Raw genomic sequence first — 72,089 nt, 5'->3', positions numbered from 1 at the left:
AATTCTTATACATTTTCAGATTAAAACACTTCTGGGGAAAACATACCTGCACACAACCTTATTGAACTGCAAAGCCTTCACTACAAACATATTTTGGAGATCCGTTGGTAGTAAACATGTCTTTGTAAAGTGTGTTGTATATTGTGTAGTGGTGGTGAGTGTATACTGTAGTCTGGAGTTAAGGTAGTAGACCTTTCCCTCCATTTGTTTTCAAATCATCCAAAGGTCAAGGTCACAGGGCAAGGTCAGATTTTCAGCCTAATGCCAATGCATAGGGAATGTACTGAGGCCATATGAAATAGAAACAACATGAAATACAGAAACTGAAATATGTTTGTATATGACATTGGTCATTGTGACATTGACTGAACAGAATTGGTGATAATAACATTAGGATATAGACCATGTTCTATTAAGTAATAAAAACACATCACAGCATCTTGAGGACACTTCAAATTTGTCTTAAGAGCACTTCGTATTTCTTAGTTTTGTACACAGAGACAGTTTGGGGTCTGTGCAGTGAAATGTTGAAACTCTAATTTGGTCTCCAAGCCATTTCAGATGAAGATGAATATGTCATATGCATTTGTCTTAGTGGTGGTGGTGGTGGTGAGGCCATTGGAAGTCAAATCCATGTCATGTCAAGTTAATTTTAAAGCTCAATATGAGATGAAATATCTTTATAGGTATGCAGCAGCACGTTTGTAACCCCTGACACACTCTTTCCTTGTCTCAGACAAACGAGAGGAAGACAAAGCACTTTAAAGTATGTTCATATCACATGTAACACATAACCTTGCATGTACAGACATGCAAAATATTTCTTTTATAGAGCTCCACATATAATCCATTAGCAGTGGGGGAAAAAATAAAATATTACAGATATGAAGAATCTGGCACCATTACTGTTCTTTTAATAATCTAGATGTAGATTTCAAACTGTGACATGTTGTATGAGAGAGACTTTTATGTACATTATCATTTTCAAGACACAATTTCCTGCCCTCAGCTTGCCTCTTTCATTGATACAAATGTCAAAACAAGTCATTGCTTCTGACAGCACAAATATAATGGCAAGTGGTGTGGAAGACACAAACTATGAATAAAACATTACATGTCATGTTTGACAATTTCATCACTGCTAATAAAACCATAGGCATGCTGGGCTTTTGCCAATCATCATGCTGGCAACATTAATTGGAATGGCAACATAATTAAAAATTCAATTAATCATTGATCCCTAATGGACAGAAAAATGTGAAAATGTGGCTTGACCTTCAAATTGGTATTACATTTGCTTATATATATGTCAGCAGGGTATAAATCTTTATCTTTATATAATTTATTTCTTTGCCTTTAAAATTAATTACAGAAGGACATAACGCCCCAAGACAAACATGCAAACATTAATTTGGGGTTGACTCGTTTATGGCCAGCCAATTTAATTATGAACAATCATTTAGGGATTAGTGCAACTTGTGCTGGCAGTAATTGTATTCACTATGATTCAGGTGGTTACAAAACAGCTAGGGGAAAAACAATCCTAAAAGTGACCATGGAAAACAGGTAAAAAAAAAACATGCCAAAAGTGGCTTTCACATTCAAAAGCTATTATAGCATCAAAACATAACTGGTAGAAAACAACATCTTTCCATTTGACTCAGTAGTGCTAAGAGCTTTTTCTACTGTTTTCAGAAATGGGGTCAGTAAGAAGAAAATGTATTCAATTCCTACAGCCTCTTGTTACTGCCAAAGCATATTATCCAAATGTCTAAACCAGCGAGCAAAACATGGGCAATTTTACAGAATTCTATTTTTTTTAATGTGTGGGTTTATTGGTGCATTTGGCAATCACTTACCAGGTCGGTAAGCCTTTGAATATACCTCCATGGGTCCATGTTGCCATTTTCTGGTTTCCCATATCAGGACTGTGATAATGCTACAATGATTGGAACACCTTGTGAAATCCCTTTAGGGTAAGATGTCACAGGCAAACACTAGAAACATATAAACAAATACATTCATTTGAGTAACTTTTATACTGTACCCCCAGCCTTTCACAATTTCTGGTGGTGATTTTTGCGATCAAAATCAATGATATTGCACAAACAATATGAAAAGAACATTACAGCACTGGGCATTAGACATGAACATTCTAATCATCTAACATTAAGATTAGCTAGACAAACAAACACATTTTACTCGATCTATTTGTAAGGCAATGTTTACAAAAGCCAGCTGGATTTAAACATTCGAGTACAGCATGATAATCATCATGTAAGTCAAAGGTTTCACATATAAATACTAGTAAGACATTGTCCAGTGTTTTTCCCCCTGTAAATATATATAATATTTAAGATAATGTCCAAAAGGTTTTTACATGACAAGATCTAAATTAAGTAAACCATTCAAACAGTGTAAATGCGGTGAAGTAAAATGAACAATATTTAGATCTAAAATTTGATTTTCCTACAAATTTCAAATACTCTCAAGTACCCCAGTATTGTCATTAAGAGTAGTATTCGACAAAATGTACTTTCCTGACCACTACAGGTGTGGGAATGGGGCTAATGCTATTTTCCCCCCGACGGGAACCTGTGGGTCCTGTCAGGATCCTGTTTCTAGGATGAGCTGAACTCTTGGGCCACTGACACACAAACCATTTGAACTCAGCACACAATCCAGCAAAAACTCATCCGGACACATTCAGCTACAATAGAGTCACGCTCGGATTGGCTCTGTGAGCACTGTCATGGCCTGTTGAGCACGAAGAGGGGTTTAGAAGGTAAGAACTGTGAAATAACAAAGGGCGGGGCGGGGGGGTACGCAGTATGTTGACTCATTATTTCATTTATTTTTCTCCTTTCTTTCTATCTCCAGGTTTGGGAAGGTTCATTTTTGATACAGTGACTCATACCTGGTAGTTATTAAGATGTCCATAATACTTTTACAGGGACAATTCTTTATGGTGAGTACATATAGGCAAGAGATGGAGTCAAACCTGCAGGCTAAATCATCATGCAGGTCTGCTGAATGCAAGAATCATCCCTTTTATGTCTGAAAACCTGACCGCCCCCTTATCCAGCAGACACTTCAGAAAAGCAAACAGGAATAGCAGCAGTATTGTTGCATCCCACCATTTCTCATGAGAGCCCGACCTCCTCCCGCCCTCCCCCAAGTTTCAATCCAAACCTGAATAACGCCTAAACAAAGAGGAGCTGTCAGTGGTCTGCTAGATGGGGTGGATTGAGCAGAGAAATGAAGACCTGTCGCAAGCTTCAGCCAAAAAGACTCCCTGTATCTAAGCGGCAGTGGCAAGGAGCCACGTTTCTTTCATGACAGCCTTTTAATGAGCTTTAATTAAATATGTGTGGGCTCAGCAGTTGTCCGATGGTGAGTGGCGGATTGGTGGTCATGTAAGGCCTGAATAACAAGCGATAATAAAGCTAAACCCTCAAAAGGAAACCTGCTGTCTGTCCCAAATCTTTTAATTTGTGTTACGACATATGTGATGGTGTTAATACAAAATCAATATACAAACTGCATATTCTCTTTCCCTACAAGGCAGAAACTCTTAATCCAACAGACTATTGCACTGACCTTAACATTAAGATGAAGACCATAAAACAGCCTAGCTTGGAAACTTCCGATCCATCATTTTGTGTCACATTCCTGTGCACGGTCCATGCAAACACCTTCTAGTGAGTGCGATTCCTTCCGCCTGGCTGTGCTTTATTCATGGCTGCCTTTCTCTGCTCCATTAAGCATCAGAGGTATGTCCGCTCTAAGAGGATGCATAGCATGTGGTACAATTAGAGAGGAGGGGAGATCTGCTATTCTTTGTTGTATGAAAGGATAGCTTTCTAACTAGCGCACCTGGGCCGGATTGTTTATTAAAATGTTCTGGATTGTATATTAAAATGTTCATGCAACACTTGTGTTGTTGTTTGTGATTCATTAACCAAAGTTAAGAGTTAAGTTAAGAGTTGTATGTCAATATTCATTCACACTACAGGACGTTTTCACTGCAGTCTTAACATGTCATTGTATCATATGGGCACGATGACAAAGGATTACACAAATACAACATATGTTCCATTCATTCAGCATCCTGACAATTAGGAGCAGCGGGCACCCGCAATGTGGGAGCACCTAATCTGAGATAAACGTTGTCAGGACTAATTAATCTAGCGTATGTTTTTAATAGTGATGGATACAGGGAGCACCCATGGGAAACCCACAAAGAAACAGGATAAAGAGCAAATTTCACACAGAAGGTACCAGGGCCTTCTTACTGGGAGGCAAGAGTGCTAACAGCTGTGACAATGGACAGAAACGTGGTAAATCCATAGGGGATGTGACCACAGTCGCCTGTTGTGCCGATACCACTGCCACCATGTTGTTCTGCATAGCTACAGTAAAAGGAAAGGTAAAAGGAAAGGAAACTAATTGAAGTGAGGCTTTTTGAACATGCAGCATGTGAAGCTTTCGTGTAAAGCTAGCAGGGTGTTTCCCAGTCCTCTTCCACAAATAAAACAGCACAGCATATTTCCCCACCGCTCTCCTTTACGACTTATAGGTGTGCTTGCTTGATGGCTAATTGTTGCATTACATTACGATCATTTGGCAGACGCTTTTATCCAAAGCGACTTACATTACATTATATTACCACCCTTCGCAGAGGGGGGAGCAATTGAGGGTTCGGTGCCTTGCTCAGGGGCACCTCGGCAGGGACTCGAACCGGCAACCCTCCGGTTCTTAAGCGGAAGCCCTACCCACTCGACTACTGCCTCCCCCCACTACTGTTGCCTCACAGATCTTAATGGCAGGGTGCAGATCAGTGAAGGATGGACAATATGCACTGCTGCTGTACTAGAGAAGCACGTTTAAAAAACACTCCAAGCACATGTGTGCTTTCTGATACAATTGGATTGGTAAATCAAAAATAACAAAATAGTAATTTTACAGAGTAAAGGTCATGGTTGAACTGCCAATCGTTAAGAGACTAACATAGAGCTCCAGTTTGGCACATTCACCTTTGAGAAAGGAAGACACTGTTGGAGAAACAGAAACATCTTTCTCATCTATTCCAATGATGTTCAGATGTTTCTGGAAACTGATCCAGGGACCCTTAAAAATGGCTTTAGCTCTACTAATTTAATCAAATCAACCACTGACATTATTCCTCATTGAGCTATGCCTCAGAGGAATATTGTGTGTGTAAGTGTGAGTGATTTGGTACACATTTGGTGCACATTTAAGTTTCTTTGTTTGTAGAATGTTTGATTCCTTTCACTTAACTGTAGAGGAGTGCGAGAGGGAGGCAGAGGGAGGAAAGAGAGAGCAAGAATGCTGTATGGACAGAAGGAGAAAAAGCAAAGAAACAAGGGAGAGACAGAGAGAGACACAAAGAGAGAAAGACGCCTGCACAACTAGTCTGAACTGAAGATCTGTCTTATGACTTAAACATTGTGTGGGGTTAAAATATGCCCACACAGCAGGGATTCTTTTCGGAGTAAAACTTGCAGCCTCAGCAGTATTATAGGCATGCATCAATGAGAGGATTGTTCATGGAGTTGTGATAATAATGTGCTTTCTCATAGTTTGGCAGATATACAAGAATTGCATTGTGGAATAATATGCAAAAATGGGAAAACAATACCCTTGCATCTCAGAAACAGCATGACAGTAGCATTGTAATGAGATATAACGAACCCCTACACCTCGATGTGACATGTCCTGAAATGTTACAGCACTGAGCTATGTTCCAGTAAACACCCCTGCAGCGTATATATAACACTATACATCTATATCTATCTATCCATGTTCAATTTAAAATACTGCCATATTCCAAGTCCATATACTAGTAAGTTATACTGTTTGTGTGGCATTTAACTCTATGGTATGACTTCATGACAAGGCACAACTTACACTTAAAAGGTCACTCAGTCACTATTCCAAGCGTATGGAGGTACAGCATCTGCCTCTTTCAATTTGAATTAATTAAAAATGTAAACCCGTTATTAACTGCTTAGATTTTAACATCAATTTAAATGAGATAGTTGTAATGATGCATTAGAGAATTAACACCCACACTCTAAAAACAAAAGCATTGGCTCAACAAAAAAAATTAACGCAACAGTTTGCATCAATCTTTTTGAGTTACTACAACTTCTAATGAAATTATGTTTAACCAACAAACTACATTGAGTTAGGGGAATTAGCATTTCCGCTACAATCAAACGTATTTTAATTACCGCTTACTTAATAATTGGTAGCATTAACACAAGTTTTAAAGTTGATTACTCAAAAAATTTAGTTGCATCAACTAGTTTTTCCAAACTGTAAGTTGTATCACAATAGTAACCAAAGTCCAATTTACAATACAAATATCTCACCTAACATAGACATAAAAGCAACATTGGATGAAATGAGCAAATGAATTTAGATTACACAATGTAGTTGACAGTTACACAAATAAGCAATTAATCATGATTTTCCTCCCCACAGCACAAATGAAAAGCCCTCTCTAGCTGAGCAGATTTGTCAAATGAAACTTTATCATTCTTCACTGTTATGCTAAAATAAAGGGTTGGATGGCCAAATTACACTGCTAAATATGACTAGCGTTAGCTACATATAGTAGTACAACATATTCCATCAACTGTATTAGCAGGTGTAGCCTAACGTCTGTGCATGGGTCCACTATTGGTCATATTACAATTGAGAATATGCCCAAATACATTGCTTTAGTAGAATTTATTTGTAAATGAAATTATAGTCACCTTGAAAATTTCCTTTGTTACTTATTTCTTCAGCTACAGGTCCTCTAACACACAGTCTTAACTGTCTGAATCTCCAGGCATGTTACGTGGGGGGGAGGGGACTTGAACTCAAGGTGGAGAAAAATTAAGTTACCAAGCCAATTTCATTAAGTTACTACAACTTGAATTTTGTTTTGAATCAATTAACGCAGAAATTTGAGTCTAAATTACACACAATATTAAGTTGATGTAATTACCAACATTATTATGTAAACACAACTCATCAAAATAATGTTTGCAACTTAAAAAATTGATCTAAATCAATAAATTAGAATTTTTATCTTGCAACCATGCATCTAATTAATTGGTGGTAAAAGGTCCCCTGAATTACTTTTTAGAGTGCAAGAGAAGAGGAGACAACCTGTGTTAGAGTAAAAAAAATAAAGCAAGGCCACTACTTATAACACTAGGGAGCAATATAATTATCTTGTGGCCACAGTGTAATTAAAGCAATCCTGGTTGCACCTGTTCCTTGTGCAGGGCGCAGTGCTTTGGCCTTGCATTTATCCTGTGTAGGCTGATTGTATACCAAGTGACTCCTGAGTCTGCATCTTATCTAGTATGAATCTATGTATATTTTGTTCAGCAGTATAAATAAGGTGTAGAAATATTTGCATATACGACTACATTCTTCATGAATCTAAGGCATGAAGATTTGGCAAAGATTGCATAGTTTTTAAGTAGTATTTAAGTTGCCACTGACAGTTACTTCCTTTTTTTGTCACAGCAGCCTCACCATTTAGGTTGACATCGGTGTCACACCTAATCACATTCTGCAGTTCAGCACGCTCAAAATGGAGACATCTTGTCAGTGCCACATAATAACTTTGGTTTGGCCGGAATAGTTCACAGGGTTCTTGTTTAAAAAATTGGTAACAGCCTTCGAGTTTGTGTCTACATCAATAAGTTCTAGCCTTCAGTCAAGATGCTTTGCTCAGTATTTAAGTTTATTTTTAAATGGTGGGCTGAGTCTGTGCACCGAGCAATTTTGAATTAATTTTCTGAGCAGCAACTGGCAGAAGTTAGTACTTCCGCCGAGTGTGTTGCGCCGGCACCGCCGAGTGTGCCGCGGCCGAGTATGCTGCCGAGTGTGCCGCCGGCACCGCCAAGTGCGCCGGCATCCGTCCATCTTATTGTATGGTCAATGGAAGACCATACAATCAGAACAATCGGCCTTGTTGATGAGGCCCACTGCGGAAGTTAAGAGACTGTAATGGCATGTAATGTCATACCTCTCCCTCCCCACTCTATCGCACACTTGCCGGTGAAAATCATTGACAGCCCCCATAGTATGTTTTGTTTTTCGTCAGCCACCCCAAGACTTTCAGTGGCCCCATCTGGCCCACCCTAGGGGGGTGCGCTTCACATCGCCCTGCCACACATCTTGACCAATCACGTGCGCCTTTAACAGAAAAAAAAGAAGGAGTGAACGGCTCCTGATTGGGAGCCGGATCCCGTCATTCTCTTCGGCTCTTAGAGCCGCCTCGTTCGCAAACGACACATCACTACAAGCCAATACAGCAGCAATAACACAACTTAGGCTTCTGGAACATACTTACTAAATCCACTGCAAATAACCACCAGGAATACAACATTTTTTATTGCCACATCGCTTCAGTTTTAGGGGGCATTTGCTCACATTAAGTAGCACACCCGCAGTTCAGGTAATTTAAAAGAAAGTACTTCTAATAAAGACAACCTCGGAGATTATAGCTCATTCCGACAGCATTCGAACCACTGGTTCTGGTTGAAATTTGATATGCTGATTGATAATAGAAACGTAGTATTCAAATAAATGTAAAAAACAAAATATAAAAAACATGCATTCAGGTCCACCACCAGGAGCAAGGAGAAGGAAGGTCGCAACTGCTCAAGCCCTCTAGGATTTACTGGCGACGCCCAAGTGATCTAAAATAAATAAATAATACAGTGAATTGCGCATCTAAAATAAAAAAAAAAAACCCACTAATGGATGGTAAAAGTAGTAGTCTAGACTATTTTAAAAATAAAATGCCCCAGGCAAAACAGCAGGGGCCAAGTCCTACAATATAAACAGTGATTAAAGTAATGCTCAGAACACAAACACCTTGCTTGCAAACAAGGATAACATTTACCTCCTTCCAGTACATACAATAATTAAGAGTTAGGCTGGCTCCACAGCCCACGGTACACTCAGAGGGAGAAACCAAATGTTAACAAGCCGACAATCAACAATCCTAAATAGAAAAATAAAATACCAAGCAGTGTCCTGTGTTAGACTAAAAACCCTTTGCAGTCTGCAACAGCAAAATACAATATTTAAAAGCATAGTCCAACCACACAGTCCAGTTTATATCCCTCTCAAGCCTCTTCATTTTCAGTGATTTCAGGTGTAGCACTTGTGCGTAGCCAATAGAGCACAAGTGGCCCAACTGTCCAGAAACCTCACCTGTCCACGTTCTCTGTCACAATGGACAATATTTAATAAGTTTTGGATAACTTTTTATTATGAGAGGCATTTATTGCCAAATAAGGCCCATGTTCCTACAAATAGACCTCCATTGTAAAAACACACAGACAACATAAAGGAATTGCTTTGAAAATGTTTTTTTTAACCTCAAACTTCAATTAATATTCTTAGGAAATTTGATAAAGAAAACAACAACATCGAACTAATATCATATTTGGGGAACAACTATTCAATGCCTGCCAACATGAAAGAAAAGAGGATTCAAAGTGTTGGCACATTAGTGTGAATCCTGTGCCTAGTGATTTGCTGCCAACTTCTTTATGTCAGAGACAGAGGGATGCTAATTTGAGCCTTGGCCAACCCCAGGCGATCAGATTTTTGATACTTTGATCGCATGTAAATGACTTGGCTGAAGCTCTGCTCAAAGACACAGGAGGTGGAGAAAGCAAGGTGCAGAGTTTGAGCGTGAAGGGCCCATATCACATTTTAACCAGATGTGCGAAACGTTGCTCGTGTCTCCTCATCATTTTGTAGGGAGATGAGATATTCCTGCTAGAGACCTCCTTTTGAGAAACATTCCCTTGAAAGATTCTAGCATCCAGTCATTGACATCCACATTTCAAGGGTCCCACTGAAGTGGCTTCTCATATTGGCCTTGGTCACCTTCAAGTAGTCAGTGTAACAAAACAGGTGATCCAGATAAAAGCTATTGCTAGAAGATGTCACAGCGGCAGGACAACAAGTTCCCCTTCAGATCAAGGTCTTTACTCCCACCACGATGCTAAACAGTTGAGCGAGACGGTTGCGCCTGGATAGCTTTAATGTGAAGCAGCAGACACTCAAAAGTCTGACTGAAGAGCCGGTGATTCAACACACTGGCTCAGAATTGATCAGTGCCTTGAAGGCAAAACTCAGGGCCTTTTGCATTGAAGGACCGCTGTTTTTAGCTTTAGTTATTGTTGTGGCAGCTCAGGACACTGTGGACTCAGGGAGATGTTGAAGGAGGCGTCTAACCATTTGGTTTGGGCTCTGAGGAAACAGGCCACTCCCACTGCTTCTCTGGGTGCTTTAGCACCTGGAAACAGGAGAGCACCTTTGCTGCCTTCTCATTGTGGAGCACTAGTTGTTACAATGTTGTACAGAGCTAATGAGGCTTAATGAACTGTTCACAAACCAAACATCTCAGTAAACTACATATAATGACTCAAATCGAATACACCTACATTTTTATACTGAGATTATGAAGCAGTGGTATAGTAATACATCAAACAGTGACAATAACAAAATAGTGCTGCAGCTTTATAGATGTTGAAAGGTTATTGTTCTTATTCTGATACTGACTATTTTAAGCTATTTAGGAGATGAAAAGTCATGAAACAAGGTCACAGCCATAATTTGTCTTATACAGACTATGTAATTGCTTTGGATTTGCAGGTGTTTGTTATTAATAATCGACTGTTTATTTTGTCATAATTGTGTATAGGATTTGAATGTATATGACTCATATAACTTGAGCTTTGCAACATATCTAATATATTTTAAATAGAAAAGATTCATGCGATTTATACTTACTTGTACCTGATACTTTTTCCTGTTAATTCTAAGCAGCTTTCCATTAATCCAAGAATATTCACTATCCTCATCAATCGTGAAATCACCGCTGTAACTGTAGTCTTTTATTAATGGCTAGTTGGCTATTCAACCAGGTTTACGAAAACATGAGGGACATAGACAGAGGAGACAACCTAATTGTGAAAACAAGCCACAAGTGAACGCAACCCGCAACTATGAATGTAAATAATCAAAATAAAAACAAGACCAAATTTGCTTAAAATGGAACTTGGCAACACTGATTTTTAGGACAGATGATTTGTTTTCTGCCCCCTGGTGGCCACAAAATCAAGATACAAACAGTCTGAGATGATTGTGTTTGCTGTAACATCACTCGCTTGATTCAGGTGTAGCTTTTAAAAGTACACAGTTTAGATGTGAATCAATAAACAATGCAAACCAACCTTTTCTTGTGTACATGACCAGTCAGGAAGGATCACAGTTAACTTTTTGCTGCAGGTTCAGACTAAGACTGAGAACATAAGGCTAAGGGTCTAGCGCTGCTGTTGCTAACACTCAATGAAAATGGAATGCCCTGAAGGTCAGATTCCATGAGAGAAATGTTATACAACCTGAGGAGGAGGAGGTGGGGGGGGGGGGGGGGGGGGGGGCACAGGGGAGGGCCTTCACTCGCTTGCCTTGCTGACTTCAGAAGCGCCACAAATTCCTCGGGGGTATTTATCTGTAGCCAGGTGATTTACAGGCTCGGCCATCCTCAGATTGAGCCGTGACGATTGGAAAGGAGAGGAGAGGAGAGAGGAAGACGGAAAGGAAAGGAACAGAGATGGAACAAAGGCCAAAGGTGGAAAGAAAATTAGCATATGCCCAATAATGCTGAGTAAAAAATTAGATATATACGTCAATATCCCTTATAGATGCACACACTCCCTCACTTTATATCACACATCAGCTGTCCTTGTGATAGAGGATACAATGCTATCTGTGAAGTCTAATCCACGACAGCACAGGGATACTAGCAAGCTCATGACACAAATTGAACATTTCAACATGGCGATCAAGAGTGCAAGCACCAGACTTTCCCTATCACAAATCTAAATGACATGTGCTTTGTGCCAATTCCACTGAACATTCCAGAAATGGAACATGGGATTGAGGGAAACGTGTATTTCATGGTCTAAACCCTTCAATAAAACTCAGAGTTCTTTTATTTCCTCGTCTTTGTGATAACAAAAGGGGAGCTCTGTTTGTGGAGCAGACGGCACTTTCGGTTTGATACACTGAGACATTAGCATTTAGATAACCCCTCTGAATGTAGGACATGAGGGAATTGAAAATAGGAAGCAAGTAAATACTGTGAATAATCACATCTTACATTTTGACTTAATGTAAAGTTGTCTTTTACCCTTTACAATAAGAAAACAAACAAAACAAAAAATATATGTTTTACTGGCTCACCTATGTGTTCTGTCAAAATGGAAATGAGATACAACAAAGCAGAAATCTTAGGCTAAATTCACATTCCAGGTCGTAATGCCCAATGTTGGCACTTTGGCCTGTTTACATATTTCCTAGCATTTTTTTCTTTGAAGTGGCTCCTGTCCAATACCTGTGTGAACCGGAAACCTCTTGTGCAAATGAGGGCTTCATTTCCAAGAGGGGGGTAAACAAACAAGGGACACAAATGAGACAGAACTAATCATACAAGCCATTGCTCTCTGAAGCAATCTTTAAAATTGATGTGATGGATCTAAACACACTTGTTGCAGCTTGTGCATGTGTGGCGATGATTATTTGGATGAACGCTTTGACGATCATTGCGCATAATCATATGCAGACAGAAAAGAATAGTTTTGCATTCTATAAAGTTGGAATGAGTTGGAATGCCAAGGGGAGTCTGATCTGTACGTGTTTAGTTGATGTTTTGGCAGATATCACATTTGTTTTTTATCATACAGTGAGAAAAGAGAGAATGCCTGATTCCATAGTTTTAGCTGTTTACATGTTCACAAAACATATCCAGTAATCCAATATGTGCTACATGCTTCAGAAAAATAATAAGAATTAGGTCACTGGACATTCAATTTATGCTAGCTAGCTACTATCAACAGGATACCAAACACACTAGCAGCTAGCTAACGTAGGTAGCAACTTGTTTGGTAGCTATCACGCTGCCTCACACCCATCATTGGTGTCCATGCCCGTGATTTTGTAAACACAGGGACAAAGATAGTGCAATTTGGTTCTGCTGTTTGCTAAGGGAGCTTGGTGTGGGAAGGACATTTTGTAAACATAGGCGGGCATTTTTTCTGTGTGCTATGAGTACTGGCATCCTCAGCAGGATGGGCATGACTGCCCTGATACCATCAAGATTAAACTCAACAAATAATTGTGCTTTGGGTATCGATAGATTGACAATCCAAGTTGCATTCTCTGTGTGATGTACAACAAAAGATGTGAACCAAGCATAACTGTATTGAACATTGAGAATTTGATGAATTCATAGCTGCGTAGCAAGCTGGCAAAGAAAATAATAACAAAGAAAACGTTTTAAGTCCACTGCAGAATTATTAAAAACACAAATTGTTTCAGTAGTTGTAATTCTTAAACCCTAGTACACTGACTTCCTGAATGAAGGGAGTCAGATATGTGTCAGCAAGTCAAACAAAAGTCCTTTATTTCCCCTGTGGGTTCTGTACCACAGAGGCAGAGAGACTAGGAAGTGCATACTCGACAAGTAAAAACATGGGGAAATCGTACAAAAAAAAGCTGTTCTGAGTTAAATTTCCTTTGAAAAATTCACCAGGTTTGAAGTTACTGATTAGGAAAAGACCCCGACAATGTATGAAATGCAGGTGTGTTTCTTTGACACAAGTAATCCTGGTTTTTATTGGTTCTCCACTCCCCTTCAAAGGGCCATTGCCACTTGAAATTCTTTGCTGCAAAAACTCTTCTTCTTCTGAAGCCTCTTTAGCTTGGAGGAGGAGGAGCCGAGCCTCCATTTAGTCTGATTTCCTGTCTTTAAAAAGGATGAATGACCAGCTTTAGGCAGTTGAAAGTGCCCTCACCTATCGCACTCTGTTTGATCTCAGCATCATGGCCACAAACAGGTTGAAAGAGGGAGGGTCCTTAATGTCAAGGCCATTCTTAATGAGTCTCAGTGGAGTGGACCAACCACAGGCTCCTAAAAAAATGTAATCCCTGGCTTTATCACAATGACTTCCTGGATGTCCCCATGTCTGCTTTATTCCTCATCAGGCAATGACACAGTTCAGCGGTTGAGGAAATATTGATTGGTTCAAATGAGGTTCTACATAAAACATCTATCTCAGCCTTCATAATGGATTTTTATATGATGCTTGGGATTTGGAAGTTTAATTTGCCATAATCGGATTAATGTTTATTAGACAATCTCAAGAAACAGCTTTTGTTTTGTTGCTATTGTTAAAGATGGTGCGTTTGGCTTGTGCTGCTAATATTCTACTGGTGATGTAATGGGATTTAAAAAGTATTAAAGCGTTATCTGTTTAGACTCAGTATTTGCAGTTTGATTGACAAAGTGCGGAGCAATAAGTACAGAATAATTTGAAATGACTTTGGACTGACTCCATTACACACTGCATGGAAAATCACAGAAAATTGTGCAATTTAACTAATGACATCTCCAACGTTGTCATTTGCATACGATAATAAAGCAAATCCGAGGGGGGAGGTGATTAATTTGAAATCTAGAGACGTCCATAACGGCAATCAAAATGAAAAGCAGTAAACTGGATTTCAGTGTTGTTAACAGGAAGCACTAGCGGCGTTTACACTCAGTTCACAATTCCGCGATGCTCGTGCTTGTCTTTGTGTGTCTATCCTGAAATCTTCCACTCTGCTCCGTAGCTCCCTTTGTGTCACAGTATTCCCTCGGCTCTGTTCCACCCCTTTGTTTGCTTTGGTGCAGTTGCCGTGGCGACTGAGCCCAGGGCCCCCAATCAGAGGCCCATAGCAGTGACAGGCGGGGACAGGGAGGGGGAGGAGTGGTGGTAGGTGATGGGGTGGTGCTGGTAGTGAGGGAGAGTGTTGGTGGATGGGAGCGGGGGGGGCCTGAACATGCATGAACATGCAGCACAAAAACAGGAATTCAAGAAAGTTTCCATTTTGTTTTATAATGATTCATGTTTTTCTTATCCAGGGATAGTAATCTTTAACCACCTTCTGCACAATATTACTAGATTCTCTTCAAGGTATTTGATTTGTTTTCTTTGAAGATTAAATGGCAGACCTACAATCACAAACATCTGTTGTACAGACACAACATGGCTTTGATTACTTCAATATCAGAACAGAATCAGATTCTCACCAAATCATTTTGTCTATGACTCAACCCTGAATGTCAAATTTTCTAAAAACGTGAGAATCTGCAAGTACAGTGACATCATTTCAACCTGTTTCTAAGACAGTTTTCTGACATTTAGTTTCAAGAAATCTGTAGAAATGACTATCACTCCCTGTTTTTCTCCTTACTGCAGTGAAGGGCAAAACATATCATTAAGCCATATACATGTACGGAATCTGTGCATAGTATAGTAGTCTGCCATTCTCTGATAATACATGACGTGTTGTCTGATCGCAGTATGAGGTGATTCTGCCTGTTGTGAAAATTTTCCGCAGAGGCGGCATACTATAATTAAGATGTTTACATGCCTTGATAAATCACTTTACAATAACTTAAATGTGTGGCAATTTCAAAAGCATTAAGGTATACATAATGTAAAAAAAAACACCTTAAATCTGAAGTGCATGTAAACACGTTGGGACACTATTTAGGAATATTGTTCCATACTCTATTGTCATATGATTCATTTTTGTTTGCATGTGCCTAATGCGTTTGACTTCAAACATGGTGAACGCAAGAAATATTTCTCAGCTAATTGGCAGGCTTACATTCTTTATCCTTCAAGGTCAGATAGTGTTTTGTTATGGCTAAATTAAGCCTTATTTCTAGTTGAGTATTTCATGCTGTGCATGCACACATCCACAAATACATTCCACCCTCCCAGATAAGCCTTATAAATGCATGAAAATACCAATGCATATGCACATACACACACCATCCCATTTGCACCCACATGCACCCACACACCTACAGGCCATCAATTATCAATGGTAATAGTGTGCTCTCGGCTCATCTGCCATAAATCCAGCAGTGGTGGATGTGTCAATGACAAAATGCCCTTGTGATAACACGGTGAGCTGTTTTTGCACCCTAACGTACCATGTGACAGCTCAGAAATTATTCTATCTATGAGGTTCTCTTTCTCTCCTCTCCACCACAGCCCTACCTAGCAGTCAGGTGAACCCTTTGTCCCTGGCAGTCATCATGTTTTTTGCTCTCCTGCTCAACTTCAAAAAACCTGATAGCATAGGAATTCTCAAGGCTTACACTTTGAAATGTTAACTACCACCTGTCACCGCTACAAGCCTGCAAAACCTGACAGTGCCAAATAAAAAGTATAATTTAAAAATCATTGCCTAGAAATTAGATAAATACTGGGGAATCCAGGGCAAATGGTGTTGGTAAAATTGAATCCAACTATAACAACACGCTATAATGACACTTCAAAGAAATACAAGTTAATCATGCTTGAAATTTACTCTTTACTGATCTTATTTTGTGTGTTAATGTCTACGAACAGGACTGCAATTTCTGCCAAAACAGCAAACAAATGTATAAATGAATTTCCTTAAATCCAGTGTAATTTTGTTAAAATTTAAAAACATAAATGTGACTCATCCAAATAAAATGTCAGGACATTGCTGATTCCTGTTTTTAACCAGACAGGTTTAAGTTTGGGGCATGATTTGACCTGTAGTTGTTATTGTCAGCGCTCAGGGGGAAACCCCCTTTCATACAATTCCCAAATGCTGCCCTGCAAATATGCCCTTGTGTTTTGAGGGGAGTAGATTTTTACTCTGGACATCAAAGAGATCCTGAAATGTAATCGTGTTCTCTAACACCCTTCCCATTATCCCTCCCCTCCTCACCTGTCACCTCTCCATTACCTGGAGAATCCAGGTAAGGTGCTCATATTGCACCCTGCTGATAGACTTGCAGCCATGTTTTCACATCTGCTCACCCTTTGTCAAACTGGAATAATCTGTTGCTCTGCCTCCACCCCTCCAGCCAAACCAAGAAACTGCTGTAGGTGCAGCTTGTCTGATCGCCGGCCATTAATCTCAGTTAAGCTGTTTTGGGAGCACACTGTGACGATTCAACATAATTGGTTTAGATTTGTCATATTAGATCATTCATTCTGTTTTTCATCTCGAGCTGACAAGTGACAAATGGATTCCATGATTGGCACATTACTGTAAGACATTAACTCCTGAAATGAGCTAAACGAAAATCTTATTTTCAGAACCTGTAACTTTTGTCTTTTGAAGTTGTTGTAATCTTCCCCTCTTCAAAATGTCACAGTGTCACAAATGTAAAGAGCCTCATTGTTACAAAATGTACGGTCAGATACTGTTATGTTAAAGCAGCAAGCCACACTAGAAATGACACTTAATTCTATAATTATTTAACATTCTTGATTTTTATTTGATGCTTGATATAGTCTTTCACGTTTGGTCTATAATATAGTTCCATGAAAATGCCTTTCCATTGCATTTCACTACCTCATTTAATGTTTACAGTCTTGGCTAAATGGCAAGATTTCCACAACAGATGTATATCATCCAGTATGGCTTATATGAAGCCAAATGTTTACGCTCATTTTTAGAAATCTTACGTCACCGTCATCACCTTTGATTACAAAAAGTGCTTGATTCTAAAAGGTGCTTTTGTTCTCTCTCTCTCTCTCTCTCTCTCTCTCGCTCTCTCTCTCTCTCTCTCTCTCATCTCTGTCTGTGTGTGTGTGTGTGTGTGTGTGTGTGTGCGTGCGTGTGCACCATTGATTGTGTTAGTGTGTATGAGCCCATATGCACTGGTGGGCTGTGTTGTATAGGGGTGTCTTTGTCTACAGCCTGCTATGCTCTTTATGTTGTGCAGCAGGTGACTAGAATACTGATGCCTTCAGGGTCTCCCTGAGCATGAATGCTTGTTTTTTATTCTTTATAGACCTCAGATGGACTAATGTGAATTTTTTTTAATAAAGGGAATTACAGAATTTGAGAAAATTCAAATGGCTTTTTTTATTAGTTCTATAGCGACCTGTAAGAAACTAAAACTGTCAAGGACATAAAAAATGCTTTTGTAGTTTTAAAATTGACAAAATCAAATTCCAAACAAATCTTTAAACAGAAAATACATTTGTATTACAGTGGCATTGTGAGTGGAATACAGCTTAAAGAGAAAATGTTGGCCCTGTATTTCACAGCATGCAGACACAAACCAATTTCACTGAGGTTTCAACCACTCTCATCACACTCTGATTGGCGAGTCAAATCAAATAAAAGGAATAGATGTGAAAATAATACATGAGGGCAGGAGAAGAATGAATGCAGCCTGAACTCATAAGCTCTGAGATCACTACACACTATTGGTTTGGATATTAACCCATTTCACAGACTAGACAGTTTTTGAGTCATATGAAGGATGCGACATAACCATTTCGCATGATGACCTTCGCTTCCATCTCAATTTTTTCCAGAGATGATTCATACGAACCATTCAATGTATTCCAGTTCCTCAAATTACTTTGTCAAATGCATTGGCTATGATAACAAATTTCACTATAACATAAGCTGTCACGTACAATATCACCTCTCAATGAAAAGGAATGTTTGGAATAAGTTCAAAAACTTAAGTTCCTGATAAAAGAGAGGCTGTCATTCAGAAATCTCACACCTTTAAATATTGTATTGTAAGTATTTTTCTGCAAGCTTTATTCAAAATATGATTAGTTGAAGAGAAAATTAGACCAGGTTTCACGTTGAGCCTCTCCATGAAGTCTCAATCTATTTTTCATCTAACCATAACCATAATCTTTTCTTAAATTTTAGAGTGTTTTCTTTAGGCACTCAACTGTGGCTTTGCTTTAATTGCCACAAGGTGAAAACTTGGATATCTTGGATGAAAGCTGAAAATTGGCGTGCAAAACCTAATGCCTATAAGAATACATCTGCCAAACCCATAGGCCCCAAATACCCTAAAACTTCTGTTTTCATTGGTCCTTTACTTCTGTAACATGTTCACACCAACATGTCACACATTTGGACTTCCCTGCCTAAACACCTGGTTAAACACCCCCACAAGAGGTGAGGGAGTGTTTGGCCTTCAAACTCTGTTGCGTTCTCAGTCCCAATGCAACTGGCCAGTAAAAGCAGAGCATGCTTTTTAAAAGAGAGGCCATAAGGAGCCTGCTTCACTCAGTGTGCACAGCAGTGCTGCAACAAGGGGGAGACAAAATTAACTATTGTGATTCATAAGAAAAGTAATAGAGAATGCATTTTAGTTATACAAGCTGTAATTTGCAGGAGACAGCGCTGGGCCTGTATGGTCAAGCAAATTACTTAGGTAGTTAGTTTTACAGGGGATTAAACCTTTGACTGTCTGAAATAATGGTAATTTAATAACGTGACGATGATGTCATGATGAATCTTTACTGTGTGCAATAGTATTTTAAAAAGTAATTGGGGGTAATTCATAAAACACAGTGCCAGATTTAATGTGTTGTACATGTTCCATCAGCCATACACGCTGGACTCACTCAGACCTGAAAGAGGCCTAACTACACTACATAAAACACACCATCATGTAATAATGAAGACTTCTGTCAGCCTGATGGTAAAATGAAATGAAATCTGGGTGTTTTGATCTGATCTCTTGCACATTTCTGAGCCTCCTCTCAGTCTCTTCACCTTGATTCTCTACCCTCCACCCCAAACACACACACACCCCACTGAGAGACGGAGAAAGACACAGATGTCGTCACGTTAAAGTCGTTGATTGGACATGTCGATTTTGCTTTGACACCAGAGAAAAAGCAGCAATTATGTCTCTTACATATGCAGCAGCTAATTAACACATTGGTTTTCCTTGGCTTTCTGAGTATCTGTAAAGTTATTCATATTATGATGACTTAATCCAATTATCTGTAGTTGATTGTCACTATGTATACAGTATATATAAACAAGTCATACAGTGCAGTATCAGTATTCAGTATGTGGCCTCAGTCAAGGAGTAACACTGTAGCAGCAAAGTCTTCATCACTCTCTCTGCCTCTATCTCCCTCTATCCGCCCCCTCTCTCACTCTCTTTCCGTGACAGATGCATGATTGATATCCATGGTGCTGGGTGATACGCAGCGTCTAATTTTAGCCTCGCTCACTTGGGGACTCTCACAGCAACAGGTAAATTGGACACCGAAGCCAGAGTCCATCTGTACTGTAAATAGGCACTGATAAATTATTTTCACTGACAGCCTCAGATATGAATGAATGATGCGGCGCACTCCGCTCACTGGCTGGCACACACCATCTGTAATACATTGTGTTTATTTACACTAAATGCACACACTCCTAGACATTATGCAATATGGATGTGTAAGCCAATAAAAAATACTTTCCTGGTAACTTTACTATATCAACACACAGTGAACACATGTTCTTCCTGTATTATTTAGATGCTTTGTGCAGTGAGAAAGGAAACAGAAAGGAAGAAGTCCTTTGGAAATGACTAATGTTGAAGCTGTCCTATGTTCACATTATAAGGATTGATACAGTGGTTTTACATACACTTCAGTCTCACCGGGACTTCAAAATCAATGATTTTGCTGCGGTTTCCCAAAATTTTGTTTTATTATTTAGATTTATTTATATTCTAATACACAATGATTTTGTGAGCTGAGTTCAAACCTCTGTTATGTGTGTTTCACAAATGAATCCTTAATATATACTAGATTATAGTTATCTACAATAATTAATAAACCTGCTGATTGCTAGTACTATGGTTGTGATTTCAGGAATGCATTAATGAAGTGGTCTCTGTCTGTAATGTGGATTCAGGCTCCGCAAGTGCACTGACTTTTACTCATAAAATGCCAGAGTTTAGGCTCCGCCCATTTAGTTTTTACACAACCAGTAAGGTTAATTGTGCCGCTGGAGCAGCCTCTGACGGATGTTTGTGTACCACAACAAAGGCTTTGAATCCTATGTTGTCAACATCTTAAGAATTCAAGGTTGTGTCACTGCATTGCTGCATGACATCAACACAATTGTGAATTATGCTCCAAATACTCCGTCTTCTACTGTGTGGCGTCTCCAAAACAATGAAGCAAGAAAACTAAACAGGGTATTTTGATATTCTGTGTCAAATTCAGTTGAGATTTCAGGAATACTATGAAGTAAAAACAGGAACTTATTTAGTTTGTGAACTCTCAGGGGTTAGGGTTGCATTGCAGCAAATACACTACAAAGACCCTTTTCTGTCATACAAAACATTCAGATTGAACATTGCCTTCAGAGAGAGACAACCTCAAATCACCGAGACACAAAGTGGTACCTGTAGCGTTTCACACATCACGACACTAAAAGTGTGCTTTGCTTTTTTTTTGTATCCCCCCCCACACACATCACACAGGAAACTGGGTCATTTTAATCATTTGAAGCTCATAAAGTAACCAGGCCAGCAATCTAGCAGGTACATGTAGGTCATAGTCCAGCTTAGCTCCCGTGTGGTTTCTGACCGCAGCTTTCCCTCGACTGTCACTCGTGATTAATCTGCTAATGTCCACATGCAAATTCTCCAAATAGGCCTCCTCAGTGTGACTGTACGACTAATGGGTGTCAGCGGAGACTGTTTAGTTGCATCATGCATATGTATGAGCCCGTATATTTAGCGTTCAAGTAGCTTTTGATCGCTGTGTGGAGAATGAGTGGGCTGAGATGTATGGTGGTCCAAAGCCGGGACACATTAATAGCTGACCACCTGCCTTTCATTACAGGCATAAATAACAGATGGGCCAAACAGAATGCATCACACTGAGGCCCTTTTCCTATTAAAGACTATTATGACAATGCAAAGTAATGCAGTTACTCAAATGATTTATTGTGAGAGCTCCTACAGCATTTAATGTATTGAAAAATGAGAGAACGGTTTTATCTAAAGGTTGTGTAATATTTCAAAACTATACTATCACAATATCTGTCTTGTGTTACACTGTAGCCTCGTTGAATTCATCATGATCATCCATCACTGTGATGGATGGAGGTTGCCTATGTAAATGTCAATGTTATTCAATATTTAAGGACAAGGAAGAAATTGGATTAAGACATCAGATGTGGAAGAAAAATAAATAAAATCAACATTACCATTACTGACCTTTGACCTCTATGTGAGGGATGTAAAAACGCAGTGTAGAAGCTTAGGCTCAGCATGCACCAATATAAACTTGTAGCATATCAGTCATTGGACAGGTTCCATCCTTTATTTCTTTGGATGAAACAAAATTAGTTTTATTCTCAATGTGTTATTGTCCTCGATTCCATTCATGCTGAAAAGACCTCAAGTTTTCTCTTAAAATGGTCGGAATTAGACTGAAAAGTGCTTTTTTTTCAAGACTTCTGTCAAAACTGTAACCTCTGTTTCAACAGTTTTGATGACTGTATTTCAGCAGAGCAACAGAATACAGAACGTCATGTCAATGTTTCCTTATGAAAGTGATATAAACAGTATTATTCTCCAAGTTTTGGAATGAGGCAAAAATGGCAGTGACCTACTTTGGATGTAACTTTCCCAAAAACCATTAAAATGTGTAAAATCGCCGGGGTATCACTCTAAGTGATCATGTTGATATATGTGCAGAGTTTGTCACTCGACACATAGAGAACATGCAAGATTTGTGACATCATAGCGTAACTGAAACCAATAACATTTTATATGCAAATACATGTAAACTACATAGCAGCTGTGACCTGAAACCTTCTGCTCACACATACAGGGAAAAGACTTCTCAGTAAAGTTGCATGGTGTATTTATGTGTGGTGGTTGTTTAAGTGGGCAGGGACATATTAGCATATTCATACACTGTGAGCAGATGTGCTTTTATAGAACTACACACGACTGGACAAAACATTGTTCAATGTAACATATTTTTACAATGCTTTCCATATCATATGAAGTACATTTTTGCCTCAAGGCTAGTAAATTAATCAACAAAAAAATGAGATGATCATAATAAATCTTATATGTTATATGGATATTAACAAACCACTGGGTATACATTCTTGCCAGCATTAATTTTGAACAATGCCAACAAACAGAAGCACAGAACATGAACACAAATGCACTTGAGTGTTTCTGTGCTGGGACACATCTGGCACTGCTCTCTTCTCGTATTTAGCAGATTGTAGCAATGAAGAAATCTTTCGATTAGAACTAGGAAATTGCTTCTGTCAAGACCACTCAACATGGTGTGATAGCCCCTGCTTGAATTGGGACTCAATTTGAAAAAGAGGAGTAATCTACTGTGGCATCTTGATAACAATTATCATGGAAAAGAAAGATTTGGTATGCTGTCTGTCCTTGTGCTGATCTTTGAAAAACAGACATGACCAAAATGCAGGAAAAGTGTATAAAGCTGTTGCAGATGCATTTTGTACTTAAGAAACATGCAAAAATGATTTGGTATCAAGTATCGGGTAAAAAATATGGAGTTAAGCAAAAATGACACAGTAAGATTTATTGAGTATGCAATGAAACTGTAGCCATAACAAATCACTATATGACCTTTAAACTAGTAAAGAATTTCATTGAAGTTAATTTATTCATCCAGGGTCATCCAGGGTTTGAAAGTTTCCTGGTCTGATGCCCGGCTCTTCCTGAAAGTGCCCCCCCGCCCCACAATCAGCCATCACTGTATATTTCATTGGCATAGCTCAACGCCAATTACTTTCATCTCAAAAACAACAATAACATGTAACTTAGAGCTGCAGTTTGCTTCTTAAACCAGTCGAACGTGTCCTCTTTACTGTTAGTTTGAATGTGCACTCCTGCAGAACTGATCCTTGCTGGGATCAAAAGGTCACATGAAGCCTGCTTTATGTAAGGCAGGTCTAGCATGCTCACCTCTGCGTGGTTTTATCTCCCAGCACTCTCTACGTCCCTTGGAGACTGAAAACACATCCTACTGTTGTAGGATGTGTTTTCAGTTTTCCTGGAAGACAAACCGAGCACATTATGAGTTTACTTAGCTCTCTTGTCTATAGACCTGCTGAGCTTTGAGTTTCCTCCACCATCAGTTTCCCCCTTTCTGTGGAATGATTTTTGTTAAACAAGTCTTTCAAAGTCAGAAAAGAGAACCTCTAATGGTTGGGTGTATGGCTGGATGCTTGTTTTTCCACTAATCCCTTGACTGAACTCTCCCCCCAATGGAGTTAATGTATAGTGGTACATGCACAGATTTGGCACCGTAAGGTCACATTTGTTTGGCTGGCTGGATCACCACCACAGAGGGCTTATCCTGCAGAATTAGTCCATTCAGAGACCACCTCTTGACCAAGAGGTATTAGCCATTAAAATGGTTACAAAAGGAATCCATGCTTTGTACAAAGCTTTTCCTCTGTAAGGTAAAGGAAGAGTGAATTACAGAAGCACACAGTGGCAGATTTTCATTTTGCACAACAATTGAGCTTATTAAACATTTAGAGAACCTAATTGGAAAATGTGAGCCGGTACATTCATTGTAATGTATGCTTTGCTTCTGAATTTCACCCCGAAAAACATTTCCTTTTATGCTATGAATGAGCATAATCAAGGGAGTTGTGGTGAAATGAAACACAACACCAACCCTTTGTGATTTTCTGCTCCTTGCTTAGTGTGGCCCCATGTGAGGCATCCGTGAACAATGAGGAAGTATACTGCAAATACTATAATTCAGGAAAATCTCAAGATCTTGTTCCAAGATCGAAGAAGGAAAAAAACTCCACTTGTAATAGATTATTAGACTGCACGATGATAAGTCTATATTTGTCTTACTGCAGCCATTCGGCCTATATTTTTTAGCTGGAGCTGACTACAGTCTGAAAAGGAGATTGGATTACATATTATTATCCCATACAGCTATTCTAAATGCAAATAAAAACATTTAGTCTCTTATTGAGTCTATTTTTCTTGAAACAAGTGAAAGTAATTGACCAATCCTGTGAGATTATTTCAGCTTGTTTCCAATACAAAGTTTTCTAGAAAATTGTCATAATGTGAATTTCTTCAAATTGAAATCATTTTACTGCATACTGTGTTATTAAAAATGTAACTGACTTGTTTTTGGAGCACTATCCACTAAGAAGAGGTTGTCCTTTCTCCTCAACTTCCGGAACTCACTGTCAGTTTTGCAGTGTCTCTGAATATATTCATTAGATTTGACATCAGTGCCTCATCCTTCAGCTCCCTGTCTTCCACCTCCCTGATCCCCCCCAAATTCTTCTGCAGCAGGGGGGCTGCTGCATTATAGGCTTTATGACACACCTGCTGAATATCACTGGGATATGCTGAGGGCCATTCCACTGTTCTAGTCCTCTGACCTTACTCCATTGCTTTCTCTTTAAAAAAACATTTACGACTGTGATGACTGAAATGTGTTGAACAAGTCGCACATTGCCAAAGACTCTCTAACATTGATGAGGCTAATTGAATGTGAAATGGCTTGCTGGCTGACAACCCCCCACCGACAGTGAAGTTCCAGGCTGAGGGATTTAGTCTGGGAAGACAGGTGGTTCCCAGGGATAGGCAAGCGATCAGAGTGGTACCTTTGAAGTCCCCTCAACTAGAAAATGTGACTGCTTTAGGTCAAAAAGAATTCTGTGAATAATTACCACGCAATGTCACGTCATTGTGTGTTTGGCGAAATCGGTTTGCTACTTTCTGAGTAAAAGCATTTTCAAGATAATTTTGATCAATGAAGTAATATGCTGCTCGTACTTTGACATGTAATATTTTGTCTATTATCACCCATTAACTCCTTTATGAAATACCAGAGACATTTAACTAACCACACGGATCAGCTGACACTGATATTATCATGCACACACACACATACACCAAATATACATTCACACACTCAATCAAGGGCACACGCATGAGTCATACACCCACACAGACAACACTACAATCAACAAAATGTACACACGCTCACACACAAATCAATCACCAGGGTTAGGAGAGCACTAATGATGCTGTCGACATAAATGAGGATGGGGACACACTCATGAAGGCAGCTAACGATGCTCATCATACACATACCACATTGATGGTTGTGTAACATGCCAGTGAGTGAGTCATCTGCTCAGTTTCAGGTGTGAAGCTTCAAATGTTTGTTGATGTACACTTATGCAGCAAGACAGGCGAACCAAACATAAAAGAGGAAAACTAAGCAAATCACCATACACAACAGCTGAGGCTTTCTCTGAAAAAAAGTTCCAGGAAACCATGTTTGTCACAAGCGACTGAGATGAAAATAGCTCAGATCGTGATATTTTCAGATCCCCTCCAAGCCATTTTATACCACTGCTGTCAGGGAGAAACACTGCAGATCAACCTGACAACAGAGGTATACTGTATATAACCATCAGGGACATGTGGGGGAGTAGAACTACCAAGGACGTCATAATTGCACCCAATGGTGAGTGATCTCTTTCTTAATGACTGGAGAAAGAAGAAGAATGGAAATGTTAATTGGAAACGTGTCAACCTTATTTGCATTGCGGGCTCGGGTTTCCAGTTCACTGGCAGCCTCAGCTCTCATTTGCTGTCCTCAAGCTGATTGCAAATCTGAGATCTGGTTTCCTTTCTATATCTAAATATTAATAGTCTCCATTACACGAAAATTACTTTCATCTCCGACTCACATGGAGGGATTAGATTTTAATCAAGGCATTAAATATGACTTTCTATTCCTGCAGATGGGAGAGGATGGCAGACAGTCAATAAGGATCAGGCTCTGTTTGTGCGATTACAGTGGAGCTGTTGGAGTCTTTGGGATGAGAGCCAGTGAATGCACCACTGAATTGCTTTGATATATGTAAATGAGGCGTCATTTGTCAAGGATCAAACCAAATGCATCAGATTTGATCGTTTTTATCAACAATCTTTAACACAGGCATCTTCTGATCACAAGTCATTATGAATCTAAAATATCAATATCCCCTGAATAATACCAAGTTTGATTTTGGCTGGTATATTTTATTGTTTCTTAAACAAATGAACCTGTTCCAGGAATTTCCTGACAATGTTTTGATAAGATTAGTAATTATTAACATTAATAGTAATATCAACAATAAAATCTTATCAACTTAAAACATGATCTTGCCTCTTTTTCCTGAATTCCAACTGCAGTGTAACAGAATACATGCACTTTTAACTTGCACTAAGGCGGTGTGATGAACATGGCCTTTGAAAAGCCTCTGTACCAAGTGTACTTTCTAATTGGAATAATGTCATGTCAAATCTGAAGAAAAGGAATATTTGGAGCATATTTGAGAATATTTCGAAGGTGACATTTAGTACATTTACTATTCGGTTCGTACCCCTCTCTTGTACTTTCTGGCAAAATTCTGCAGCTCTTAATTCTCAAAATATAGACTCTGAGAATTAATTTGTATCTTTTTATGTCTGCGTTTCAACAAAGAGAAACTGAATTGTATAGTAAACCTGAGTTTTGTTATTAGCCAAAACTCCATTAACGTAAATGAACTTTCTTTTCTGATATTTGAAATACATTAAAACTACTACTTTATACTCAAAGTACAGAAAAGCTTTTTAAATTTTGGATTTGCAGAATCATAAAACAATTGTGATGTTTAACATTCAATTTATATGTATGGTCAGATCCCCTGACATTATGTTCCTGTACATTCAGATCTTGTTCATAATAAAGTTCATTAACACAAATAAAATGAAACCAAAAATATTGAGCCTTTTAGTTCTTTATCGTCTCCATTGTACCATAATGGAGGTTAAGGAAATCTCAATGCTACAGCCAGTGAAACATTAAGACCTGATTGGCCTGATTGGTTGTTAATGACACAGGTGTGTGTGTGTGTGTTGGGTATTTAGGCCTCAACAGAGCAGCTTGTGCAGTGTGTTTTCTCTCTGGTTCAGTATGGCCGAGGTAATGTTTCTGCTCATGGCCTGTTTGGTTTCAGTCGCACACTCCCTCAGTAATCAGCCCGCGTGTTACCAACCTGTGAAGAGGAAACCTGACTTTGGCGTGAAGTAAGTGACCTGATGGGAAGACTTTGCTTTTTTAATTTACTGTCCTCTTTTTTCCTACACAGCCAGTAAATGCAAACCAGTTAACACCATTTAAAATCTGTCTTCAACAGAACTGCTCCTCGTCCTCATGAAATCCTGAACCTTATTGAACTGCCCAAATCCTGGGACTGGAGGAACGTGGACGGTGTGAACTATGTCAGCACAACCCGCAACCAACACATTCCTCAGTACTGCGGCTCATGCTGGGCTCATGGTAGCACCAGTGCAATGGCAGGTAAGCATTCCCTACTAAGTCTTTTCTCATTTTGGAGCAAGGGCTCGCCACTCTGCTGTCCTTCATCGCACCCTTGCCCCTGTAGAGGTACTACAAAATTACATTTAATGGAATTTGGTGCAGAAATGCCTCCAATCAAATGTAGATTCTCAGATTTTGAGCCACTTGACTGATGTTGGGAAGCCTATTTGAGCCATATGCTTCACAACAATTTAAGCTGCTTTACTGTAAAGTAAGTTGGATGACTTTTCTTGTATATGCAAAATAAGACTTGCACATGTTTGAGTGCCCTGGAGTCTGTAGGCTTGTGTGATATCAGCATACCCAAGTATACATAAAGCTACTTATCCAGCATATACAGATGGGATTCCTCCATATGCTCATTATGCCAAACTAAACCCAAGGTGCAGTTAAAATTGAGATCTGCAATGCCAATGTTCCTGTATTTTCTATGATTTCAGCTGTTTAATTAACTTCTTGTCATGCCTTTCCACTGTGCATTCACAGATCGTATCAACATCAAGCGGAAGGGGAAGTGGCCATCTGCTTTTCTGTCAGTCCAACATGTTGTAGACTGTGCTAAGGCTGGCACCTGTCATGGCGGAGACCATGGGGCAGTGTGGGAATACGCCCATATGAATGGCGTGCCCGATGAGACTTGCAACAACTACCAGGCGATTGACCAGAGTGAGATTTCAGCACTGACGCAGCCTATTACAGTATTGCATTATCACAATTTGAGATGAGCTTTCAAAGTGTGGGTTTTCTCTTCAGAATGCAAACCATTCAATGCCTGTGGGACCTGCACAACTTTTGGAAAGTGCGCAATTGTGCAGAACTTCACCATGTGGAAAGTGGGTGATTATGGAGCCATTAGTGGACGAGAAGCGATGAAGGCGGAAATCTACACCAGAGGACCCATTAGGTTTGTCTAAATGTTTCACCTAAGGTGTGCCACAGCAGTCCTGATCTATACAATCAGTATTGCTAATGGGAAGACCCTCCATGGGTGTAAACATTACAGTGAATGATATCTCAGCTGGCACCTGAGCGAATATACTTGACTTCATTGATACGTGATGTATTTGCGCAGCTCCCAGCCCATTAATATTCTCACCCTTCTCCCTCTCTCCAGCTGTGCTATCATGGCTACAGAGACCCTGGTTGAGTACACTGGGGGTCTGTACTCTGAGTTTGTGGCAAATCCCCAACTCAACCACATTGTGTCTGTGGCAGGCTGGGGACAAGAGAATGGCACTGAATACTGGATCGTGCGCAACTCCTGGGGCGAGCCATGGGTGAGTCCATACTAAATACATGCCACTGGCATTGCTCAACTGCTATTGGGTGTGGACATTAGTAGAACTCTCTTTATCCCTTAGGGTGAGAAGGGCTGGCTCAGGATTGTGACCAGTGCCTACAAAGGGGAAAGTGCCAGCCAGTACAACCTTGCTCTGGAAGAGGACTGCATGTATGGTGACATGTTGGTGCCGACAAATTACATGTAGGGATATGGGTCAAATGTCGTGCCGTGGAACATGTATAATAAACTTCAAACTAAACTCTTTTTGCTTTTGTTGGTTGCTGTAAGGCAAAACGGATTTCAAAAGTGTAAATATGTTCACATGGAATTGTCATCCTGCACATTACATTACGTCTACTTTTATCCAAAGCGACTTCCAATAACTGCATTCAACATAGGTAGGCGAAAGAACTTCAGGTCACAAGAAGTTAAATTAAATAGATTAACGATTATATTTGGAAATGCGCACCTATGCTTTAACTTTGAAACCTGAACAAGCTCCTTGACATACCCCTGACTATAAGGGTTTAATAGACTACTTAACCAGTCTTGCTTTCAAACCATATAGCCCATTTAGTCTTTGACAGCCTGCTCAATTGGGCAGTAATGCTCAATGTAAGGCTGCTGTTATACTTTTAATCAGTTCAATACTTTAAAAGCAAAAAGGAGGGGGCCAGCACTATTTGTAAATGATGGATGGTGTAACCCAGGGCACACCACTATCAAGGAGCAACGATGCAGATCAGACATTGAGCTGTTAGCATGCAGCCGTATTATCTGCCGAGGGAATTCTTGCATGTTGCTATAGCTGCATGTGTTTCCCTTGCTGAGGTGGCCTGTGAAGCGATTCACTCCACCGTAAGCAGGCTGCAGACTCAACACCCGAGAATGCCCTTATCTCAGGGGACTTCAACCATGCCTCTCATGCCTCAACTCTGCCCACATGCACCCAGTATGTTACATGCTGCACCAGAGACAACAAAATACTGGACTTGCTGTATGCCAACACCAAGGGGGCATATAACTCATCACCTCTTCCTCCCCTGGGAAGACCTGACCACAACCTGGTTCATCTCCTGTGTACACACATCGTGTACGCAGGCAACCTGTGGTCACACGCAGGGTGATGAAATGGTCTGCAGAGGCTGAAAAGGCACTGAAGGATGTTTCGACAACTGTGTAGGAAGAGCTCAGGGACTCTAATGGGGAAGGCATTGACAGTCTCACTGGCTGCATTACTGACTATATAAACTTCTGTGTGGAGATCATCGTACCAACCAAGACATTATGGTGCTTCTTTACAAGCAAACCTTGGATTACCCCTGACATAAAGGCCCTGTTTAAGGACAAGAGCTTTTTTGGTCAGGTAACAGGGAGGAGTTGAGGACTGTGCAGAGGGTACTGAGGTGGAAGATCAGGCAGGGTAAGAACACTTAAAAGAAGATGGAGGGCCAGCTGCATTAGAAAAACGTGAGCAGAGTCTGAAGGTGCCTTGAAACCATCTCTGGTTTCTAGGAACAAGGGAAGGTACCTGAACTGTGGAAGACATCCGCTCACTACCTGTGCCTAAGAAACGTCACCCCAAGGACTTCAATGGCTACATGCCGGTGGTGCTGACATTGCAGCTGATGAAGACCGTGGAGAGACTGGTTCTTGACCACCTAATTTTATTTTTATCTTAATGCCTTTTATTGCTTTGCACACAGCTTTGTTGCTGTAATGTGAATTTCCCCGTTGTGGGACGAATAAAGTATTGTCTTATCTTATCTTACCTCCCTGGAACAAGTCAAATCTCCACCTTCCATTATATTTTATTTGGGAAGAATAATCCAGAGCACAAAAAATCTGAGATGGGTTCAAGTAACAGTAAATGTAACAATGCAAAATATTGATCTTTAGAGGTGTAAAAGAAGGCAGAGGAAGATTGAACAGCAGAGGAGCCGAGGACAGTGAAGAATTCGTCTAGTTTTGACGCACTGACGGAGACAGTGACAAGAGGTCAAACTACACTTTAAACATGTGAGAACACCAGAACACACATCACAGAGAAAAATTATTGAAAAGCAATTGAACAAATTGAGGCTAAACAGAAAACTGGCAAAGAAATGTCATTGAACTCTACATATTATCTTGAAGCATATAAACAGATACAGATCACAGTATGTGGTAAAACTAATTTTCTTTTGGTAGATTTATAATTGAAACCTTAGTTATAGTTATATACACAGTTCTGTTGTGACAATGAGATCAGAAGTGATTCAGCTTCGCAACATCAAAAAATCAACCTCGAACATAAATTCAGCTAACTAAAACCTTAATCTCGCTTTAAAGTACAGGCCTCTGGACTAGATGGATCGTGCAATGTGAATGTGTCTTGAGTTTAACTGCACAATAGCACTTTGGTATTTTGGAAAGCTAACTGGACAATCATTGCCAAAATCCTGGCCCGTACGGGGATTGAACCCGTGACCTTGGCGTTATTAGCACCACGCTCTAACCATCTGAGCTAACCGGCCACATGAATGCGTAATTCACAATTTCTAAAAGTTGGATTTAGGGATGTGGGTCCTGTTCTTTTGGGCCTGTACCTGCCCACACTTCAACCTATGCTGCTCCAGACCAGGCTCGCTGTGGAGCTTCAGTGAGAATGGTGACAGAGTGAGATAGCCACAGTTTAGTTGACTGACTTACTCTGGTTCATAGTTAAAGCCTCTGGACTAGGTTGATTGTGTAATCTGAATTGGTACATAAGTATGTTAACAGGACAACTTAGTACCAACATGCAGTATGTGTGTCCCCGTACGGGGATTGAACCTGTCACCTTGGCGTTATAAGCACCACTGCTCAGATCCAGACTAGCTGTGGAGCTTATCCAAAAGTCAAACTTGAACCTCAATTTCGCTGATTAGCTTACTCTCGTTCTCAGTAAAGCCCTCTGGACTAGATGGGTTGTGCAATGTGAGTATATCTTCAGTTTAACTGCACAATAGCACCTTGGTAGTTTGGAAAGCTAACTGGACATACATTGCCAAAATCCTGGCCCGTATGGGTATTGAACCCGTGACCTTGGCGTTATTAGCACCACGCTCTAACCATCTGAGCTAACCGGCCACGTGTAGATATAATATTTCAAAATTTTGAAAAATTTGATTTAGGGATTTGGGTCCTGTTCTGTTGGGCCTGTACCTGACCCCACTTCAATCTATGCTGCTCCAGACCAGGCTCGCTGTGGAGCTTAAGTTAGAATGGTGACCGAGTGAGATACGAAGTGAGTCAGCCTCAGTTTAGTTTACTAAGTTACTCTGGTTCATAGTAAAAGCCTCAGGACTAGGTTGATTGTGTAATCTAAATGTGTCTTGAGTTTAACTGCACAATAGCACCTTGGTATTTTGGAAAGCTAACTGGACATTCATTGCCAAAATCCTGGCCCGTACGGGGATTGAACCCGTGACCTTGGCGTTATTAGCACCACGCTCTAACCATCTGAGCTAACCGGCCACATGTGCCTATAATATTTCACAATTTGTGAAAAGCCTCTGGACTAGGTGGATTGTGTAATCTGAATGTGTCTAGATTTATACTGCACAATAGCACCTTGGTATTTTGGAAAGCTAACTGGACATACATTGCCAAAATCCTGGCCCGTACAGGGATTGAACCCGTGACCTTGGCGTTATTAGCACCACGCTCTAACCATCTGAGCTAACCGGCCACATGTGCATATAGTATTTCACAATTTGTGAAAAGCCTCTGGACTAGGTGGATTGTGTAATCTGAATGTGTCTAGATTTATACTGCACAATACCACATTGGTACATAAGTATGTTAACAGGACAACTAAGTACCAACATACATATGTGTCCCCGTACGGGGATTGAACCTGTCACCTTGGCGTTATAAGCACCACTGCTCAGATCCAGACTAGCTGTGGAGCTTATCCAAAAGTCAAACTTGAACCTCAATTTCGCTGATTAGCTTACTCTCGTTCTCAGTAAAGCCCTCTGGACTAGATTGGTCGTGCAATGTGAGTATATCTTCAGTTTAACTGCACAATAGCACCTTGGTATTTTTGAAAGCTAACTGGACATACATTGCCAAAATCCTGGCCCGTACAGGGATTGAACCCGTGACCTTGGCGTTATTAGCACCACGCTCTAACCATCTGAGCTAACCGGCCACATGTACATATAATATTTCACAATTTTTTTAAATTTGATTTAGGGAATCTGGGCATGTACCTGACCCCACTTGAACCTATGCTGCTCCAGACCAGGCTTGCTGTGGAGCTTAAGTTAGAATAGTGACAGAGTGAGATAAGAGGTGAGTCAGCCTCAGTTTAGTAGACTGACTTACTCTGGTTCATAGTAAAAGCACCTGGACTAGGTGGATTGTGTAATCTGAACATGTCTTGAGTGTAACTGCACAATAGCGCCTTGGTATTTTGGAAAGCTAACTGAACAATCATAGCCAAAATCCTGGCCCGTACGGGGATTGAACCCGTGACCTTGGCGTTATTAGCACCACGCTCTAACCATCTGAGTTAACCGGCCACCTGTCCTTATAACATTTCACAATTTTTTTTAATTTGATTTAGGGATTTGAGTCCTGTTCTGTTGGGCCTGTACCCAACCCCACTTCAACCTATGCTGCTCTAGACCAGGCTCGCTGTGCAGCTTAAGTTAGAATAGTGACAGAGTGAGATAAGAGGGGAGTCAGCCTCATTTTAGTAGACTAACTTACTCTGGTTCATAGTAAAAGCCTCTGGACTAGGTGGATCGAGTAATCTGAATGTGTCTAGATTTATACTGCACAATAGCACATTGGTACATAAGTATGTTAACAGGACAACTAAGTACCAACATACATATGTGTCCCCGTACGGGGATTGAACCTGTCACCTTGGCGTTATAAGCACCACTGCTCAGATCCAGACTAGCTGTGGAGCTCATCGAAAAGTCAAACTTGAACCTCAATTTCGCTGATCAGCTTACCCTCGTTCTCACTAAAGCCCTCTGGACTAGATGGGTCGTGCAATGTGAATGTGACTTGAGTTTAACTGCACAATAGCACCTTGGTATTTTGGAAAGCTAACTGGACATACATTGCCAAAATCCTGGCCCGTACGGGGATTGAACCCGTGACCTTGGTGTTATTAGCACCACGCTCTAACCATCTGAGCTAACCGGCCACATGTACATATAATATTTCACAATTTTTTTTAATTTCTATTCAGGGATTTGGGTCCTGTTCTGTTGGACCTGTACCTGACCCCACTTCAACCTGTGCTGCTCCAGACCAGGCTCGCTGTGGTGCTTCAGTTAGAATGGTGACAGAGTGAGATAAGAAGTGGTCAGCCTCAGTTTAGTAGACTTACTTACTCTGGTTCATAGTAAAAGCCTCTGGACTAGGTGGATCGTGTAATCTGAATATGTCTAGATTTATACTACACAATAGCACATTGGTACATAAGTATGTTAACAGGACAACTAAGTACCAACATACAATATGTGTGTGCCCGTACGGGGATCGAACCTGTCACCTTGGCGTTATAAGCACCACTGCTCAGATCCAAACTAGCTGTAGAGTTTATCCAAAAGTCAAACTTGAACCTCAATTTTGCTGATTAGCTTACTCGCCTTCTCAGTAAAGCCCTCTGGACAAGATGGGTCGTGCAATGTGAATGTGTTTTGAGTTTAACTGCACAATAGCACCTTGGTATTTTGGAAAGCTAACTGGACATACATTGCCACAATCCTGGCCCGTACGGGGATTGAACCCGTGACCTTGGCGTTATTAGCACCACGCTCTAACCATCTGAGCTAACCGGCCACATGCACATGTAACATTTCATAGTTTTCAAAAATTTGATTTAGGGATTTGGGTCCTGTTCTGTTAGGCCATAACCTATGCTGCTCCAGACCAGGCTCGCTGTGGAGCTTCAGTTAGAATGGTGACAGAGTGAGATAAGAAGTGAGTCCGCCTCAGTTTAGTTGAATTACTTACTCTGGTTCATAGTAAAAGCCTCTGGACTAGGTGGATTGTGTAAACTGAATGTGTCTAAATTTATACTGCACAATACCACATAAGTATGTTAACAGGACAACTAAGTACCAAAATACAGTCGGCTACTTAGATCCAGGCTAGTTGTTGAGCTCAAGTTAGAATGGGGACAGAGTGAGATCAGAAGTGAGTCAGCTTCGTGAAATCCAAAAGTCAAACTTGAGCCTCAATTTCGCTGACTAACTTACTCTCATTCTTAGTAAAGCCCTCTGGACTTGATAGATTGTGTAATGTGAATGTGTCCAGAGTTTAACTGCACATTAGCACCTTGGTATTTCAGAAGTTAACAGGACATACAGTGCCAAAATCCTAGCCGGTACGGGGATTGGACCCGTGACCACGGTCTTACCTTCTGAGCTCACTGGCCACATGTAGCTATGATATTTCATTTCGGAGTGAGTCAGCTTCCTGAAATCGAAAAAATCAAATAGAGCCTCAAACTTAATCTTTTTTATAGTAAGTCCTCTGGAGTAGGTGGAATGTGGAATGTGAATCTGTCTAGATTTATGTTGAACAAGAGATCAAGAGAAGAAGAACAAAAACATTGTCATTTTATAGAGCCTAGGGTGTTTGAGAAACTGAAGATTTTCAACAAATATTTCAACCATATACCTGTAGCTTTCACACCTCGCAACATGCTGAGAGAGAAACTTAAGTGTATTGTTCAAGTGCAAACATTAAGTGTATGTTCATCAGTTGTGCTAATAAACTGAATTTTTTCCTTCATGACGGGCAACTTTTTTCCCCCAAGGTAGAGTGGTGTCCTTGAATCTGTGGGTCAACCAAGAGCAGATATAGTATTTGCCTATTCAACATCTCTGAGTTTGATAAGCGGGCCGACCTCCTTTATTGACTGACATGCTTTATTAGTTTAGGTTCTGCCGTGCCTCTGGAGTAATGTTCGCTTTAATCATCGGTTATCTACTGTGGCACACACAACGGCACAATGGCATCTTCTGAGTTTATGTGCAATTATAAAGAGCCCATTTCCTTGCTGTTCATCTGGGAAACAAAAGAAAACCAAGCACTTAGACGTTTGGTTCAAGGGGACGCAACAATAATAAAAATGCATAAACACAAGCTGCTGTGTTTCGCCGCTGATATGGAAATGCTTTCCATTAACTGTAGTTTCTATTCAGGGTCTCTGGGGATGATAATCAAACCCCGTGCTGCACTGTTAACTTCAAGCCTCCCAACCAATGCAAACCTTAAGCTTATAAAAGCTGCAGCGTGTCTGAGTGGGGACCCACAGCGAAAAACAAATATTGAACATCATTTGCTTGTCCACTATTACATGATCAAACCCCCACCCTCCAGCAATCTTTCACACGAAATCAAATTTGCGTTCTGATTAAATTTCCTGCATGTTTTCTAATTTGCATAATCACAAACACCGCTCTAATGGATGTGATTGAAAACACATAATTTATGGGTCTGAGGCTCCAAACAAAGAATGTGGTTTTTTTCTTCTGCCCCCCCGCCCAAAAAAAAAAGAAATGGCATGAAATTTGCAATCTGTGAGAGCACACAAGCCATTTTCCTTCTGGAGTGATTCAGCATTCATCTTCATTATAGCAGTCGATGAAGTGAAATGGATTTTTCAGCAATTCCTGCAAACCCATTATGTATTGTTGCAGTGATCAATATGTAGCTCTGTAAACATGAAGATGGGAAGGGGGGGGGGGGGACATGGATGGAGTATTACCGTGGCTTTGTGGGTAGAAAAAGCGTGGATAATCAACTAAACTGGTAGAGTGGCAACTATACATTTAATTGACAGCTTGCAAAACTAAAACAATGAACTAACATTTTAAATTTTAAATCTTAGCAGAGCTGCAGAGGTCGACGAGTGTTTAAATCATGACTATCTGCACTAGAAGTTACGATGGGGAAAAAAAGTTTGATCATTTATGTATCGAATCAAGCAACAAATCCTTTTTCTGTTTTGACCCCCAGCCAAAAAGAAAACAAGTTCTGGATCATACCACAGATCGGGTTGATGATCATAAATCATGAAGCATGCAGCCTGAGTACCAGTGGAAGATTAGCACCCCAAGATGGTATAAATCATACATTATCATACTCCTAACTTCAGCAAAAGGCACACGAGAATAGATTTGCATTATAATATATGAAGAGCGCAAACAGCAAAAATTTTAGATGTAATTCCCATATTTCTAATGATCTCCATGTGCTCGCAGATGTGATCATTAAAAAAAGTGTTTCCACTGTCAGCAAAGATCTTTTCCTAATGATCTGTGTTTTCCGTTGTCAAGCAAAAACACTTAGACAACAATCACTTAGTCATTGTGATTCCCTAATCGATTTACAGCCACAGCCATCCTGCTGATGTTATGCATCATTCCGCTGCTAATCTCACTTCCTTGTCCAATACACTCCCGCTACCTCGGGGCGGCCACAGAATTAGCTTTAGTTAATGGATGAGTATTAATCCCTCTTAGTCACAACAAAATTAAGCAATAATGTGTCCATGAATATTTCAGTTACACTGCACCAACACAGGAATCTGTTCACACAATCTGCCCAAGCTTGCAAAAAAGAATAGGCGATTACATCCATTATTAATGCTTCATCATAAAATTCATATTTTGCACCAAGCGAAAGAGAACACTCGACGGAAAATCAGCAGTCAATACTATTTCAAACTAACTTGCTGAGGACACAGAACAGAGAGAAATTGCTTCTAAAACACTGCAGTTCATCGAACCGCGCTTTTGTTCCGCTTTTTATCACTCTGTCTCCTAAGGTGGTGCGTTCTTATTAGATCCCTTAAAAATAGATGTGAACCTTCCAAGTCAGTGAGCTCCTGCAGCCTCCCCCTGGAAGTTTTAATTAGAACACCAGTCACTTGTGTTATCGTTGTTTCAAGAGGCCGCTTCCACATTCCTGAGCAACCCACTTCATCACAGGATCAGAGGCCAGTGAACACTCTGCTCACAGAGGTCGCCTCATGCTCCCCTGTGGGTCTTACAGCAAGAAAAAGAATCTGGATCACAGGTTATATTGACAGTGTTAGTGCCCAGGCGCATTTTACTTTCATACACATACAGACAGGTTCTTGCATAATTAAAACAAATTGTGCCCAACGCTGGAGGCAAAAGATTCAACGTATTGCTCATCATAGAAGAAATCCATTTATGTGCATGATAACAAATGGAAAATGTGATCACTTGTTAACCAAACTCTCCCAGACAGAAACCTGAGAACACCAAGACATGTCTTAGCATCAGGTATGGGGTGTGTAGAGAAGCTTGCCATCTGTATCTGTAACTGTTAAAGTCATAATCCTTTAATGCTTTGACCAGATGAATTTGAGCTACTGTAAATTTACATCACAATCCAATACTTTGTCATAATAATGAAAATAGGCATTTAATCGCTGCTAGTCTGTTAAGTAAAACAAGGCAAATGAAAAGTGGATGAAAAAAGCCGACAGTACCTGCTGACTGATCTAAATTGAATGGACAATCTCAAAATGACTTTTTATGTAAGTCGTCTCTATCCGATTGCTCAGGTTAAGTCGGGCTCAGGTCTAAGATACACGTCAGGCTCCGAGTCCAGGTTCACAGTTACACATTTGTGCATCCCCACACAGCAGCAGTGACAGTGTGGTTATACTGTCACTAAATCAGTGTTGAGCAGCATCTTCATGTCTTCATTCTTTAAATAAGATGTTCCAACATTTCAGTGTTGATCAGTGACCTGACCTGACATCATTAAAGCCTGTACTCCATTCACAGTAAGAGAAATACAGACTAAAACTTACTGGATGTTGACAGTAGATAATGATGAATGATGTCGTTTAAGTGGATGTGAAATATTCTTTTAGCACAAAGGAATAGAGGATTTGTATTGATGTGAGGCGAATATTGATCGTGTGTGTCAGTTAGAATGAAGATAATTGTAAAAAATTTAAGCTTTCTCTGAAACTCTGAGGGCTTTTTAGGAGGAAACGTTGTGCTTTTTGTCAGATTGGGCCAGACATTAATACAAATTCCTCTTTTTGGAATGAAAACAACATATGAAACGAATCAGATCAAACCCAGACGGCAATCGCAGCCCACAGGTTCGGTTGCAGGTCACAATGGCACCACTGAATAAATACAATAAAAAATAATATATTCAAATTAGAGTATTGCTTTGTGTGTGTTATTTTTTCATCATTGGTTTTGTGTGTCAAACAATGCTGCATTAGCATAACTCTCTTATTGCATTATTAAATAATGTGCAGGGCACTGCACAATGGTTCAGCCTCATCCAAAAGGTTGCTTCACAAACATTACAGTCCTGATATCACTGACTAAATCTCTCTTGCTGAGACAGAGGGAGTCAAAACATGCACAGGACATCTGGCTACTGGATCTGCATGGATGGCTTTCATCTTCCAGCTATTGGCCATAATTAGGTTTTGCTTTTGGGGGTTCTTATTTATTCAGATGATGAGGATTTCAAAATGCATTTTTTAAGGCTTGACCTGTAATTGCACTGTGCTGCCCCCTGTTGAAAGACACTGTCTCCACTGCATGTTGTATTTCCATCCTGATTTGGAGGTGTGGCGTTTCCACTGTATTGTCAGATACACGATTTGAATGCCAGTAGTACTGACTGTATCTGACAACAAAACAGGGTTGTTTTTGCCTTTTGTTCATTGTACAATTTCAGGCTCTATATGCATTTTCAAAGTTGACCTTTTCTGCTCAATGGTCTGGTTGTAATTTTGAATGGATTGCATTATGTCCACATACACATTAATGTATATATTCCTGAGACCAAGTGCATAGATAATTTAATTTCACTACATTAAACTGTTTTCATGCAGCAGTTAATGCCAGATACGACCACAGATACTGTCTTACAGCACACATTCAAATACTGTAAAGAGGGGTGTGTTTCTGCATTCATTTACAACCAACATTTTCACTGAATTGAATCCAGTTAATGGAGCCATGTAGCCTGATCCAGCCACGAGTAAACAATGGAAACATCAGGACATGGTGGGGTTTGCCTTATATTGATTTATTTTAACATAATAGGATGCATCAGCACAGATCAGATCCCACAGGACAGTGAGAGGCTGGCTGCTGTGAGGAGGCTGTTACGAAACAAAGGGCCTCAGCGTTCGGCACACAAAGGGTTAAGGTGCGTGAACGCGCCTGAGCTGGCGCTGATGGTCTTCCAGCCGCGACGATTAACAATATTGATTCGCAAAACATGCAGAATTGTAACGTTTTAATACTGAAGGAGACGGAAGAAGCGCGCTGTCTTTGGGTAATTGATTCTTGCTCGAGATTAAATAATGTAATTAAACACTGGAGGGTTATTTTTTTTAATGCAAAGTTGCTTAAATCGATTACATATGATCAACCTCTTAAATAAAAATGCCCGAATCTGTAATCGCCGAGAGGTTGATTGATGTTGAGGCGGTGCAGTGTGTCTAAACGCAGCTTTGAAGAAAGAGAGCTTTCTCTCAACCTGATGAGAAACTTGGTTGTGAAGGCAGCGCGCCCCGCCCTCCTGCTCCTTATAACCAGAGAGCCTGTTGGCACAGCGCTTAAGCATAACAGGAACATTGTAGACCACACCGCCGTACATGAACCATTCCTGGAAACCAACTCTGGCTGCAAACACGTTACGGATTTACGCTGGTTGTTTTACCTTTCCGAGACGACAAAACGACCAGAAGTGGCCATGGATTTTCTCAACCATAACTATTTGAACGCGCGCAACCCGTACGACTACACTTTTAATTTCTGGAACGACTATCTCGGGCTGACCACGCTGGTGACGAAGAATAATAAACTCAGCATGCCCCAGAATCCAAACTCCATCACCGAGTCGCTGAAGGCGACCCTGGGTTTGGACGATTCCCCCGCGTGCTCGTGCGTAATCGCGGCCGGCGGAGAGAGCGGACACCTGGACTGCTGCTGCTGCCCCTCCGGGAGCCCCCCGCCGACCTCCATCCTGGACTTGAAAGAGCGTTTCTCGATACTGAGCCCTTTCCAAAGCCACCTTGGCGTCCAGCTGCCGGAGAGGGAAGCCGCTTTCGGTGGAAGTTTCGCCGGGTTCGATCTGTTCGGCATGGAGAGGAAGATGCGCAAACCCGCGTCCAGGAACAAGCAGGAGCCCAAAATCTGCGTCTTCTGCCGAAATAACGGAGCGCCCGAGGAGGTGTACGGTTCCCACGTCCTGAAGACCCCAGATGGAAGGGTTGTGTGCCCGATTCTGAGGGCTTACACTTGTCCCCTTTGCAGTGCCAACGGGGACAATGCCCACACGATAAAATACTGTCCACTGTCTAAAGACCAACCAACCCAGCGACCATTAAAGGGAGGGAGGGCTGTGGGTGGTAAGAGGATGAAAATATTCTAAACAGACCAGACTGTAAAGTCGATTGAATTGCACTGAACAATTTTCAGATGACTGTTTTGATTTCGGCTCTAGCCTTTATCCCAATTTCATAAACAGATATTGATTTTATCTTTTATTTGTTTTCCTCCAAGATCTCTTATATTTTTATAGTTCCTTTATCCACATAGAATAATTTTATGCTTTATACATTGGATTTATTTCTTTCCATCTAGTCTGTAGTCATTTGAGCGTGTGCATATAAATACACCTATGTATCAATAATCACAAAGTGTGCATACGTTATAAAAGTATTTTGGTCACGTAGGGAAACACACTGACATTGGTAAAGGGTATGAATGTCATATTTCTACCGAGTATTTTTGTATGGTGAGCTAAGCTCGCTGTTTTTCTTTCTCGTCTTAGAAAACCAAAGTTATGTTTGCCATTAAAGAAGCTCAAGAATGTGTCATTATTGAGAACTGGTGTGCGTCTGACTGGAGGAGGAACTCTTTGGTCCCGTCTGCTTGAACTAAAAACTCCACAACATATTTTCCTACTTGCTCTAAAAGTTGACATTCAATCTATGTGGACGGAAGAAAGAAAACAATGTAGCCTCTGTGTAGGGCTCAGATTCTCTGGGGGAGATTATAATCAATTGTTGCCAAGCCAAACCTCTTTCCAATCTTTATGTGATGAGAACCTTATCATCTGACTTTCCAAGAAGACTAATGAGAGATAGTAGCATGCATTTTTTTTGTTTACATTCCCAAATAAGGGCGACACACTGGATTTCTTTTCTCTGTCAGGTCTTTTCTTTCTCTCTTTGGTTTGCCCTGACAGTGTAACAGCCAGAGGTTCTCCAGGGCAGGTCTGTGCTCTGCAATATGAAGTGGAGTGAGTCTCTTCACCTTCCCTCTGAGGGGGAAAACAAGCAAATGAATGTTAGTACACAACAGCTTATTATCCCACCATTTCTTTTTCCGAAGAATCCAAAATAAGATGCAAACATGTTGTGAATGTATGATTGAAAATGTCACTTGCAGGACTGCACATTTCTGACAGTTTTGTTTACCAAAGGAATACAATTGCATTGAAGAAAGAAGAGAGATTTGCTGTATTATATATAAAAGTGATGTTTATTCAGTATTTTAACATTACAAGTGACTTCAGAGGGCGCTACCTCAACAGGATTTTGTACTTAACATGTAAAATGTCAACAGCAGTTTATTGATATAGTGCTGCCATTTATAATAAGGGTTTTGATAGTATTTTTGATCTTTGTATAACATAATTGTATTTTCCTTTTGTTGCATTTAACATGATGGAAGTGAATTTCCAAGAAGCTATAAGCATTGTTCACCAAAAGGTGATTGTCTGTAAATAATGATTAAACTCGTACTTTTTAAAGGTTAGTTGTTCATTGTTACATTCTTGAGAGTGTGCAAGAGAGCGGATATTGAGAAAGGTTGACAATTTGCCACTTTTAACAGAGGTTTTTGATTAAATGAATAAGAGAAAAAGAAACACTGTTGAACTTTGTTATTTATATTTTACCACAATTTCCTGTATGCTGCTGTGCAGAATAACAACATATGATTTCACTAGAGAAATAAAATCTTATCAAATATTTGGAGCTATGTGGTTTTGTTCTTCAGTTGACTGACTGACTGACTTGAATATATACAGTAAACACTATGAACAGACTTGTTTACTCACCGCTTTAGAGATTTCCCCCTGAAACACTGACTTTAAGCAATATTAAAGTAGGAAAATTGACCAAAAACAACACTGAACTGACTGATAAACTCATTGATCAGCTTGCAGGCACGTGTCAGAACTTATACCTCCACCAGGTCACGCAACCCTAGACACAATTTATTTTATATCCTTAAAACACTGGCCAATCATAAGGAAATAACTCAAATACACAGAACATTATCATATATGATTACCTTATAATATACCTGCAACTTCTCTACTGCACACTGATGGCTGTTATATGTTTACATCCTTATCTGTTACTAAAGCTCCTGTCCAAGCACATGTACATGTATTAGTCTTGATTCAGATTGAAAGTATTGATAAGCTATCATGGGAGAAGTATGTATGATTCTCTACACTGAGGCTGATGTGTTACTTTTAGAGAAATTCACAAAACCACTGAAAAATGCCCAATCAAACAGGATCTACCCTAGTGTTCCACAAAGTGATTTTAAAATCAGTTTGTTACTTTAAAAGTAACTCTACCAACAAACAAACAGATACATGCTCCTAATGCGTACAATGTCACATTCATCAGAGGAAAAGAATCTTTAGCTGTTGTACAAACTGGACTTGACACACTGCTGTTCTCCCATCCTTAAGATTTGCTTCTGAAGGACAAACACAGTGCCATGGTTGTTCTTGCCTCTTGTTTAGGGAGGTCTGCCCACACAAGAATGTCTTGGCTTATGCCTCGCCATCCAAACAGATCATGTTTGCACTGAAGTGGATTGAATAGCTGGCCCTCCCAGCGCTCTCCGCCTGCCATCTGTGGAATGGCTGCTGCAGATATATTAAGGGGCTCCAAAACGGGCAGGAAGCCTCGCTGCTCCTTGTTTTTGGGAAGACTCGGGGCTGCAAGCAGCTGTGAGTGCTTATGACTTACAGGGACAGCTTGGACTGATTGTGGAGTCCCAATGAGGGAAAAAGAATTAAAATACTAAAATCATGACGAGTGAATTCATGAATGGTTTTATTGTGTGCTGTATCAGTCACACCAGCAAAATAAAACCAAACACTTAGATGTGTTGATTAGGAGGTAGACGCTACTGAAATGGAACATAACAGAACTATTCAAATATAGTGCACCTTTTTTGCACTTTACTTGAGTATTTCCATTTTTTGCTTTCTGTTCATCTACTCCACTATATTCCCTTTAAATCTTTGGTTAATTTACTCAAGCTGTAGAGCAGAATGTAAACTCAATCTGACCTGACCTGAAAGCATGAAAATGTAAATAATTGTAGAGAAAATGTGAGTTTGGAGTTTAATCCCACCACACTTCCCCAGCTGAGGCAACAAGTATGTGTTGATCAGCAGCAATCCCTCAAATGCTGTAATTATCTTTCAGTTTTGCACATATGGCTGCATTGTTGTTTGCCACATAGCACTTAGCCTGACCCAAACCCTGTATTCCTGCCCTGGTTTAGATGAACAGTCAGTGCGGCTAGTCTAATGCAGTGCTCCACATGTAACTCCACCCCCATGTTTAACCCTTCCCCAGGACCCAAGATGCAGCAAATGGTAGCAAGAACAAGGCAGACAGTTCAGTCTGTTGCAAATATGGAAGAAGTAGGAAGCGCCCTCCTGGTAGAGAACATAATTTAGGACTACCTGAAGTGTTTACATCTCCATGGTTTGGTTAGAGAAGCACATTTTACTTCACCCCTGTGAGTAGTTTTCAAGATCCAATGGCCCTGATCGCAACATGTCTGTCCAAAATCTTCAGAATTGGAGATGGAATCCTCATTGTTCGATTAAAACCAAGGGAAAGTGATAAGATATTGCATTGGCCGGGAATCGAACCCGGGTCAACTGCTTGGAAGGCAGCTATGCTCACCACTATACCACCAATGCTGACACAAAGAGACAAAACAGACAGAACAACAGTGACTAGTGTCACCCACACCTAATCTCTCTCTCTCTCTCGTTCTCTCTCTCTCTCTCTCTCTCTCTCTCTCTCTCTCTCTCTCTCTCTCTCTCTCTCTCTCTCTCTCTCTCTCTCTCTCCTCCCCTCTGTCCTCATGCATTTCTCCAGCTGAGACTCCAACATTAAAAATGGATGACTACTAAGTGCAACAGGGATTTATCTCTGTGGGAACAGTGATGAAGAAGCCTGGCGGGCTAGCATTTCAGGCAAACACAGTCAGCTAACAGGTCTTATTCCCTCTACACCGCTGCCTCCATTAGCCGCTCTGCAGACAGGGCTCATATAATCTAGTTAGTTTCACCCTTTATGAGATATGTATCTTTCATGATCATATAATATGGCTTAGCTGGCGGGTTTGTACGCAATATACTTTACAATCTGTACACTGCTAACTTCTCTGCAGAGCTTTGTGGGCAGAGAAATACAGGACAGGTTGGTTTTAACATATAATAAGGCAAAGTTCTGCCATTAACATACATCAGCAGTGACGTTTATATAAAGTGCAGAGATGATTGAGGGAAGTATTTTAGCTTTAGGGCAGTGTTATTCATTTAGAGTGTCTCTGACTAGTTATCACCAAGACTGAGCAGCAACTGAATCCCCCCCGGCAAAGTGATTAGGACTTAGCTAATGCACTGCAGCAGTAGTTAGTCTTTGCTGTTGATGCGACTTAGAGGTGCCATCCATTCATGCTGCTCTAATCGTGGTGCTTTCCCACAGAATGTTGCCCTTCTAAACTGCTGTGGTTATTGTCAGAGATCCTTTGTCATATACCCTTATATTTGTAAACGTTCCTTCTAACATTCATTCAAAGTTGTTTAAAACAAAGACAATAGGCTCAGGAGCAAACAGAGCTCTTTGACAAGGGAACCAAGAACTACAGAGAGAGGAATGACAACAATACAAGCTATAATGGCCCCAATGAGTGCAATTTTGTAATTTTTACACAAATACATGCAAGTGATAGCTATAGTTATTAGTTAAAGTGCTCTTCAAGAATATTAATCGATAAACCATTAAGTAAAAGGGTTTTTAGCTCATGATGTATACTACACGATGCATCATAGATGTTATCTGAAGAATCTGAAAGAGAGTAAGAAGGTTGAGAACCTGTGATGGAGCATGCTATTGTTTAACTGACTTGAAAGCATGAAAAGAATTATCCGTTAACCTTGTCAGTACAGTACTTACTTTGGAGTCTTTAATACGTTTTACTGCTGATACTCATTAATTGTTCATTAAGTTGAACGAGTGTAGGATTTTAACTTGTAATTAGGTATTTTCTGTGATATCTGGGGTTATTTAGCAGTTTATGACTTGTTGTTAACACTTAATGAACATTAATGGCACATGTATAGTATCATTGTTGTTGTTTGGTTGGTTCAGTGTTTTTGAAATGTTCTTGAATTTCCTGATGAGATGAAATATCCTTGAATATAAATACTGTATTAAAGCTATCAAATACTGTAAAATACTCATCCCAGCATGTTTTGTGTGGGGGAGCTGAAACAGTCAGTCACAATGTCGAAGCAGACACATGGTGACTCCAGGCAGCACAGGGCAAACAGTGAAATGAGTCGACTAAATGACATAATGGGCCATTTGCATACTATTCCACTTTTTCATTGACCCATATAAAAACAATGTTGGGGGGAGATAATAAGTCACACATCTGGAGAATTCATTTATTGGTCTCATCATCTCCCAGAATACACTCGTAATAAGGATGTTCCTGTCGCCTAGCAACTCCTAGAGATAAAATTGGGCAGCAGTCAAGCATGAAAGTCATAGCATGGAGTGATGTAAAGAGGATACCTCCTTTAGCTCTCATATTACACTGCCTGGTTAGGGATTTTCTGCAAGCATTACTATAGAAATAGGAGATTAGGGAGTTGAATATTTGCATGAATTTTCTTATAATCCAAAACTCCGCCATATCTGGAAATACAAGGCATTAAAACAGCATCAATGCTGATTTTGTGACACTTCATGTATTTTGTGTTATTCAGATCTGCTGGTGTGGAAGGAATTCTATTGATGAATGCTGCTATATTGAACCCTCTGTCAGCACTGCTGTACTGACCATGCGCTCGCCCCTCAGAAAGCAGATTACGGGTTTTTGAGGCTGTAATTGAAATTTCACAAAGGATTTTTTAAAACCAAAACTGGTTGCTGTTTAAGTGAGGCGGTCAGGTTATTAAATTTCTTTCACAGCGTGATCAGCTTGTTTCTCAGTGGCTGTTTCACTGCTGCAGATGTACTGTCAGCTAAAATAATCCTCCGAGCCACTGGTGCGTATCCATAAGTGGATCTGCACACAAAAAGCAGCATTAAATAGTTTGAATATTTATTCAGCCAACCAGCCAATTCAGTCTTTTATAACAAGTAATTAAATTCTCTCTGTGGGTTCATTCCACTAGCTCAAGATATTTCCATTAATCTCTAAAATATTTAGTTTTGGTGTATTCGTAGACAGCTGAGAAAAATAAGGTAAAGCAGCAGGGAGCTTTCATACACACTGTGCTACCTGTTTATGAAATATACCTGTGAAATCGAATATAATCCAACGCTACAGCTCTGCAATAAATCCTAATGCTGTTAAGCGTCTCTTTGTGTTGATTCAAGTCCATGGTCATTTGAGGCCATATAGTAGTGGTGTATTGTATAATGATGTGTTTATTGGCCAGATTTTGTACCAACATTATTTTGCAATCAAAGGGTTGTGCAAAGTGTTTGTACAATGGTATCAAATCTATATGTTGCGGTGCATCACATTACATGTTACCTGATTGTTGTAGTTGCATTTGAGCTTGTCGAGGGGCTGCAACACCATATGAATATATCTTTTCATCTATAAGATCTGCATCAGTATCTGGATCTGGGCCAAACTGCACCTGTTGATAGTCCATCACAGGATACATTCATCCATCCATTCTCTAAACACACTCATCCTATTCAGGGTCACTGGATGAGAGGTAGGATACATCCTGCATAACTCACAGGGCTAACGCACAGAGACAGACTCACTCATACTCCCATTCACATCTGCAAGCAATTTAGAGTTTCACGGTTCACCTAAGCTGCTCGTCTGTGGACGTGGGAGGAAACCAGAGTACCTGCAGGAAACCCACGCAGACACGGAGAGAACATGCAGGCTCCACACATTGCCTACAAAATACCTTCCTTGCATTGTTAAGAAGTTAATATAAACACCTTTGATCCCAATCCAGATCTGTCACAAAATAATTGAGTAAACTCTTCCTTAACTAAGTCCCACCTATCCACAATAAATAATTAGTTCATGAGATAAAAGAGTGGAAATACTGGCTTTAACTCAGTAAAGTTATCCTTAGATCTCAGTAAACCTGCTATATGGAACATGATATATTCTTTCAAATCCTTTCCAAAGTAAGGAAATTGTATAATTTATATTATTCATATATGTTCTCTTATAATATTCTTTCAAAACCGTGCCGTCTCATGTGGACAACAGGTTTGTCAGCTTGTAAAAATGAGCTTGGAGTTGGGAGCACCAGTGAGATAACAACATTGCCTGCAGTCTGTAACTTCCAATAGACACACACATGTACATCCATGGCTTATAACAATACACAGACTTATCATAATAGGGCTCAGCTGGTGTTTTGTTGTGCAGTATACAGTATTTGCTTTCAACAGATCTGTGTGCATAGTGTAAATGTGTAAAAGCCAGAGTACAGGACAGTTCTGTCATACGTCACCCGTAAGAGGAATATTTATAATTAAAGGGCAGTGTTATCAGTCACTGTATCTGTGCTGATTCTAATTCTTGGTCATCACTAAGAATGAGAGGCAACTAGATCCCCGTTGGCAAGTTATTAAGATTTCACTAATGCACTGTAGCATCAGTGGTTTGTCTTTCCTGCTAAAGAAACTTGGAGGATTCATTTGTTATCGTGGCCCTATAGTAGTGCAGATGATTATAAGGTGCACTTCCAGACAGATCCTATTAGCTGCGTTTACCTCTGCTGGACCAATCTGACATATTAAACAGAAATGGTATGTTCCTCATGCTATGTTGGAATAGTAACCAAGACAAAATAGAAAAATTGCAAAACACTGAATAACAAAGCTGGAGGCAGATAATAAGTCACACATCTGGAGAATTCATTTATTGCTCTTATCATTTCCCAGAATAAACTCGTAATAAGGATGTTCCTGTCGCCTAGCAACTCCTGGAGATAAAATTGGGCAGCAGCCAAGCATGAAAGTCATTCCATGGGGGTGGGGGGGTAAAGAGGATACCTTCTTCAGCTCTCATATTAGACGGCTTATTGGTAATTTTGTGCCATTCATCATCAAAAGAAATAAATCCACTGAACGTTTCACCTAGATTGGGAGAAAAATGGAATTCTGTCTTCTAAAGTCAGATTTCTAGAACTTCTTTTTAAGGGATAACATGATTTAATGACTGACATTTCTTCACATGATGGAAAATACAGTAGTTGAAGTTCTCTGAGATAAATGACTGTAGAAAACATTTCACTGAGCACAAGGTGTCATGTTTTATTCCTTCCCTCACTTATAATCCTTCATATTCTTCACAAGACCCAATCTTCTTCTCAGCACCAAATATGCAATTATCCAATTCAGAAACAGGTGTTAATTTGAATTATGCGCGTGGAATAAGAAGCTTTACCTACCTTTACTAAAATGTCACTTGTCACCGGGAGTTGCCAAATTTGAATCTAGACCAATAATTATAAGCCATTTACAAACCCTTTTAATCCACAAAGAAGTAGAAGTCTTTGTTTTTGTTGTGTAGTGTATTGCATCTATTAAATATCAAGCTGTTCACATTTTATACAGAAAAGTGAACTTGCCCTTTAATTCTTCACTGCCTTTATTTTGCTACTATTAATTGAGCAATGTTCTCAACCAACTGAAAAAAACACTGCTTTTGTTATACTTGTTGACCGAATTCTCCGACTCAAACAAGCTCTTCCTGGCTCTGTAATTTGTCTTCATTCATATCTTTTTAATTCTAGTAGACGCAATGTTCATTAAAAATGGCCCAGGGTTGTTTTTTGTGATGGTGTTGCTACATTGATCACCACCCAAGTGGTAAATTGATCTGTTTTCTATCTTTTCTTATTTAATAATGCAGTGGATTAAAGCAGCCAGAGGGGCGTCTTTCTCTTCCCACTCGATATTGTTTCTCAGTGAAACGGATAAATATGTTGTTAACTTACACGATTTATTTCTCTGTAGGTGGAAACTTCAGAGCAAACAGCAGCAGGCTAGCTTGGGCTTTGCTTGAATAGTAAGCTGAACTAGACAGTGCCTTAATTGGCTGCTTCATTTTGCTTGAAATTGTTGCATTTCAAAGCTTGGAATAAATATAATGTAATTTTACGAAACAATCAGTGAAGTTTTCAGTCCATGTTTGGCTTAGAAATAATTTCATTTCAAGCTTTTTGCTTTGCCAATCTGATTTTGTTTACTCTTTTTAAAGAATTGCCCATAACATAACCCCATGTTGTAACAAAATAATTCAGAAGAGTCTGGTTTCTGTATTGGAGGACACAGAGGTCAATGTTTAAAGTTTCAAATGGAACTTGACAGTGAACAAAAATAGGCCTGCTCATTTCACTACTGCAATAATCACTGAACGAGGATACTGAGCATTTGTACAATTTGACTGTTTGTTTATGTGCGACTGCCTCAGACTTCTAACATTAATCAACAAGTAGTTTATAGGATTACTTAGACTAGAGTCAGGGGAGGGTTTGGTGGTTTGGAGCAAAATCAGAGCCGTCACAAGCCCCACATGAATGAGAGCAAACTAAGAACAAGCCAGGAAAACAGCATGTCATCAACCATCATTACCAACCACAAGTCAACCATCCCATCCATTTTTAAGCCAGAATAAGATAAATCATCACCAATTATTTACAGTATAAGATGATGTTCTTTGAATGTGAAATTTTAAGATGGAATAAAGGTCAAACTTCTTGACTTCCTGTGTTTGTTGTATGCTCAATGAACATTCAAATGTCATGCAGTAAAAGTAAAAAGGGCATTTTGGGGTTTGACTCATACTGTACTTCAAATGTTCCTGAAAGCACAGGACAGGTGCTGCTGAGAAGAGACTCATTCATTGACGGGGCTCACACAGCAACACCTCGGGCCGACTGATTCGCCGAGTTTCAAGTTTTGCGCAGTTAATTTGTTTTTGTCGGTGGGAAAATTCCAGCACTGCACCGGGGCTCCCATGTGGTTGTGGTTTTGAACGAGAGGCACAGTAATGTGTTTGTGACGCAAGAGGGAGGAAATTGCAGAAGCTTCCTGCATAACTGTGCTTTTGTACCACTTCCAGGTGGATACCAGGCCTGGCAACACGAGGGTTTTCATCAAGGCAAATAAGAGATCTTCAACTGTACGGCAGCCAAGGAATATAGTACAACAGCACCACCTGCAGGCTACAACAGGCACTTCATCTGAGTAGAACTTCCCTGAAAGCTAAAGGATGAATTCAGTAGTTTTTTTTTACGTTGTTTGTACTTTATCTTAACAGCTCAAAGCACAACACAACTTCTGAAGCCCCCAGTCAAAATGAATGGGACTCAATAGGTCAAAACTACAAGTAAGGCTCTAAAACTCCTACAGAACTGCTGCTATCATGGAAAACTGACACACAGCCACTGTGCACAAATAAGGAATGGAGGGAGAATAATTCAACTTCACTGTTAATGCTCAAATGCATCAATTCAAACCAGGATACACTGAAACAATAATGATGGGTGGATAAAAACAATGTTGTGTTATGAAAACAGAAGTGTGTGTGTGTGTGTGTGTGTGTGTGTGTGTGTGTGTGTGTGTGTGTGTGTGTGTGTGTGTGTGTGCGTGCGTGCGTGCGTGCGCGCGCGGGTGTGTTTGGGGAGGCATTTTTAGGGGTATGGTGGCTATGTTCTATATCTCTGGCACCATCTAGTGGTTAATAGAAGAAGATGTAGTTTCAGGCAAGTTAAGTGAGGTATAACACAAAAGGTAACAGATGGTGCGGACGGAGAGCTCAGCCAGGAGGCACCACAGAGGTTTGATTTGTAGAATCATCCGCATTTATAAATGTGACAAATCCAGCAACATGTCTAGTTTTAAAAAATAAGAACGCTGGCTTCTGAACACAGCAGCATCTAATGAATACAATGATTTCAGACAATAATATCTAAATATGTAACATTGTTAAATGTGTCTGCTGGAATCTCCATGAGAGTTAATTTTAAGACAGATATTATAAAATAAAGTGTCAGCCCCAATCACCATGCATAAGCATGAAATAAAAACACCATGACATGAAAACCTGAGCTTTGTAAAAACCCTGCTGCATCCGTCTGTCTGTCACTCTTAGCTGAATAAAGCTTCTTGTTGAGGAACAGGAGGAAGTGAGGCAACATGTTTTGACTCTTTAGTACTGATGTGATATAAATGGTTATCTGTAGGCTAAAGTGAAATTGTCCGAGGATTGTATTGAACAAGCTGAACTGAACAACACCAGCCTGGGCTTTATGGCTGTTAAGTAAAAGCAGCAGTTGTTATTTGTTTGAAATGTAACAGATGTTTGCAGCATCACATTGACAGGATGAAGAAATCGAGCTGTCTTTTGTTTTCACTGCCAAATCTAACATCTGAAGGCAGCTTGCAAACAGATTCAGCGCATTAGTGATGTGTTTACTTGTGCGTCTGTGTGTCTGGTTTCACTCATTGGAGTAAGTGAAAAGGGAGTGTGTTCCCTGTCTTCCTGCAGTCAGAAATTGAATCAATTTATCTATAAATAGATGTTTACTCCCTGCTGTATTTGTTATTTTTGTTTTGTTTCTAGTGTCTTTGAGTTCTAAATGACACAAAACTGTGTAACTGCTTAACAAAAACACACTGTGTAATTCAAAGACAATGGCTATATTTTCCACTGATTTTAAAGTATTGTGATTTATTCCGAGGCTACTAGTAAATACATTTTCTGGGAGCAATAGCAACCCCTGGTGGTGAGGTGGAAACGTTTTGTTTAAGAAAAATGTTTTTTCGCTTTAGGTAAATGAATTACAAATATCTCTAGAAACTACACGCATACATTTTGCATTGCTAATAATTGATAATTAATTTATGATTCACTAATAATGCTGATGTTACACAACCTAACCATATTGTTAGCTGACACATTTCACACAATTCAGAGCAGAGCAGCAAAGATTTTAGCCTCATAAAGAGTTGTTGTTGCTTTTGTTGTTGTTTTTATATCAGCTTATGTAGTTCACCACTGATGTCATCGACCACACACACAGCAGTAAAACCAGCTGGAGTACAGCGGATCAAGGAGTGCTCCTTTAGTTGGCGACATTAGCTTAAACGTGCTAGTGGTTGCTTGTTTTCACACAGATATTGAAAACAGAAAGAGTCCAGTTACATTCACAGGAAGAAAAACTCTCTTAGACTTGAAACTAAATAAATGAAGGCTTCTTTCAACATCGCAAGTCTTAATGAAAACATGTGTAAACACAAACATCCAACCCAAGGCCATGTTTGGCTTTGCAGGTATTAAATTGTAAATTAACTGCATATTTGTATGATTTCATCTTAGTTTAGACTCTAAACTAAGATGAAATCATACAAATATGCATGCCTCTAAACTTTAGAGGCAGGAAAATCCATCTCAGATCCAAAGGTTTCAATACTTATACCTTAGTAAACCTTTACTTTTACTTTTTTATAATGTTACACGCCAAAACTTTCAACATAATTTCCCAGACCTAAACAAAGTAATTTGAATCAATGTTTTGTTGTTCCTCGTGGGACTTACTTTGTACATGTGTACGACCTCTGACCCTCAATTAATGCTGAGAAGATGAAAAGCTGTGAAGTTCAATGTTAGAATTGCAGATCACAGTGAAACAGTAGTAGATAATATAACACGTTTTTATTACACACACTCACACACACATATTAGCCTCAACAACTATGTTCATATGTATCTTTTAACAATATAGTAAACACTATTTACATCAAATTTGTTTTTTGATGGATGTTCCCACTTGTCATGCCTGCATGTCCCATATGCAGAGAGGACAAGTGACATACTGTTAATAACATTAACATACATAAAATGACCATGCACATAACTCCACACTGTGACTTCAGCTCTTTTCACAATATGTGGGTGTTGTGCGTCCATTAGTGTACTTACCGGTCTTTATTATAGTTGGATGTTTTGATTTTGTATCTGATCTTGTATTTGCTACTGTCTTGTCTTTGTGCAAAGATATGCACTGTGTCACATACTGTATAGAATAATTTGACTCCAAACTGAACCAAATGCATTTGTATAGCCCAATATCAGCTACAACGTCTCAAAGGGCTTTACAGGCCCAGAACAACAGCTCACTAAGAAAACAAGGACACACTCCCTGAAAGAACCCTCAATGTATGAGAAAAAAGGGAGGAAACCTTCTGAGAGGCATTTCAGAGAGACATTCCCTCTCCATGAATGGCCAGGTGGAGAATGGGTGCTGCACTGTCAGGGATGAGTTCAGGCAGGATGAGTTCTGAGCACATGGTGTCAAATATACACTATAAATGCTTACCTTTACCTCCAAAAATGTATTTATCATGTATAAATTTGTCTCAATTTAACTGATATTTCGTTCTTTCCATGGTGGTGATAATGGAATTCGGACTGAAGTCTCGCTCCTTGTAAATGTTTTTGCAACCGCTCTACCTTAGGGCAAATGGGAAAATGTACTATATTATGACTGAAAAACAGACTCAATCATTAATCACCTGAACTCATTTGAATGTGTATTATTATAATGATTGCATATGCATCTATTGAAACTTTTTAATCTGTATGAGTTAATATAGCCTGCATTGTTTGTTTTACACAAATAATCCAAACCGTAATGCTCATATCATTTTCTGCCACAAGATGTCAGTGTTCAACAATCTTCAGGTCAGAACGTTCCAAACGGAACCTCTGTATGTCAAAACAAGGCTCAGGAAAGTGTTGATGAGAGTAGATAAGATGACATAATTACTGTGTTTGGTTAACTTCCACAGATTCGCCACAGTGACCTGCTGGTGTAATATTTGGGTTTTCTGGACATAGAAAATTCGGAAATTGTATATGCAAATACACGCATATACACACAATTATAAGGCTGATTAGCAGCGTTACTGTACATGTTGCACATTGATGAGACGTTGACGCCTCTGTGCTCACCTATACTGAATCCCATCACTAACACCTAACATCTCTTCAAACTGCACAAAGCTGAGGTTTATTCACTTTCAATCTATCCATTTTACTTTCCTTTCTCCTTACCCTCTTATCTTCTTTGTTTCTTTGAAAGATTGGATGTGGACGTTTAGGGGAGAAAGTATCCAATTTCAAGGAACACAATTAACTTAATTTACTGTAAATAAATGCTTAAGGTGAGGGGTTAGTTGGAGGAAATAAAGGTATATCTTGAAAAAAGATTACATTTTGCACTTGTACTACCTCTTCATGATATTTGCTGATTTTGTTTCCTACACACTTTCCCTGCTAATCAGACGTAAAAAGCTCTGAGGCATTAATAGAAGACAATAGTAATGCTAATTGGCATTCACAACCTTTACTTAGGCAAACCGTTAACAGAAATCACCTATAGTTTTCTTTTAAACTCATTTATGGCCAAGCTGTATCTTCCCTACTTGTTTTCCTTCACTGATTGATATTTGCTTTGGATTAATACCTGAACTCTGTTATTTCCAACACACAACATTCAAAATTTAAAAACTTTATTTGGAATGGTACATTTATACAGTGTGGTTCGTTATTTTTAGCCCTGTTATACACTGTATGTATTTGCTCATATTGTTTGCTTGGGCCTGTTAGAGCTGTTTCACATGAATATCGCCCTAAATATGATAAACATCCAAAAACATAAATAAAGCATGAACTAATGAGATGCTTAATTTGCCTTGCATTGAACACGCCACATTATAGATAAAATGACCAAAGCACTTTTGCGTAGATTCATTTGCTAACATCCAAAATCTGAAACGCAACATTAATATCAGCGGTGAAATGTAAAAAGCTTATGCATGGTGATTGTGGCTGACACTTTATTTTATAATATCTGTCTTAAAATTAACTCTCATGAAAATTCCAGCAGACACAGTTAACACTGTTACATATTTAGATATTATTGTCTGAAATCATTATATTCATTAGATGCTGCTGTGTTCAGAAGCCAGCGTTCTTATTTATCAAAACTAGACATGTTGCTGGATTCGTCACATTAATAAATGCGGATGATTCTACAAATCAAACCTCTGTGGTGCCTCCTGGCTGAGCTCTCCGTCCGCACCATCTGTTACCTTCTGTTTTATACCTCACTTAACTTGCCTGACTTAACTCGCCACAGCCAAGAGGATCCATATCATTTCTAAAGGAATTTAACCATTCACAGCCCCTCCAAAACTCCACCTACCCCTAAATAATAGCAGTGTGTTTTCTCTCTTTCTTTTTTTATAGCCCCCCACTCTCACACACCCCAATGAATGTTAATGCAATATGGCCGCAGCCTGGCCAGGGGTGGGGTCTGACTTGTTTCCAAACACTTAATTCAATTTGTCATCGCCATTCAGGGAGGCTCAAGTGGTCTAATTTGTGTTAATGAGGGGTAATAAAGTCATAGCCCCTATATTACTGCCAGGGGGGTGTGAGGGAGTGTGTGTTAAGGGAGTGTGTGGGGGGGGGGGGGGGGGGTGTATGGGGGTCGTAGGTACACTATTGACTCGCTCTGGTCTCAAGCGGCCTGCCTGGCTGTTCACCGTCTTTCTCTACCCTCCCTTGCTTGCGTGCCGTCCATCAGGACACCCCCTCTATTGTACCCCTAATTAGATAGCCATTGTTGGGCTAATGCTGCCGCCATCTGGTCTGCCGTCCGGGAGTTTGGCGGGGGGTCCAGAAGGAAAGGTCTCGGTGGCGGGGAGGACCCTCTCCTCCCATCCTCCCCTCTGCCGTCCCCTCATTCAATACCGCCGGCCAGGACCATCTTTCCCCTTTGGCTGACACCACAAGGACCCTTTCACACTTGAAGGAATTAGTGAAAGATTGATGTCTCCCTCTCCTTATGTCAGTGTGAGAGGGCGCAGCGACACAGCGGTCACACTTTATCTCAGCAGTCGCGGTATTGTGTTCCACATCCTGGCTGCAGGAGTGTGTAGGGTTTAATCGGGCCGCCGTGTGGTTGATGAGAAAGGTTTGGAGTTGAGCGGCACCTATGTTGTTTATACTGTACGTTCCTACTACTTGAGTGTGATCTTATGTGTACTATATATAAACACACAGAGCATACACATTTCTTCCTGTATGCTATATTTTCTAGCAGGTAACTAAGGCACAGCGAAAAATGTCCAGACTTGAGGACAACAGGTTTAAGTTAAGCACCATGATGTATACGGTGTAGGGAAGGACAAATGTAATGTCCACATATAAGGACGCAGGGTCTCTGGAGGATATGTTAGCAGAGCAACAGAGGCAGTGTGTGTGTAGATGGTAAGATGTATGAAATGGATTTTATTGTTAATTTCATAGGTTCTTATATACAGGAATGTACAGATGTGACTTCACCAAACACTATCAGTCATAATGAAAGTGAGCCTAATGACAGTTCGGCCTGCATGTATTAGTTTTAAGGTTCACTTGTGGCTTGGACATGGATATTTTCCAGTGTCTGATCATTGTGCCAAAAGCAAGAGATCTAGCAAAAGCCTGGTGGTCTGTCACTGCACCAGCTCTGGAATAACACTTCTGCTTATTTGACTTTTTGGTTTCCGAGCTCTCTCCTCTGCTATTGCTAAGCAGCTGAGAAAGTAGCTGGAACGATTGAGGAGAGAAGTGTCTGGAAAAATCCGCTGGGCTTAGGAGTTTTCATTCCATAACAGAGGAGAGACCGTGAATTTATTACTGCAAGCCACAAATATCAACACATGCTTAAGTATATTTTGGTTTGAGCTCTCAGTGGTATTGATCGTAACCCTCCTGCTGATATATTCAGGTTAGGGTTCCATGTTTCTGTACTTTCATCCAGGGCATCGCTTGTGTAACGCCATGCTTTATAATCACAGTCACTTTCTCGCCACTCGCCGGCCAAATCGCTGCGTGAAAAGCAGGTGCAAGCCCCCCCGTGATCCTTTAACCCCTCAGACCGCTGTGTTAGAGGAAGTATACTGCAGCCTGAAGACATTAAGGGCCTATAATTGTCGCTGTGCCATTACCACTGAAGCGAAACCTTAGGAATACTTCCACAAACTGTGCAATGATGTAGTTTGTGAGTGTGTTGGCTTGAAGAGGCCAATTTATGTGCACTTAACAAACCATCATGCAGTGTGATTTTGATGATTAGAATAGACAATGTCCTCCAAGCAATGCATTCTGGGAGTGTGCACTATCACTGGAGTAAACTCATAAAGGACTTTGCTTCCTGTACTTCCTGCACTTCTACTCTTGTATGTTTGTTTATTAGTTTGTTGCTATCATTAGTTTGTTGCTAATATTTAAAGAGACATTACGGAGAAAATGGAAGGTAGGAATCACCATAATTTATTTGAAAAACCGATGTGGATCTGTATGACAAAGATCTGATCTTGATGCATTTGATGCGAGCTACACAATAGGACAAGAATCAAAACAGCACGTCTGTGCTCCCAGTTGGCCCATCTGAAATCTCTAGTATCTTTAACGCTGCTTTGTAATATTTGATATCAATTACATTTGTAGAAGAAACAGTGCTGATGGAGTCATTCACCTCACACATTTACACCTCACCAGTCTGGGATTGAACCAGCAACTCAGATAAATACGTTCAAAAACACTTTCTCTAGTTGCCGCTCTTGCTTTCTGTGTAACCGATTCACTCAGCAGCACAGCAACGCAATGACAGAAGTTTTCTCAGGGACACTCAGCTCGTCTTGTCAGTTGGAGTGTTTGCTTTGTTAATAATGTTTGTGTTGGCTCTGTGTGTGTGTGTGTGTGTGTGTGTGAGTGTGACAGGGGTGTTAAGATTCTTTTGGAACATTCCTGTTATTTCTTGAGCTGTCCTGCCTCTCTCGCTCTTTCAAGCAAGGAGCACAACCCTTCCATGACCCCTGAGCAGTTGGCACCTCCTGCACCTCCTTCGAGCCTCTTTCATCCCACCCACAACAACATCGTCCATCTGCCCCCCCCGACAGGCCCGGACATAGTGTGCCACGCTGCAGACACAGACTGATACAGCACAATGCAACCAGGTTTCTATATGTTGACAATTTGGGAATAACACGGTAACATTTTTTTCGTGATATCATGATTTAATCTGGAACTAGAAGTTTCAATGTATCATTCAGTTTCAGATCCTGCCCCTGATTCCATTCAGTTGGGTTGACATAATATAATAGTTTGACAAATTGAATTGCAAAAGGTAAAAAAAAATGATAAAAATGAATCTTACACTAATGCACAATTTCAATCGGAAAATTTCAGTCCTAAAGTCGAGCAGCTTCTAAAACACACTATTTGCTTTTTTCAAATCAAAAATAAACGCTCATTTTGCATTTATTTCCAAGCAAAATGATTGAATTGCATCCACTTTTGCTGCACAGAGTTACGCCCCATCAGTCAGGGATTGTACCAGCAACCCAGATGAATACATTCAAAAACACAAATTATATCATATCATACAATTTGAATGACAGTTGACCTCTTGGAAATAAAGTGCAAAGCATCACAGAGACACATCACACCAAATGCAAATTAAGATATTATTTTTACCATTAAAAAACACAGATCCATTCCACGTTTTGTATATCTGTCTTTTTAGTTTGTATCTTTATCAGTAATGGATTTTTAAACAAGTTACGCAACCCCTTCAGCTTTTGATTTGTTATGAGAAATTCAGGAGCTGTCAGCATAATATCACTATTTTATAATATGATAATAATAATGATGTATAACTATAACTAAAAAAAAAAAGAGCCAAGCATCTTGAAAACGGGAATACAGCAGGAAAAATTATCTAAGACAATAAATAACAGTTCATATCCACTCAACAGGAAACTATGTCGGGGCAGGATTGTTCTCTCTCACTGCATATTCAGGTGGAAGTCGCTACATTCCACACATGCTTTGCACACACTTAGCTTCATTCCAGCTATTTTTTTAATATAGTTAATGTCCCTTGTAAAAATTCAAAAAACACAGCGAGCTCCAAGCTGCATTGAAAACTATTATTTTAGCTGTGAAAGTTTTTCCTCTGCATTATTAACTGTGCATAACTTCAGAGCGACTCAGGCCTAAATTCCCTAATCCTAAAAGTCAGACTTCATTAAGGCTTTTGATTTATCTTCCAGCGTTTAGTCAAAGTTTTGCTCAGCCACATGTTGAGCACACCCTTCGTGTAATGATCTTATTAAATGGGAGTTGGTTTCCAACCAAACTGGCCCATGTCTCCGATAGCAAAATTAGGCTTGAATGAAATCAGATACAATTAAGGAACTTATTAGTCCTTGTCATGTTCTTGTGGGTAATACAATAAACACAGCCCTCAAATAATCACAACCATCAGGGCCGCAATCACTGTAACAATAGAATTTCCCTAAAGAAGTATGCCCACATTACATATCTTGGCTCAACTTGATTCAGATCGCAGGCGTCTTTAAAGCCTGCGTTCACTCTTCCTTAAGTGTTAAGCAAGACTTCAGGACCGTAAAAACATTTTCTTAGCCCCTGTGCTAGTGCTGCTCTCATATATAAACAATGTGTCACAAGTGTGAAACAAGCACCGTAATAAGTAAGCACCAAACCTATGTAGGTAACATAACAACATCAGCATATGTAATGAGGTACGTGTACTGTGGATTATAGCTTATGTATTTAATAAATGAGTAAATCAAAAATATCTGCACCTATTAAAAATATAGATTAACCTTAAGACTATTCAGGTGCTATGTTGCAAAAATCGTGTGAGAAACAATTAGTGCTAATTCTGATTTACCTTTTCACTATCTAACGTCAATCTTTGTTTTGTAATCATTTAAGCCATTCATCAATAAACAATAAATAAATACAAAGTCTCAAAGATAAGCATTTGTTTTACTGTAAATGGACATCTTTGAGTTTTTCTGACATCAGATTTTTGTATGTACAGTATCTAGTTTTCCATTAATCCACCCGAATAATTACTGGATTTGTCTGAAGAAAAATAATTATTAGTTGTAGTTCTAAATGTTAAATGATCTAAAAAGCTAGAAAGTAGAATCAGTAGGCCTGTGGGATGAGTTTAAAAGTAGAGAGGTGGATGATTACCAGCCATGAGAGTCATTACGCCCTGTGGTGGCGTGAACCACTTGGTCCTCGGATAAACGAGCAGGGAACCAAGAAAGAGTCTTCACCCTTGAGCGGACACACATACTCACACTCACTTTCACACACGCTCACCTCCACACACACACACACAGACACTCTCCATCTCCAGGCCTTAACGCTCCTGTGACGCTCGCAGGGTTAAAATAAACGTTACTGCTGAACCATATTGTGCCCTCCCTCCTCTCTCCATATCCTTTATTCACAGGCGCGTAATTGGTAGTCAATTTGAGCTCCCCCTTTGCCTATTGTGGGCACATTTTGCTCTGACAGAGTGCGGAAGATTAATGGCTACGAGCAGCCAAGGGAGGCTCGCCTCAGCAAGCATGAGCGCCCTAAATTCATTACACCAATTTCCCCCTGTCCTGCGCTCCCTTACTCGCACCCATGAGAGGAAAAAAAAGGGGGGGAACAACAAGAATGAAAAGGGATGAAAGCGAAATAGTCAGATGTGGCGGTGAAAGAAGGCGAGAAAGAGGTGAAGAAACAAAGGATTAAAGAGGAGGTGAGTGCGTGTTAGTGGTGTTGAGGCTGCACACAGTCTGGCACTGGGGGAGTCCAAGAAAGAGTGGATTTACTCTGAGAGCATTGAAATAGTTTCTGGGTTTGGCAAAGAACCAGATCACCTCCCACATACACACACACACAGGCAGAAACACTTAAACACGCACAGTGGAACACACACAGGCAGATACTGGACAATCTCTCTGTAGCTTTCTCTCTCGCTCCTTCTCTCGCTCTTTTTACTATTTAACTATATATTCTTTACTATTCATTACTGACCTATCTAAGTAAATAAACATGGAAACGCTTTTCTGTGCAGCTTTTAATCAAGTATCAGTTTGCAACGTTTAAATATATTGAATTAGTTATTATTATTATTAACCTTGACAGTATTACAAAATCACATAGCGTCGTGTTAATGTTTATGAGCATTAATGTTTTACCACATAGCTGCAGTGTGATGTAACTCCTGGCTTTAGTAGTTGATTTCTTGATTACTTTTCTGACTCAGATGCAATATACAAATACATTCCCAAGCAAATGTAATGTATCTAGGGTTCCTACCTTTATCCAAGCATCCCAGCAGGCTTTTCATGGGCAGGAGGAGCGACTAATATTAAACCAGTTTTAGGAAACACTTTGAACTGATACTATTGACTCACTTAGGTCATCATTTCACAACATGATGCAGGAAGCATAGATGGAGAGCTGCAGACCGCTGTATGGACCTCAATCACGTGCTGGCTGGGATGTGGAGCGTTCACCTCCTGCCAAGCGTTTCACGAGCGTCGAGGGCACATTTAGATGTTCGTTACCCAGCGTGAGCCTGTTGGCAAAGGCCCGGCTGGCTCAGATGAGCAGGAAACACCTTGAACTTGGAATGATAAGGGTGACCTGTCCTCATTTACTTGGGCTCGCCCATAATTGAGATGATTTATTTCTCCTGTCAAAGCCAAAGGGAATGCCCCCAGCTGCCCCCTGCCTCTCTCTCTCTCTCTCTCTCTCTCTCTCTCTCCCTCTCTCCCTCTCTCCGCTAATCTCTCTCTTTATTCCTCTGTGCTCTTTTTTCTCTTTCTGACATACATACATACTTGTCGTTCCAGTCATGTCTCTTGGCTGCAGATTCTACTGCAGAAATGACACAGAAGAAACATACTGATTCAAAATGAATACAAAAAAATAACATGTTGAGGTGATCTGAAAATACTGAAAGTGTGTGTGTGTGTGCAAATGGATTTGTTTATTTGCATGTGTGGATGTGTAAATGCTCCAGTACGCCTGCATGTGTGCAGCCTCCTGGCCCAGACAGCCTATCTGTGTGTTGGACTGTCAGGTGCTCTGTGTGCCCGGGGCGATATGGCACCACGCCCCAAGGACTCGCACAGACCTCTGGAAGAGGATCTGTGTTGTGCCGGGGACAAGTCCATTGTCCCATACTGACAGGCCGCGTGGATATGGCCACGAGGAACGCCGTTGGGAGTCCAGACCCCAGATCCTGTAGCCTGTGACAACCAGCCTGTCTGTCACACATCAACCCCCCCGAGCTTTCCTGTCACCCCACAGCCAAGCACAACCCCCTGTACGTATGTCGCTGACATTTCCTGTCTGCTGTTGGGACCACCAATAGAAGGAAGTTCTGCAGAAGGCGAGGTGGCTTTGTTGGAGGCCATTGCCCCTTAGGCAACGATAGACAGGTACACCTTTTTGCATTTCTGAATGTAAACAACTACTCAGCCACATCAGCAGAATCTCTGTGGTGTTTTCAAAACTGATCGTAGGGTTGCCAGGGAACCATAACAAACTTGTAAACACGTTACATCAGAGACAGGATGTTACACAGCTGACCTGCTCATCAACTGCCACTGTGCTGTCACCATGAAAACTATGGAACACAACCAAGAAGTGCCAACACTGTCTCACAACACACACCAACAAGGAGACACAAATACAACACAGCAACAGCAAGAGCAAGAGCAAGCCAGGGAGATCGTGCGCGCGCGTGTGTGTGTGTGTGTGTGTGTGTGTGTGTGTGTGTGTGTAGGGCAGCAAACAGGAAACCAGGAACCTTCTGACCCAAAATCGGACACGCTACAAACTGAGCTACGCAGGTTCTATTCCAATTCTGATTCTCTTCTGATACAAAGTGAGAGATTCGACGTCTTGGTCTCCACCAATCCGTCTGTGTGTCCCTACAGTTTTATGTCAGGGGTCCATGTGGACTAATAAAAGGCAGGTATGTCAGGCATTCGTGGGCTGAGCTAGAAAGGTATGAAATCTCCATAGAGCTGCAGAGTTTAGAAATCATTCTGTGTTTCACACTGCACAAGCACCAGATTCAACGCTTATAACAAAAACATTGTGTGTGGATCAGGGTCTCAGCTCTGTTGTGCAGTCAGTTAGTTAGTTACAGCCGTTGGTGGCAAATGAGTGCAAGGAAGATGTTTTTTTTTGTCCCAGAGTGAATTCATAAGCCTTGGTCTCAGCGGTCAAAGCTCCTGGCAGATTAACACGGCAACAGCGCTGTGTGATTTGGCCTGCTGTGTAATTTATGTACCATCTTTGGCTCGCTGTTTCCACTCTGCACCTGTTCTGTGGCTACAATAAGCACTGTTTCCATGCCGGGGCCATTGTAGAGAGACTGTGACAGCGGAGGTGGCTGCACAGGTCAGAGTGTAGAGGGAACTGCAAACCATTCCCTTCTTCTTCTTCCCAACTTCTCCTTTGACTGGAAAGAGAACTTTAAGGGAAGGGAGGTTTTGGGGGGAAGCGGGGTGCACATCCAGGCCAACCAATAAATCGATGAAGGCGAGATAAATTCATCGATAGGAGAGCAACATAAAAGACCCTCGCTGAGGTAATGCAGACAAGGTGTGCAGGTTTGTTCGCGGGGTCCTCTGCTACTCCCCCTTTCACAGCTCTCTAAAGATGGATGGATTCCACCAGCGCCTGAGAAGTGGAGCAAGTTTGCAAGGTTCCACTTAGCAGCATGTTGTGCAGAGAGCTGGGATCGGAAGACGCTGCAAATGTTTCACATTACCAGCTACTGCTATAGATTTGGAAATGGGGTGTTTGCACTACAAAATGACATTCAAAACTAGTTTCTGAAAAATTGGCAATTGGGAAATTTGCATTCAGTTTTATTTTGCATTCACTTATTACATCAGGGGTTTGCAGGATTCAATTTATATTATAGATTCAATTAAAGTGAAGTTCAAGATTACGTGTCGATAAATAGCTCACACAATGATCAAAGGGCTTTTACTGGCCAACAACAATGTACAATTCCTAACCCAGCCCCAAGACAAGGGAAAGCTCCAAAAAACCCTTAACATGTAAGGGAAAAATAAAATAAACATGAGAAGAGGCAATAGTTTGATTAGTTAAATACAGACATGTTCACTGTTGCCTCAGAAGGGGTTTTCCAATGAGATTTTGCCCTGAAACATCTGCATTTTGTAATGGACGGCTGACCTATCAGGACATTTTGCAAATTCGCTGGCATATCGCTTTAATTCATTTTCACCTAACACATTAGCATTTACTTAATATGAGAAAACTTAGATTCCAAAGTATTTAGCTAAGCAGCCTAGAAGCAGCCTTCAGGGTCGTGTGTTGAGAGGGATGTGGCTGGAACACCGCTGGGCGCTGGGTAACAGTAAGTGTTCATAAAGATGTCACAAGAAAACTTCAGGAGACACAAAGTCTCAATTTCAGCCAAGTTGCTGCCAGCCAGATGTGGAGACGTGCACTGTAAAAAAATACACAGGCAGACAAGAGCTCCAGTTTTTTTTTATATCCGAGTTAAAAAATCCAGAAAATGAGACATGATTCCCAAAATTTCTTCCACATTTGAGTGTCACATGTTTAATTTTTTGGGTTATAGAGACAAATAATGGGCAATGTTGCTCTTATTACTGCTCAGTTGAGGCTAAAACCAAATCTTTAAAGGTTTGATCATATTTAAGATTATATTTTCTGCTTGTTTACATATTCTTCCTCCCCCAAACTTCTGACAAGGAAATTAGCAGTTAACAGTTTGGTTTGTTTCTTCGGTGGTATTTTGTGTAGTGTAAAACAGGATTTGGATCACAACCTGTCTGTCCTTCATGCCAAATCTGCAGCTAACAGGCAGAACCTCTGAGTTCTTTTGAAGCTGGTGCCAAGAAGTGTCCAGAGTCTTAACGACCAGCAATTTATTACAACACGGGTCTACTACGAGTGAGAGGTCGACGTTTGTCCGGTGAAATGTCTGTAAAGGCTCCTCACCCTCCTCTTCATTCCCTCTTCCCTTAATCCCTCCCTTCATGTTTCATCCCCCCTTCTCTCTATATACTTTCCCCACACCTGTTTAACACCTTGACTTCATTTATGACCTTTGTCAAGCTGCTGTTAAGTGTTTCATGTTACTGTTGCCTTCGTCGGGCCGCAGCTGGCCGAGCAAACATGTATTGTATGTGATCTTTAGGCCCACTGGAGCGTTCTCAGACTTTCCTCCATATAAACATCACCAGAATCAGACATTAGTAGAACAACTGTAACATTATGTTTGTCATGGAGGGAGAGGAGAGTTGTACATTTGCTGATCGCAATTTTGTGCAACCTTTCACTTTAACACAGCTATTACATTACCTTATTGCTTTTGAAAGTATTACATATTTAGCTCATGTTTTAAAACTTTCAGATAGAAAAACTTGAATGCATCATTCCACACATTCCTAAAGTGGGGATATGAGGATGCTGCACATTCACAGGATTTTTAATTAAGGAATATGACTTATAAATACATTATTACTTTAGGAGTTGCATGCCTCTTCCATCAGTAGGATTCATAAAATCAAACCTCAAGAGCTCTTACAATAAAACTACTATTTTTGTTTCTGTTAGAGGGATAATAGGTCATCATTTAGTCTTTTAAAGGGTATGTGGTGCACTTGTTAACATTCATTTAGATTTATGAGCAGGATATATATTATTTAAACGGTAGATTTAAAAAAAAAATGCCTTACTGTAACATTTAGAGGACCTCATACTGGAAGCCTGGAGAGAAGACTTATCCCAGTTGGAGACCTGATAACATATGGGATTATTAGCCTATACATATCTGTTATCACACCGTTTTATATTTTGAAATGTTCCTTGCACTGCACGCCTCAAAAAATCCCCCTTTTGTTGATGTTAAGTGAAAGTACTGTTTGACCCGGGAGTGACTCAGGCCAAGACCAGATGTCCTGCTGAAAAAAAACAAAAAAACAGAGCCATGTGAAACAAAGCATATGGAGTGGAAACGCTTCAACTCCGAGGGGAATCCTGGCCTTTCATTGAGACAACAGCACGGCCGCAACATCTCACTGAAACACAACGTGAACAAATTTGCACCTGTAAATGTGAAATTAGTGTAACTCATTTCCACCCGCTCTAGCCTGTTACAGCAAAATACATCTTTGAAACTTTACACAGTGGCATTAAAAAGAAAAGAAACAGTGGTGATGTATGTGGAGCGGGAGGTGGGAAAAAAAGAAATCAAAGAAAGTTTCTGGCAAGCAGATTTACAACCCTGGTGAAACGTTTCCATTGCTGCTAAAGCAGAAGCAGCGGCTTTGAGCGTTTGAAACCGGTCTGACGCAGCAAGAAGGGTGACTTTACGACGCTTGTTATCAGCTCTAAATAAATCAATAAAAATCCCACTTAAGAGGAGACTAACACATTTCATTCTTCAGCTGGTACCTATACTTCACCACCGCCGCTGGGCCCGCCTGCAGGCTTATGTTTTCAAAGTCATGATGCTTCAATTTGTGTAGATATGCACTTGATGTGCTGCAGGTGTGGAGCTTTGAAGTTTGAAGAGGCAAGAAACCTGCGGGCGTCAAACTCACGGACGACGTCAAAGCGGCTGTGGCAATAGTAGATCATTTGCTGTGTTACTTCATTATTCATTCATTGTTTCATCCAATGAACTGCCAAACAAACTATGTGTCTGGTGCTGTAAATGATGATGATATGAAGATACAGAGCGTTACAGCGATCAAATGTTGAACTTGATTATTATGTGATGGTGTTATTGAAAAAGGCTGGATAGGGAAAAAACTGGATATTACCTGGAACCTCATGTTGTATAGGCAATCGGCCCAACATTGACATGCGGGAAGGTTCAGGTGATGAATTAAAGCCCTATTAGAACAGCAAAGGTTTCACAGGGGGACGTGAAGATCAAATAGCTGTGGCTCCTTTGTGATGGAGCTTGTGTGTTCCGATCACAACCTTGATTTAGCCAAGTTTCTTTTACTATAATTAAAGACCTGATCGTACAATTTTAAACACTATAAAAGAGTGGTCTAAATGTTGCCTGCTGCTGTCATTATGATGCCAGTTTAATTTAACTTTCATGTTCTGTAAGAGCTCATTCATTACCACAACCTTTTCCTTTATGCCAAATGCAAAATGATACTTTTGCTCATTATTACAGTATTTTCGCATGACCATAAAGCTTTTCTAATTGAATTTTGGATCAACATCTCCATGAAACCCATTGTTCAGAGGACTATGGTGAGATTGTGGAAGCAGGTATTTCAGCCTATTTTATCTAAGATCATGGAAGAAACACACTGACATGGTGGATTCATCAATATAAATAATACTATTACTGACTGATAGCTGAAAATGGAGCATTTACCTCACATAATGTACCTATGTCACATGTCTGTATTTCAGATATCAGCTCATCACCAGACGTGATTAAAATGTCACATATCACAATTGTTGTTTTGACCTTGTGTAGCGATCTATGTGATCCATGTATAGATGCAATTTTGAGAGATGGAAATGTTTTTGACCAACTGAGATGGACAGGGACACCGTCTATCAAATGTATGACCATTCAGAGACAGTCACACCAATAGAGAAGCATAAACACAAATGCAAATGGTTGGTTGTAATTACAATGACGTAAATGTCAGATCAATACGTTCTGATATTTGTACATGCAGAAGCTTTTTTGGGGTGTTTACACTGAGTAGCTGTACATGTATAATCATATTTCCAAGCAAATGTCTATATACAGGACGGATGCTTTCAGTGCATTTGTGTGTCATTCATTCCAATTTGCAGTTTCAAAGCTGCTTGCGTGACGTAACATATGCTCTGCCTGTTACATCTGTCTCCACTTTTTAACTCTCCGGATGGATTGGACCGCTCACGCAGCTCATTTATGCATTTCACAAGCTCGGGGGGGAAATAATAACCGGAAAAGAGCAGCACACTCCTGTTTTCTTTACATTTTTTTTTAATCAAACATGTGCCAAATGCCTTTATTTATCAAACTGATACACAGATTACAAAATATGTTTGTGCACCTTACACCAAACTCAGTTTCATATTAGATCTGAAAGTCTTTTCTAATTATAATTTCCAGGCTGCTATAAATATAGTTAGGACACGTGCTGATTGAAGTAGAGTGTGGCTGATGTGTTGGCAGTGTTGATTTTATTGGCCAGTATTGGCTTGTTACAGAAATATGTGTGTGGGCTCAAACGTTGCCAGATATGTTAAATTTGACCATATAAATAATCTATAGGCTACAGGTGTATTTCAACATATATTTGTGGTTTTTACTAACTAACAACTTCCACAACTATCTCAATAGCAAAAGCATTTTTGTTTTTAGCTGAATTGGATTCTGGCCTGTATCATTATCATGTTTTGTTAAGTACAGTATATCGATGATCCGGCTGCAGCTTGAAGTAAAGAACATCCTATGAAGACACAAACTCACTCAGAAAGCACGAACGCACGCGTTTGGAGTGTGTGTGTGTGTTATCTGAGGCGGGAGCGACTGCAAATTGGAACATGGAGTTGTGTCAGGAGATACTGTAGATAAACTAGAGACAGTATGACTGGAATAGGGGCGTTGGGGGAGGCTGCCATGCCTCCCACGCATGCCTCCCACACCTCATGCCTGGCACAGTGGGGGCTCCTGGATGGCACTGCCGCCCATATGGCCAATCACTCAAGCAGGGCCGGGGTGTTTTCAAAGGGACCCGGCAGCAACTTGACGCTGGGCTGTCTCCACAGGGGTCAGCGGCCGTCTGGGCAGGAGAGGCCAATCTCCCGCTGTCCTCTGAGAGACAGACATATCAACTCTGACGTTGTAAGACCCTCTGCACCGCCCCCCCCCCCCCTCACCCTCCCCACACTCTCCCACCCCCACATCACCACCAACCCTTTCCGTGTATAGCACACAGGGCAGCCGTGGTGCGCTAATGGGCGAAAGACCATGACCTTGAGAGCTGGACAAACAAATGAGGAAGGAGCTCAACACGAAGCAAAGCTGACTAACCAGGCTCTTATTTATGACTTAATGTTTGGCTTTCTGACAGTTTAACTATTTGGCTGTAATCCGAAAAGATGTATTTTTGACTGTTTGTCTGAAGGCAGGGTTGCAGAGAATACAAATGCATTGAAGGCAGGGCTGTTCCGGAGGCATAAATATGCTTTTGGTGGAGGTAAACATCAGTGGGTGGAGCCAAAGGACCTTCATGTTTCTGTTAGTCAAACATGAAAGACAAAGAAGGACCTCTAAAAATAAAAATGTATGAAAAAGCATGAAGAAACCATTTTAGAATTATTTGCATATACTAACTCACAATGAAAAAATAAGTTTTAATTAAATTTCTATTTATTTGAATTATTTTTTATTTTAAATGGTTTTGGCATATAACAATTTAACAACCAACCAATAAATAATTCAAAGCATGATGAAGCTTTGCAATCAAGTATCAATTCCTGGCTTCATAATTCATTTTCTGATTCAATTGTCTTTGTTTTATTTCTGTGTCTGATAATTGGGGTATTTTTACAACACTGGCCTGACAAAGGGATGGTATCTATCAGAATAAATATGCTTTCAATTTCCTGTCTGCACAACAGCATTTAAGAGTGTGAAGTTACAGCGCAGTGATAAAGTCTCATATGTGAGGCATCTTCAGCTGTTACCATCATTCACAGCGGCTGCAGATGTGAGGCTTTGAGTTATTAGTGAACTGTGGATGTTGAATACAAAACAGCACAATAGTACAAAGTGTTGCATTAGATGACATAATTCCTCATCTTACATGTTTGTAAGTATTGCCTTGTTTATTTTGGATCAAATATGAGTGACAGATGAAAATGCTTTTTAAATGAAATCGCCAGGTGAAAGTAATGAGCAGTGTTTGCAGATTTCCAGCATTTCCCGCACTTGAGAATTGATGTGTTTGTCAGGATTTATCCGCTTCTTTCCAGCTCCTTTCCACACTTCAGTTAGTCTGACAGGAATCTAACAGTTTCCCTGAGCAAAAAATATAAACCCACAGTTTTACAAGGATGACACGGTTCACCACAACTATGTCCTTTACTCAGATGTCTGGCTCTAACACACGTGGAATAAAAACT

The 72,089-nt window shown here is 40.3% G+C and overlaps 2 protein-coding genes and 9 non-coding genes across 11 annotated transcripts; 2 read left to right on the top strand and 9 right to left on the bottom strand.

Moving 5' to 3' along the window:
• The first annotated feature begins 27,934 nt into the window (after positions 1-27,934).
• Positions 27,935-29,851, top strand: LOC142999530 (cathepsin Z-like). The gene is made up of 6 exons (XM_076149131.1): positions 27,935-28,042; positions 28,153-28,316; positions 28,824-29,003; positions 29,091-29,241; positions 29,452-29,614; positions 29,699-29,851. Exons 1-6 carry the CDS (start codon positions 27,942-27,944, stop codon positions 29,822-29,824), a joined length of 885 nt encoding a protein of 294 aa, XP_076005246.1. The 5' UTR covers positions 27,935-27,941; the 3' UTR covers positions 29,825-29,851.
• Positions 29,852-32,061: 2,210 nt separating this feature from the next.
• On the bottom strand, positions 32,062-32,135 carry trnai-aau (transfer RNA isoleucine (anticodon AAU)). Its single transcript has one exon. It is a non-coding gene; the product is annotated as a tRNA-Ile (tRNA).
• A 521-nt stretch (positions 32,136-32,656) lies between these two features.
• On the bottom strand, positions 32,657-32,730 carry trnai-aau (transfer RNA isoleucine (anticodon AAU)). The gene has a single exon. It is a non-coding gene; the product is annotated as a tRNA-Ile (tRNA).
• Positions 32,731-33,043: 313 nt separating this feature from the next.
• On the bottom strand, positions 33,044-33,117 carry trnai-aau (transfer RNA isoleucine (anticodon AAU)). Its single transcript has one exon. It is a non-coding gene; the product is annotated as a tRNA-Ile (tRNA).
• A 140-nt stretch (positions 33,118-33,257) lies between these two features.
• Positions 33,258-33,331, bottom strand: trnai-aau (transfer RNA isoleucine (anticodon AAU)). The gene has a single exon. It is a non-coding gene; the product is annotated as a tRNA-Ile (tRNA).
• Positions 33,332-33,722: 391 nt separating this feature from the next.
• trnai-aau (transfer RNA isoleucine (anticodon AAU)) lies at positions 33,723-33,796 on the bottom strand. Its single transcript has one exon. It is a non-coding gene; the product is annotated as a tRNA-Ile (tRNA).
• Positions 33,797-34,095: 299 nt separating this feature from the next.
• Positions 34,096-34,169, bottom strand: trnai-aau (transfer RNA isoleucine (anticodon AAU)). The gene has a single exon. It is a non-coding gene; the product is annotated as a tRNA-Ile (tRNA).
• A 564-nt stretch (positions 34,170-34,733) lies between these two features.
• On the bottom strand, positions 34,734-34,807 carry trnai-aau (transfer RNA isoleucine (anticodon AAU)). The gene has a single exon. It is a non-coding gene; the product is annotated as a tRNA-Ile (tRNA).
• A 567-nt stretch (positions 34,808-35,374) lies between these two features.
• trnai-aau (transfer RNA isoleucine (anticodon AAU)) lies at positions 35,375-35,448 on the bottom strand. Its single transcript has one exon. It is a non-coding gene; the product is annotated as a tRNA-Ile (tRNA).
• Positions 35,449-41,225: 5,777 nt separating this feature from the next.
• nanos1 (nanos homolog 1) lies at positions 41,226-43,673 on the top strand. The gene has a single exon (XM_076149080.1). It carries the CDS (start codon positions 41,389-41,391, stop codon positions 42,067-42,069), a length of 681 nt encoding a protein of 226 aa, XP_076005195.1. The 5' UTR covers positions 41,226-41,388; the 3' UTR covers positions 42,070-43,673.
• Positions 43,674-45,594: 1,921 nt separating this feature from the next.
• trnag-ucc (transfer RNA glycine (anticodon UCC)) lies at positions 45,595-45,666 on the bottom strand. The gene has a single exon. It is a non-coding gene; the product is annotated as a tRNA-Gly (tRNA).
• Positions 45,667-72,089: the final 26,423 nt, after the last annotated feature.

Source organism: Genypterus blacodes, unplaced genomic scaffold (assembly GCF_046128005.1).
Source record: "Genypterus blacodes isolate CSIRO-AG114 ecotype Tasmania unplaced genomic scaffold, CSIRO-AGI_Gbla_v1 ptg000044l_1, whole genome shotgun sequence".
In the NCBI taxonomy this organism is placed as follows: domain Eukaryota; kingdom Metazoa; phylum Chordata; class Actinopteri; order Ophidiiformes; family Ophidiidae; genus Genypterus; species Genypterus blacodes.
This window is presented reverse-complemented; position numbering and strand designations above follow the sequence as displayed.

What these genes read in the sequence shown, in the direction of transcription:
- LOC142999530 (XM_076149131.1), top strand. Translation starts at nt 27,942, where the DNA reads ATGTTTCTGCTCATGGCCTGTTTGGTTTCAGTCGCACACTCCCTCAGT. An exon ending in AAACCTGACTTTGGCGTGAA is followed by an intron (nt 28,043 to 28,152) that starts GTAAGTGACCTG and finishes TGTCTTCAACAG; the next exon opens with AACTGCTCCTCGTCCTCATG. An exon ending in CTACCAGGCGATTGACCAGA is followed by an intron (nt 29,004 to 29,090) that starts GTGAGATTTCAG and finishes TTTTCTCTTCAG; the next exon opens with AATGCAAACCATTCAATGCC.
- nanos1 (XM_076149080.1), top strand. Translation starts at nt 41,389, where the DNA reads ATGGATTTTCTCAACCATAACTATTTGAACGCGCGCAACCCGTACGAC.